We start from the raw sequence: 72,089 nt of genomic DNA on the forward strand, positions 1-72,089 counted from the left end.
TGCTTCATGAAAGTGTTTGCCAGACATTCTGCAGGACACAGGAGAAAGAAACTGATGGATTCTGCCATTACAAGGCAGAAAAGATTTTCAAATTTTCAGCCATAAAAACATACATACAAGTAAAATTAAGTGGATTTATTAGTTTGTATTATGAATGTTTACATATCCACGATACCTACATACATAAAATGATAGTGTAGCTGGGTGGTGGTGGCACATGCATTTAATCTTATCACTTGGGAGGCAGAGGCAGACAGATCTCTGTGAGTTCATGGCCAGCCTGGTCTACAAGAGCTAATGGAGAACAGTCTCCAAAGCAACAGAGAAACCCTGTCTCAAAAAACACAAAAAAAAAAATGATGAAAAATAAACCATGGATTTAAAAAAAAATAAAGGTGGTTGTAGGGAGGATTCAAAGAAAGAAAAGGGAGAGAAAAATGCCTTAATTAAAATACAATCCCATATATAAATAGAAAAAAAAAGTAGCTACCTTGGCTCATTAATAGCTCCAATTACCTATAAAAAGACCCTGTAATGATTTATGTTCTTTCTAGAATTGAACTATATTTGACAGACCCTGCCATCAAGGGTAACATAACAAGCAAATTCTACATTATATAAAACAGAAATCAAAATAAAGTTCAAGTAATAGACTAGTGCTGTTCTTTGTCGTCCAAAGATGAGTTCTTTCCCAATAAAGACACATATACTGCCCCTCTGATCTGAAACATAAGACAACCACAGGCCTATAATGAATCTCTTGGGCAGTCCTGTGGCTATGCCCCACCATTGCTGATTTGCATGTGCCCAGAGCACAGCCCACTGTACCAATAACTTCTTCAGAGACAGGTCACACCCTGTGCTGGAACCAGCCTCAGACTCATCACACAGAGACATGATGATCTCCATACCGCTCCTGGGGTTGCTGTTGCTCTGGCTTTCAGGTAAGTAAGACAACACTGGAAATCTCTTCATTTGAGTGTGGTCAATCTTCATTGTCTCTGTAATAGTTCTCTTAGCATAATTAATTGTATGGGAAATTTGTTTTCAATTTCCAACCTCAGGTGCCAGATGTGACATCCAGATGACCCAGTCTCCAGAATCCCTCCCTGTGTCTCTGGGAGACACTGTCACCCTGACATGCCAGGCCAGTCAAAACATCGGCAATTATTTAGCATGGTATCAACAGAAACCAGGGAATCCTCCCAAGCTCCTGATCTATAATGCAAAAAGCTTGGCCGATGGGGTCCCAACGAGGTTTAGTGGCAGTGGATCTGGCACACAGTATTCTCTCAAGATCAGTGGCCTGAAGTCTGAAGATGTTGCAACTTATTACTGTCAACAGTATAGCAGTTACTGACCCACAGTGATTCAAGTCATGACAAAAATCACCCAGGAAAACAGAAGTGAGAGCCAAGGCTGACCAAATTGTTCCTTCTTGTTTCTGCAGCTGTTGATTCTGTTTATTAAGTTATTAAGGTCAATGTGATATTTTTTGCAGGGGTCAGAGGAATTTTTCTATGACATAAATCTCTGTCCTCTTTCCAAACTCAAACACTAAAATCACAGGTCTTCTTTTCTTTACCTCCATAAAAAATAGAAAATAAATGTTTTCCTGAGTAACAGAAAAATATGAACAGCTAAAATTGATCCAATAGAGATGTTAATACATGCAAACACACACATAATCATAAACATACAATCACATGCAGCTGGGGCAATCTTTGCAAGGATATTATTATCTAACTATGTTATAATCAAACTATGTTAAAATCCCAATAAGAAGGCTCGGATGCTGGCTAATTGGTTAAGAGGACTGAATACTTTTCTTTAGGAGCTGGGTTTGATTTCCAGCAGCCACAATAATGCCAGAAAATGAATGTAACAATAGTTCAGAGGTATCGGAGACCCTCTTCTGGCCTCCAACGTCATTGAAGTAATAGGGTACACAAAGATATATAATGGTAATAAATAATATACATAAAATAAAAATAAGTTTAACTATTTGAAAAACTTCAAAGGACTAGTATTTGGTTAAAATGATACAGAAAACAAACTATTCTCAGAATCTATACTCCATTTTTTTTTTCTGAAAACAAGTCTTTCTGAGTACACGGTTCTTGGCTATGGTGTCAGATCTCATATCATATGAACAGAAGGGAAGAGCTTTCCTTCTTTACCTGTTCGTGTCTTTTCTCTCCTTGTGAGGAGGACAGGAGTCTTAGTTACTTTTCTATTGGTGAGACATGACACCAAGACCAAGTGTATTTATAAAAGAAATAACTCATTTTTGGGTCTTTCATTTCTAGAATGTTAGCCCAGGACCAACATTGTAAGAAGCATGGCATCAGGAAGAAAGCCAGGGCTCTAGAGCAGTAGGTAACTGTATACTTCTTTCTGTAAGTGTTGGTGCAAGACAGATAGATAAATGGGGATGGCTTGTGCTTTAGAAGTCTTAAAGCACACACCAAGTGACATACCTACTCCAAAAAGACACAATTTTTAATCTTTCTTGTAGGGTTCCAAAACATGGGTTTCAATTTGCATGTGTGTACCTATGGGCAATATATTAATTTAAAGCACCATAACAAGTTTCAAGCCCCAAATTATAAAGAAAAGCAAAGATTAGATAAGAAAAACTTTAAGAAAAGAATGAGTCATAATGGCCAGTATGTGTAGGGGTAGCTTAGCACACATGGACCCCACTGGGAAAGATTTGCAAGCACATTCCTTTCCAAATAAAACAGTTATCGACTGGGGCTATAATTTCATAAAGTTTCATTCACTCCACTCTCTAAACAAAGAAAACAATTCATTCCAATCTTGCCTTCATAAGAGCCTCAAGTATGGCCAAGTACATCAAGAAAGAGAGACCAAAATAGGAGTAGTGAACCAATCTAGGCTACAACTGACTTTATGTAGTAAAATAAAATTTGAAAAAAAAAAAAGAAATGGCCTTGCAATGCTGAAGCATACATGGGAAGCCTGTATATGGCAGTTTTGTTGAACTTGTCTATACTGGGTTTCAAGGTCTAAATTGATGAGGATGACTAACCAGGTCACTTCCTCAAGAGTGCACTAGATCTCATTACATATGATTGTTAGTCACAGTGTGGTTGCTGGGAATTGAACTCAGGACATTAATAGCATCGGGTTATGCCCTTAACTCCTGAGCTACCTCTCCATTTTATAGAAATCATCTTATATATTGTCCTATTCATCTGCATGGCTTATCATGCATATTATTACAATCAAATGCATCAGGGAAAAAGGACATTAACAATGAACAAAGCAATTCATTAAAAACAGACAACCATATATATCAGAATTTTCAGCAGGCAATACCACCTCCTTCTGGATAAATAATCTATTGAGAAAATTTTATACAGACTCTGCTCCCTGTGACAGTGTTTTTCTCCTGTTCTTCATTTTGATTATGAATATAATTCATTCTTGCTTTGCTATATGTGTTCTTCTTCTTTTCTTTGAATAAGACACCAACAACCTACGAGCCACATGTACAAACAAATCACAGGAAATATTAGTGAGGGCAGCAGAAAGAAGTAAACAAGGATCAGGGCAAAACAGTATTTGCTGCTCCCAGAAATTTAAAATTTGGTATATATAACAAACAAGTATTCTATTTGAGCTTAGGAGGATGCAAAGAGGTGGTATTTGACCAATGTTATGATACAATTATATTGAGTCTGTGAGACAGAGGAAAAAGTTAACATGAATCAGCACACTGTAGCTTTTCAATCCAGATGTTTCCTTCCTACATGTTTCTGAGATATGGAGACTATTTTTTGGAGTGTCTATAAATATACAGTGCAGTATTTTCATCATTTGCTACTTCTTCCCACTTCAAGATCTCTCATGTCTTTCCACCACTTCCTTCAAAATCATGATGTGCAAAAGCATACTCAAGATATATATGCTTCTGGCCGAGCGGTGGTGGCGCACGCCTTTAATCCCAGCACTCGGGAGGCAGAGGCAGGCGGATCTCTGTGAGTTCGAGGCCAGCCTGGTCTACAAGAGCTAGTTCCAGGACAGGAACCAAAAGCTACGGAGAAACCCTGTCTCGAAAAATCAAAAAAAAAAAAAGATATATATGCTTCTGAAGATGCCCATGGTCATATCAGTGTAGCAGCAGATGGCAGTTGACTTCTGGGTGTTAGTCCACCAGAAAGCAAATCCATCATGGGTGAATATTGAATAGGAAAGTATTTGAGACCACAGAGTTCAGAATGGATTTTGCTTCTGCTGTGCATTCACATGTTTGCAGCTGCTATCTTTCTCTGGTGACTGGCATGTTGTGAATTGGAGTAAAGAGATAACCACTGCCTGTAATGAAGTATGTATACCTTTTGGAAACATCTCATTCTCCTGGGAATTTTTACTGTCCCTTAATATGAAGATGATTCTAATTGAAAATGTTAGTTTAGCCGGGCGGTGGTGGCACAAGCCTTTAATCCCAGCACGCGGGAGGCAGAGGCAGGAGGATCTCTGTGAGTTCGAGACCAGCCTGGTCTACAAGAGCTAGTTCCAGGACAGGCTCCAAACCACAGAGATACCTTGTCTCGACAAACCAAAAAAAAAAGTTAGTTTTTACAGAGTTTTGATGAATAAAGATAAATACAAGTATATGTTGCACAGTTAATGCATATGAATTTCACCTATGGAGTTGCATAGATCACAGCTCAAGTTAAGGATTAAGAAAAACAATCATATGCAATTAAATCTTACCATGTGTTCACAAAATATAGCAGTGTCCCACTCAGTTCCAGTCTTAAAGTAATGGTACCTTAAGTTGCCTCTACTGATTATGAGGTAAACCTGTGGAACAATTACTAATCTAGCTGCCTCAATGAAACATATGAAGCTACTAAATAATGTTGTGTTTCTTTGCACGTAACATTAGGAATTTTGATTACATTGTAAATATCAAACTTTCCTTGCATTTGCTATATTTCAATCACTCAATGCTCATGCATTCCTTGTGATTAATGGCTTTTTAATGAAGAAGAGTATATGAAGCAGTGATAGTTTAAAAGGTTACTTTGATCATTATATATTCAAAGCACAAAATCATCAGCTGGTTTTGTAAAAGACTGGATGATTTCAAATGATCACTTAATTTGTTCAGCTACTGTGGTTCAAAGAGTTGGCTACTGCAAAGTTGTCTATTGGGAGGAATGAGGCTGCCCCAATAGACATAATCCAGGAATCACTGATTCATACACAAACCCCTCTTGAAATTTGTTCTGTAGTTCATAAGAAATGTTCTCTAAAACAAACAGCAGTATAGGTTTGAGGCTTTGGGGGCTTTCACAATTCAAATTAACATGTCTATTGTTGTTTTTTTTTTCAATTTATGTCCCAAAATTTAGCAGTCAGATTAATGAGCACATGCAGTGTAACTTCTAACACTCAGAGAAGTAACCTCACAATAAACTTCCTAGCCTTTGATTTTACAATCATTTTACTCTCTCTACTGCAATGACCTCTGAGAATTTGGGTGTTGGAGAGTAATACTTTGAGTCTGTGTTTTACAAATTTGAATTTTAATTGGTTGTAGTTTTCTGGTAAGGTCTCCCTCTGTTTCAAAGACGTTTGTCCTTGATGCAGGGTAAAAAACATAAACAGCTAAGGAATGTCCTGTGGGAGAAATTCTCTTCCCAAGGAAGAATACTGCAATTAGTTAGGCAATCTCAAATGATCACTCCAAAACCATCCACGAAAGAATTATGATAAAGACTGTGCAGGTTATGCTTATGTATTTAGGAGTATATGTCAATATTAGTATATATGCACATGTATGCACACGTATATTTTTATAACAATAGAAGAATAACGGTGATGGCTTAAATGAAGAACAAGAAATTATACAGGAGAGTGTAGAGGAAAGGAAGGGAAGGGAAAAATATTGTAATTATAATATAATTTGGCAATGACAGAGAAAGACCTGCAGATGGCAGACAAACCATACTAAAAGTGGAATGTCCATGTTAGGTACCTAAGAAAACTAAGTGGTGGTGGAGGAGGAGGTTTGTTGGTTCTCTGCTGTTCAGTCTGAAAATAATCACACAGAAGCTATATTATTAAAACATTGCTTGGCCCATTAGCTCTAGCTTCTTTTGTTTTAAATTGGTTTTTATTGAGCTCTACATTTTTCTCTGCTACCCTCTTTTCCTCTCCCTCCCCTTCAATTCCCTCTCAAAGTTACTATTGTCCCAGTTTACTCATGAGATCTTGTCTTTTTCTACTTCCCATGTAGATTAGATCGATATTTGTCTCTCATAGTGTCCTAATTTTTGTCTAGAATTTCTGGGATTGTAATTTGTGAACTGGTTTTCTTTACTTTATGTTTAAAAATCACTTATGAGTGAGTACATGTGATAATTCTCTTTCTGTGTCTGGATTACTTCACACAAAATGATGTTTTCTAGCTCCATTCATTTGCCTGCAAAATTCAAGATGTCATTATTTTTTTTCTGCTGTGTAGTACACCAAAAATATGAGAGCTCTAGCTGTGTACTGGTTAACTCTTACATATTAATTTAACCCATCTCCATTAATTTGTGTATCGCCACATGACTGTGGATTACCAGATAAATTCTGTCTCCTGCAGGGCTACATGGATTCTCTCTGACTTCACCACCTTTCTCCGATTATTCAGCTTAGTTTTCCCCACCTATCTCTGTTCCCCTATAACTCTGTTATAGGCCCAAAGCAGTTTCTCTATGCAGCATACAGAGGGAAATCCTACATCAATGTGGCAATGACAACTGCTCCTCAAGTACTTTCATGAGACTGAATAGGGTCTGCAGTTTCACCAGAGCTACATAGAGGAATATTTAAGTGCTAAGACTTTTAAAAATCTCATTCTTTATTTTGTACTTTACTGTTGGAAGTAGTAGCTTAATTTCGAAACTTTCTCTCCTCTGGTTCCTCTGGATTGCTAAATATGTGTGTGTGTGTGTGTGTGTGTGTGTGTGTGTGTGTGTGTATTAAATTATGCCTCCTCATATATATCCTGAATTCTTACCTTCAATGTGAGTATATTGGGAAAAACTCTTTAAAAAGGAATGATGTTCATGATGAATGATACAGGTGTCAATTAACCCGACATTATTGTGATGTGAACAAAAGAGTCCACAACAATCTCTGTGTCACTGATGCCAGGTATTAGAAAAGATTCTGTGAGAATCAGGCATGGAATAGCTAACTACTACAATGGTCTGATTCACACATATATCATGAAAGTCTGCTAGTACTTCCTCTGGACTGTTAAGGTTCCTATAGACTAAGAAAATGAATTTGTGTTATTTAAGCCTCTGGGTTCAGATGCTGTGTTCAGAGTAGTGTATCATCTTAAATCAACTTGTCCAGATTACGACCAGAAGGTCAGTCTTGTTCATTATAACATCTATGCCAATTTTTCTTCTTTCACTCTGACCTTGGTGAGAAAGAAGGGAAGGCATTCATTCTCACTGTGTTTACTTTAAGTCACAAGTGTTTCCTTCTAAGAGAGGGTGTTTTCTTGTTTAGCTTCTGATAATAATGAAATGAAATGAATGAAAAGATTGCATTGTAGATAACACAAATGTTCGTATTATCACATAGACTGCAGTAGGAGCTCTTGCATGCCCACCCTTTCCAGTGGCTTTTTCATGTCTCATGATGCAGTGTCACTGTTCTTTGTAGGGCCAAATGAAATTATAAGTGCTTCATGCTAGCAATAGAAAATTCAAACTTGTAGACAAAGAACATCATTTCATTCATTTTAACTGAAAAACATAATGTCTTCCTAGACAGGATGGTGCATCCTTGAGGCATGCATCTCTGACACCAACATGCCAGGCAACCCACAGTATCACTCCCCTTCTTTTCACTGGTGTTTTAATATTGCCTCTTAGGCTTGTTTTATTCATTATCTACAGAGAGTCTCAAGCAGTAAGCTTCCAATACTTCTCAGTCTCCTAAGATTATCTTCTCAAAGTTATGTATTCAGCTCCTGAAGCAGCTAATATTCTGTATTGCTGGTAAAGACAGAAAGGAAATGGAGAAGGAGAATGCAGAGAGAGGGTGAGATATAGGTTGCAGTGGTCTAACACTTTTCTGCCCACATGTGAAATGGCAGGTCTTGACTACCAGAATGGATTTGGGAGATTCAGATCTGTGAAAGTGTGATGTCAGATGGGACAGTGTCTCTGATACTGGGAAGATTTTGACCCAGACATAATTGGAGGACTGGTCTATATTACCTTAAGAATCCCTTTAGAATCATGTTTTCACATTTTATGCAAAGAGTGCTTTTGGATAGATAGACAAGTATTTCATCCAAAATATGAAAGGATTTCAGTTGAAATAAATAATATAAGGGTAGTCTTAAATGTGTTCTCATGAATTTTCCACAAGATTTCCTACTCTCTTATTATTTCAGCTTCAATTAGTGGTGTTTGTGATGACCCAGACTTCCTTTTCCTTGATGATTTCTCATGAAGAGACAGCCCTTATCTCATGCATGTCTAGTTACAAACTCTAGTTAGACAGTTATGGCAACAACATTTTTAATTGATACATACAGAAGCCAGGCAAATCACCATAGCTCCTTGTTTAGGAGGCTTTGAACCAGGAATTTAGGGTTCCTGTCTGTATCAGTGAGAGTCAGAGACATGCTTCACACTGAAAGTCAGCAGAGAAGAAGCAGAGGTTCTTGCAATTTATTACTCCATCCAAGTTACTCATGTTCCACATACAGTGAGAAAGACAGAAAAAACTTTGTTGCTTATGGTAGCCCAATTGTCAGCTGTGATGTTTGTCTCAAAATAAGACAGCACATTGTATCTCTGTAGCATGTTATTTTTATCTTGGTTTCCATTATTTTTGTTGAAGATTCACTGAAGTATTGAAAAAGAGTCATTTTAAGATTATGAATTATGATTTTCTTTCAGAGAATTATGTTTTTACCTTGTATTTTATTATTATTGTTTTATGGTTTGGTGTCTATTGATCTTATAGAAATGTCACCAATGTAAACTGTTTTGGTTAGTTTCCATAATGATATTTCTTGTGGAAATTTTTTTCTGATGTACTCTGGATATACTACATTGGATTGGGATCAGTTTGTGCACAGTGGGGAGCATATGTTTAATATTTTTAATGATGATGAGCATTAGCAAAATCTATGCCATAGAACTACAGAACATTGCTTCCCTTGACTTTGTAATATGCAGTGTTCTCAGTACCAGAATGCAATTTCCAAATAAACAAATAAAATTAAACAAAACTGACCTAAGAACAATCTACTGAACATTCCATCTTAACACTAATGAATATACATGCTCAGAAGTCCATAAAACATCCCAATAAATTAGACACATTAGGACACAGAGAAAATCTCAACAACATAGGAAAAGTTAAATAACATCTTACTTTCTATTTTTCTTCTGAACCACTAAACAATGATGAGTCCTATTAAACAGGCCCATTGTTACAGTAGGGGCTATAAAATGATGAGGATAATAAAATATTGGACTTAATTATCCTTTCATAAAACAAAATCCATAACTGGAAAAATATATAGGGAACAAGAACTTGTGACTAAGATAGTTTCAGATTCTATGAAAGAAACTAAAATTGTCCTTATGTTTATAAAATACATACTATGTTTGTCATTTAATGTTTTTCAGCAAATTATATTCATTGCAATCAAAAGAACTAAAACCAAAAATGTAAGTAAGAAAGTATGTGACACAAATTGTAAGTGAAACCATTTGGATAAGCAATTGAACTACCACGTGATAATCAATGAAGTGAATATTAAGCAAACAGCATGTTGTTGGTTCAGGCTCTGTGAGTTCCTGTGAGCTATTTTAGTTGTTTCTGTGGGTTTTATTGTGAAGTCCTTGACCCCTTTAGCTCTTAAAATCCTTTCTCTTTTTCTTCAGTGGGTTTCCTTGAGTTCAGCGTAAAGTGTATCTCTGCATATTTTTCCATAAGTTACTGGGTAAAGAAAGGTTGACAATTATGGTAGTCATCCCTCTAATTACAAGAGATGACCAGTTCAGGGTACCAATCCATTATTGTGAGGATTTTTAGCTGGGGTCGTCATTGTAGATTCCTGGGAATTTCCCTTGCATTATGTTTCTATCTGCCCCCCTAAGGCCCCCTGTTTACAGTCATCTCTTCTTCATTGATGACACCAAAGTAATTGCTAAAATTTCCAACCCCAACTACCCCCAATCCATCCAGGAGTTCCCTTCGATTTCTGCTTCCTATGGAGATGCATGTGTTCCCCCCACCACCTTTAGTTTTCTTCTTACCTAGTTTCTCTGGGGCTGTGAATTGTAACATTGTTATCCTTTACTTTTCAGCTAATATACACCTATGAGTAAGTACATATCATGTTTGTCTTTCTGGCTATGGATTCTATTATGTAGGATGATTTTTCCTAGTTCCAATCATTTGTCTTCAAATTTCCTGATGTCATTTTTATATATTTAAATAATATTACGTTGTGAAATGTGTAATATTTTATTTATCCTTTCTTCAGTTGAGGAACATCAAGTTTGTATCCATTTTCTGGCTACTACAAATATAGTTGCTATGAACATAGTTGAGGAGGTGTCCTTATATGATTAGGTATACTTTGGGCATATGCCCAAGAGTTGTATCACTGGGTCTTGAGGTAGGTTGGTTGCAAATTTTCTGATAAAACATGTCACTGATATTCAAAGTGATTGTTTATAGTGATATTTCATTTATGTTTAATTAGTAAAGCTTGCTTTTTTTGTCTCTAAATATCCATTATTCAGCTATAACTGTATAAATTTGCATTTCCAAATAAAAGAGAATGAACAGCTTCTGTCCCAGAAGTGGTGTGGGACAATGGTCTGTATTCTATCAATTATATTTTAAATAAATGCTGATTGGCCAGTAGCCAAACAGGAAGTATAAGTGGGATAACCAGGCAGGATGTAGAGGTGGGTCAATGAGAACAGGAGAATTCTGGAAAGGAGTAAACCCATTCCTCACCTGTCCTGTCCAGAAACCAAAAAGAAAGATTTGACCTACCCCACTGAAAAAGGTACTGAGCCATGTAGCTAACATAGATAAGAATAATAGGTTATGTACTTTATAAGAGTTAATAAGAAGCCTGAGCTAATGGGCCAATCAGTTTATTACTTATGGACACCTCCGTGTGATTTTCTTTGAGGCTAGGCAGCTGAGGGACGTGGTGGTAGGACAGAATCCCCAACAAGTAGGTACTCATGTTACAAATGGCAACAATGTATGGACAAATGCATCCACATGTTGCAATAGAGCTTGGGAAGTAAATCTAGAGAGAAAAGAATAGAGTAAAGCTTGCATTATTGATAGCAGTAAGTTCTCTGGGGGGTCTGATTGCTAGAGTTAAGCATTCTTTTTTTAAAACAGGCTTCCAGACTTAACATTAGCTGAAAAACCTTGCAGCATTTTAAGAGGTCCTGCCACAAAACACTTAAATGGAATTGACAAATCTGCCAGTATGTCTTTGGTTTTTAACCATAGCAGGAAAAAAGCCTTGCAGTTTTTTGTTTTTTGTTTTTTTTATTGAGAAAAGGAAAAAAAAAAGTATCCGCTTCCACCCAGCCTCCCATTTCCCTCCCCCTCCTCCCACCCTTCTCCCCCTCCCTGCACTCCTCTCCCCCGCCCTCTCCAATCCATAGAGCAGTCAGGGTTCCCTGCCCTGTGGAAAGTCCAAGGACCGCCCCCCTCCATCCATGTCTAGGAAGGTGAAAAACCACACTGGCTAGGGTCCCACAAAGCGAGAACATGAAGTAGGGTCAACACCCTGTGCCAATGTCCTTGGCTTCTCATCAGCCCTCATTGTTCGCCATGTTCAGAGAGTCCAGTTTTATCCCATGATTTTTCAGTCACAGTCCAGCTGGCCTTGGTGAGCTCCCAATAGATCAGGCCCTTTGTCTCAGTGGGTGGGTGCACCCCTCGTGGTCCTGACTTCCTTGCTCATCTTCTCCTTCCTTCTGCTCCTCATTGGGACCTTGGAGCCCAGACCAGTACTGCAGTGTGGGTCTCTGTCTCTATCTCCATCCATCACCAGATGAAGGTTCTATGGTGGTATGCAAGATATTCATCAGTATTGCTATAGGATAGGGTCAATTCAGGTTGCCTGCCCTCAGCTGCCCAAGGGACTAACTGGGGACATCATCATGGGTTCCTAGGAGCCAGTCTAGGGTCAAGTCTCTTGCCAACCCTAAAGTGGCTCCCTTAACTAAAAATTGCGGTTCCGTGCTCCCCTCTCCAACCTTCCTTTATCCCAATCCTCCTGTTCCCCAAGTTCCCCCCTCCTTCCCTTCTAATTTCTCTCTCCCCATCTCCCCTTACCCCCATCCCACCCCACCCCTAAGATCCCAATTTTCTCCCCGGCAATTTTGTCTACTTCCCATAGCCAAGAGGATAACTATATGATGCTAATTAACCCAATTAAAAAAATGGGGCACTGAACTGAACAGAGAATTCTCAACAGAAGAAGTTCAAATGGCCAAAAGACACTTAAGGTCATGCTCAACTTCCTTAGCAATCAGGGAAATTAAAATCAAAACAACTTTGAAATATCATCTTACACCTGTCAGAATGGCTAAAGTCAAAAAACACCAATGATAGCCTGTGCTGGAGAGGCTGTGGAGGAAGGGGTACCCTCATCCATTGCTGGTGGGAATGCAATGTTGTGCAACCACTGTGGAAATCAGTGTTTCGGTTTCTCAGGAAATTCGAGATCAACCTACCCCTGGACCCAGCAATACCACTCTTGGGAATATACCCAAGAGATGCCCTATCATATGACAAAAGAATTTGTTCAACTATGTTCATAGCAGTATTATTTGTAATAGCCAGAACCTGGAAACAACCTAGATGCCCTTCAATGGAAGAATGGATGAAGAAAGTATGGAATATATACACATTAGAGTACTACGCTGCGGTAAAAAACAATGACTTCTCGAAATTTGCATGCAAATGGATGGAAATAGAAAACACTATCCTGAGTGAGGTATCCCAGACCCAAAAGGATGATCATGGGATGTACTCACTCATAATTGGTTTCTAGCCATAAATAAGGGTCACAGAGTCTACAATTGGTGAACCTAAAGAAGCTAAGTAAGAAGGTGAACCCAAGGAAAAACAAATAGTTTTCCTCTTGGCTATGGGAATTAGACAAAATTGCCAAGGAGAAAATTGAATATATACTTATAAATTTCTGTCTGCCTTCATTTATACCAATACAGAACTAAAAATAAGTCCAGAACTCTCTGAACTTTGGCCTCTTTGGGCCTCCACATAATTCACAAAAGACAGAATCATAAAAGGTTTAAAAGCCTGAAAACATGCAAATATTCTTCTTTTCATGTAGACATAGTGAGGAAGGATTTTATGAATATGGGTGTACACATGTGTGACTGTGTCCACAAATATGGAGGTCACATGTCATCCTTGAGTGGTGATTCTCAGAGGATATATACCTTATTTTAGTTTTGTCTTGTTTTTTTGATACTGATACTTTCATTTTCATGGAGCTTGCTGCCTAAGTAAGAAGTATTGGCTAGTGATCCACCTGGATTGACCTGTATCTGCTCTCCAATAGCTAGTGTTACAATCTCTTGCCACTGTGTCATGCAAGTTTCTAAGTGGGTCCTTGGGATCAAGCTCATGTCTTCAAGTTGAATAGACAGTCATTTATTACCTGAGGTTCTCATGTTTTTACCTTTGTAAAATGGTATTTAATTACAAATCAAAGCATAAGGAGGCCTAAAACAACTCATAAATATGACAGAAAAATACACACATTTATTATTAAATGAGGTAGATGAAAAAGTTAAAAAAGAAGCTGTAAAATATTGTAATGCAGAACAAAATGAAAACAAAAAACATTAAAAATAATGGAATGCAGAAAAAGAAAAGGGTTGCTAGAAGTTTATCCTAATGCAATGCAATGTTACTAACGGAGATTCATCTTGGAGGCCTTCCTTCCTGAAAGAAAAATAAAAGACCTTTAACTTCGTAAAAACTGATATATTATGCTTGCTGCAAGACTTCCCAATACATAAGAGGCCAATATAAAGGAAAGAGTCACTGAAAGAAGAGATCTCTTGTAGTGTTGCAATTAGAACAAATCATATGCAATTAAATCTTACAATGTGTTAAAAAATTAGAGCACTGTCCCACTCAGTTCAATAATTTTGGGTCTTAAAGTAATGGGGCCTGAAGTTGCCTCTACTGATTATTAGAGCATTGATTATGATGTAGACGATGTGCAAAAATTAGGAATCTGGTTGCCTTGATGAAGCATATGAAGCTACTAAATAAGGATGCAAAATCAGTGTTGCTCCACACATAACAGAGGGAATTTTGATTACATTGTTAAATATCAAACTTTCCTTGCATTTGCTACACTTCAGTCACTCAGTACTCATGCATACCTTGCACTATGGCCTTTTTTTTTTTTTTTTTTTTTGGTTTTTTGAGACAGGGTTTCTCTGTGGTTTTGGAGCCTGTCCTGGAACTAGCTCTTGTAGACCAGGCTGGTCTCAAACTCACAGAGATCCACCTGCCTCTGCCTCCCGAGTGCTGGGATTACACTACGGCGTTTTTAATGCATAGTGCACATAAAGTCATATTCTTTGAAGAATAGTGATAGTTTAAAAGGTTAGTTAGATCATTATCATTTCAGAGCACAAATTCACCAGCTGGTTTTCTAAAAGACTGGGTGATTTCACATGATCCCTTAACTGGTTCAGCTACTGTGGTTCAAAGAGTTGGTTACTGCACAGTTTTCTATTGAAAGGAATGAGGCTGCCCTGATAGACATAATGCAGAAATCACTGATTCACACACAAACCCCTCCTGAAGTTCGCTCTGTAGTTCATAGGGGATTTCTCTAAAACCAAGAGCAGTATAGGTTTGAGGCTTCTTGGGCTTTCACAATTCAAACTAACATGTCTATTGCTGTTTTCCAATTTATGACCCCCAATTTGGCAGTCATATTGATAAGCATATGTGATGTAATTTCTAACATTCCAAGGAGAAGGAACCTCACAATAAACTTCTTATCCTTTTTACTCTCTCTACTGCAATGACCTCTGAGACTTTGGGTGTTGGAGAGAAAAACTTGAGTCTGTGTTTTACAACTTTCAATTTTAATTGGTTGTGATTTTCTCCTATGGTCTCCTTCTGTTTCAAAGAGAATTGTCCTTGATACAGGGTGAGGACCACAAACAGCTAAGGAATGTTCTCTCTGTGAAATGCTCTTCCCAAGGAAGAATACTGCAATTAGTTAGGTAATATCAAATATTCATTCCAAAACCATCCATGAAAGCAATATGATAAAGACTGTGCAGATTGTGCTTATGTATTTAGGAATATATGTTAATATTAGTGTATCTGCACATGTTTGTGCACATACATTTATATTACAACAGAAGAAATAAGGAAAAAGGAATTATACAGCAGAGTTTAGAGGGAAGGAAGGGAAGGGAGAAATAATGTAATTATATTAAAATTTGGCAATGACAGTAAAAGACCTGCAGAGGGCAGACAAACACTACTAAAAGTGGAATATCTATGTTAGGTACCTGAGAAAACTAAGTGGTGCTGGAGAACTAGGCTTTTTGGTTCCCTGCTGCTCAGCCTGGAAATAATCACATTAAAACACAGAGAAAATCTCAACAATATATGAAAAGTCAAATAACATCTTACTTTCTATTTTTTCTTCAACTACTAAACAATGATGAGTCCTATTAAGCAGGCCCACTGTTACAGTAGGGGCTACAAAATGATGAGGATAACCAAATATTGGACTTAAGTATCCTTTCATAAAACAAAATCCGTACCTGAAAAATTTATTGGGAACAAGAACTTGTGACTTTGATAGTTACAGATTCTATGAAAGAAACTAATATTGTCATTATGTTTATAAAATATATGCTATATTTGTTATTTAATGTTTTTCAGCAAATTTAATTCATTGTAGTCAAAAGAATTAAAACCAATAAAGTAAGTAAGAAAGTATGTGACAAACATTGTAAGTGAAACCATTTGAATAAGCAATTTGAACTATCACTTGATAATCAATGAAGTGGATAATAAGCAAACAAGAAAGAAATCTTGTGTACTTAGTAAGAGACTCTTTATAACATAGTGTAAACACAAAGCAGTTAATTGGAAAAAACTATTTGTAAGTTGATCAGGAATTGAAAGAATAAATGTGTACCCTTTTTATACCATAATCAATGGAAAATAATTTATTAGAAAGAAATAATATTTTTCCACTCCTGAATATTCTCTTATAATTGATGCTTGTTTAGTACCAAGAAGAGTGATAATCATTTATATTTCCCCATTCATGTGTTTATTATTATGTTATAGCCACAGTCTCTCTATGTCCTCAGAATATAGACCTCTATTACAATCATTCCATAAAAAAGTATAGCTTTTTCACATTTTTTTGCAAAAGTGTTCTGCTAATATAGTCATCTAGAGAAGAATGCATGCCGTAGGAATATTCTAGAAATAAAAAAATGACCATTAATCTAGAATGAGAACAAACTTCAGGGTTGGTTTGATGTATTCAGTAAAGAAATATCATCAAAAAAAAAAACTTTTGAAACTACTGCATATACTGTAGATCTTCATCTTGACAAATATGGCACGGATGCATTTTTCTAACTTGTATTTTTTTTTATTCACTCAATTCACTATTTGAAATTTTACAATAAGCATTCATGGTTCTTTGAACAAAAATGTTATAAATTGTACATTGAATATAAATCTCCGTTTTCACCTAAATGCCTTTCTGTATATTCATTTGTGAAAAATTGGGACTTTTAATTTGTATGATTTTTTTGTATTATTTATTTAATTATTTTCTTTTTACAAAAGTTTATTACAATGTACAACAGGCTGCAGAATAACACTTCATTCTAACTATAGGTGGCAATGATGTTATAGTAGGGGATCCAGATGTTTAACAGGCTCCAGGATAACACTTCATTCTAGCTGTAGAAGGCAAAGATGTTATGGCAGGGTATCCAGATGTTTAAATAGGAATGGAAGAGGGTCACCATCATCTCAGATATGAGGAACAGCTTACTTTTTGCCAGATTTCTTAATTCCACCTGTGGCCAGAGGTCCCTTCCCCATGGCCTTGGCTTCTAGCTCCTCGAGTTTCTTCTGCTCCTCTTTTTGTTTCTGCTTGAAAGCCTTATGTTCCTCATGCATTTCCTTGGCCTGTTTCTTGGGCTGTTTCAGGGGCTTCTTTTTGCCACCTTCCTGGCCTGACATGGCACCTCCAGACCTAGTAGGATTTTTTTTAACTTGAATGAATTTGTATTTTTCATTTTTCTTAAGTATATTATTTACACATTTTTAAATTTCATTTATTTATTTTACTTTCAGAACAGTTTCACCTCTCTCCCACTCTTTTCCCCAAACTCCCCATTGCTCCCTTCCCCAAATAACTCTTCCTCTCTTTCTGCTCAGAAAGGTGCAGGCCTCTCATGTGTATCAGCAGATCATGGTAACTAGTTGCAGTAAGACTAAGCATACCCTCTTGTATTTAGTCTGGGAAAGGCAATCTGGCATGATGAATAAGTTCCCAAGAGCCTGCCAAAGCATTATGGACAGCACTTGCTTTTATTTTTAGGGCCCTACAAATAGACAAACGATACAACTGTCAAATACATCTATATGCCTGGGTTGGTCCCATATAGGCTCCTAGGTTTTTGGTTCAGGCTCTGTGAGTTCCTATGAGCTATTTTAGTTGTTTCTGTGGATTTTATTTTGAAGTCCTTGACACCTCTATCTCTTAAAATCCTTTCTCTTTTACTTCAGTGGGTTCCTTGAGTTCAGGCTAAAGTGGGTCTTTGCATATTTTTCCATAAGTTACTGGGTGAAGGTTCTCTGTTGACAATTGTGGTAGTTGGCACTCTAATTACAAGAGATGACCAGTTCAGGGTACCAATCCATTATTGTGAGGATTTTTAGCTGGGGTCGTCATTGTAGATTCCTGGGAATTTCCCTTGCATTTTGTTTCTATCTGGCCCCCTAAGGTCCCCTGTTTACAGTCATCTCTTCTTCATTGATGACACCAATGCAATTGCTAAAATTTCCATCCCCACCTACCCCCAATGCATCCAGGAGTTTCCTTCGATTTCTGCTTCCTATGGAGATTTATATGTCCCCCCACCACATTTGGGTTTCTTCTTACCTAGCCTCTCTGTGCCTGTGAATTGTAACATGGTTATCCTTTACTTTTCAGCTAATATCCATCTATGAGTAAGTCCATATTGTATTTGTCTTTTTGGCTCTGAATGATATAAGATATCATGTAAGATGATTTTTCCTAGTTCTAACCATTTGTCTTCAAATTTCCAAATGTCATTTTTTTAATATTTAAATAACACTACATTGTGAAATGTAGAATGTTTTATTTATCCATGTAGTGAATGAGCTTCTGGGCTGCATTCCTGCCACCCAGCTCCCTGGCTGCCTGGCTAGCTTACGCCCCAAAATAACAACACACAAATTGTATTCATTTAAACACTGCTTGGCCCATTAGCTCTAGTCTCTTACTGGCTAACTGTCATATCTTGCTTTTAACACATATTTAGTAATCTGTGTAGCACCAGTCTTACCGGGAAAGATTCAGCATGTCTGACCTGGTGGCTTGCGTCATTGCATCTGTCCTGGAGAGGAGCAGCATGGCATCTGCCTCACTTCCTCCCAGCATTCTCTTCTGTTTTTCATGCCTACCTATGTTCTGACCTATCAGGCCATCAGTTTTCTTTATTAATCAACCAATGAAATAACAGATAGATAAAGACCATTCTACATCATATCCATTCTTCAGTTGAGGGACATCTAGGTTGTATCCATGTTCTGGCTACTACAAATAAAGTTGCTATGAACGTAGTTGAGCCAGTGTCCTTATAGTATGATTAGGAATCCTTTGGGCATATGCCCAAGGGTTGTATCATTGGGTCTTGAGGTAGATTGATTGCAAATGGTCTGATAAAACATGTCATTGATTTACAAAGTGACTATGTATAGTGATATTTTATTTATGTTTTATTAAGTAAAGCTTTCCCCTTTTTTCTCTCTGGATTTTCATTATTCAGCTACAACTATACAAAATTGCATTTCCAAATTAGAGAGAATGAACAGCTTCTGTCCTAGGAGTGGTGTGGGACCATGGTCTGTTCTGTCAATTATATTTTAAATAAATGCTGAATGGCCAGTAGCCAGGCAGGAAGTATTGGCCAGACAACCAGACAGGATAAAGAGGTGGGTCAATAAAAACAGGAAAATTCTGGAAAGAAGTATGTGCATTCCTCACCAGTACTGTCCAGACACCAAAGAAGAAAGATGTGACCTACCCTGCTGAAAAAGTTACTGAGCCATATGGCTAACATAGATAAGAATAATGGGCTTTGTAAGTTATAAGAGTTAATAAGAAGCCTGAGCTACTGGGCCGATCAGTTTATAACTTATGGAGACCTCTGTTTGATTTTCTTTGAGGGTAAACAGCTGAGGGACCTGGTGCTAGGACAAAATTCAAAATGAATAAACCTTCATGTTACAAATGGCACCAACGTGTGGACAAATGCATCCACATGTTACAAAAGACTTTGGAAAGTAATTCTAGAGAGAAAAGAATAGAGTAAAGCATGGCTTATTGATAGCAGCAATTTCTCTGTGAGGTCTGATTGCTAGAGCCAAGCACTTCCATTTAAAAAAGGCTTCCTGACTTAGCATTAGCTGCAAAACCTTGCACCTCTTTAAGAGGTACTGCCACAAACCACTTAAATAATCTTGATAAAATTGCCAGCATGTTTTTGGGTTTTAGCCATAGCCGGAAAACACCAAGGTATTTTAAAATGCTAGCTTTCTGTGCCATCCTGCAGGGAAACTCTGACTCTTTCAGGCAGGTGGTCTGACTATGGAGCATTTGAGGGTAGCTTGTGAGAATACTGCTGCAGCTGGATTGTTGGAAGGGACCATGAAACATCATATAGTTGTGGCAATAAACATGGTTCAGCTGCAACCTCAGATATGAGGCCTAAATCTAAGATAGCTAAGAAATGAGTTGGATCTAGCCATCAAACCCACAGCTTAATACTCTCCATATTGCTTAGCAAATCAAGATTTATGTGGTCAGAAAAAGAGAAATCTTCATTAAAGATAATTCAAATTTGAAGAAAACCACTAAATGTTTTATATTATGTTAAAAATATATGTAGATTAAGGTTAAAGTCCTTAAAATAAAAAAAGAAAAAAAAGAGTATTTGTGTCCGGTGGTACACACCCTTAATCTCAACACTTGGTAGACAGAGGTAGGCATACCTCTGTGAATTCAAGGCATGGTGGCACAGTCTTTAATCCCAATGCTTTGAAGAGAGAGGCAGACAGACTTCTGTGAGTTCACAGTGTGGTCGCATAATCCTTTTATCCTAGCACTTTGGAGGCAGAGACAGGGAGGTATCTGTGAGTTTAAGGAAGCCTGGTCTACAGAGTTAGTTCCAGGCCGAAGATATACAGAGGACCTTTCTCAAAAATTAAAAGTAAAAATAAAATAATAGAAGTTAAAGTAATGCCACATAAAGATGGAAAATACACAGAGAGTCTGGATACTGTATGTTATCATGCTCTCTGTGAATTATTGAATGCTGAGGTCAGAGCAACAGCTGCTAAAATATATTTGTTTATAAGTGCCGGTAAATTAATCCAAGATAGGTATTTTGAAAATTCCTTGACATCAAAGTTGAAGTCAAAATGTATGTTACTTTGGAGAAGAGGATTTGCTTTTTTTTCCACAAGAAATGAGAGGCTGTAGATTCATTCTGAGTTAAGAAAAATCAGCTTTCATCAACTAAGACTGCCTGAGAAATCTATGGAAGAAAGAGATGGCCCACATATCTGACTTCTACATCCAGAACAGGTTCAAGACTGCTGCGTGAGATGATCAAGACTCACAGGATACTCCAGTCGGGACTTGATGAAAACCCTAAATTTTCCTCAGGTCCCCAGAAGATTATCAGTGCCCCATAAGCAGTAAGTAGCCTGAAACAGAATGAAAACATTCCCGAATAATGATCTATGGATATTTTACTTTGTTTAAAAAATAAGAGGAGGAAGTGGTATGGGAAATGATCTATATTCTGTAATTTATATTTTAAATAAACTCTCATTGGCCAGTAGCCAGGCAGGAAGTATAGGCTAACATCCAGATTGGAAGTAGAGTTGGGTCCGTTAGAGCAGGTGAATTCTGGGAAGGAGGAAGACCATTCCTCACCAGTACTGTCCAGACACTCAAGAAGGAATATGTGACCTGCCCTGCTGAAAAAGGAACTGAGCCATGTGGCTAACAAGACCAGTATAATGGGCTATATATGTTATAAAAGTTGGTAAGAAGCCCAAGCTAATGGGCCAATAAGTTTATAACTTATGGAGACCTCTGTGTAATTTTCTTTGGGACTAAATGGATGAGGGAACTGGGCAGGAAAGAATCCCCAACAAGCAGGCCCTCATGTTACAGAGAAGAGTCCTCCATCAGGGGCTCTATGTGTCTCTAGGGAAAGACCTACACAATGAAAGCAGAATTCTCAATTACTTCTTAGATTGGTGGATATTGAGATAGTACCTTAATGCATTTTTTAGAATACAATGCACTGTGGGAATGAGTGCACCTAACAAATAAGCATTAAAATAAGAAAAATGTCAAACTGTCAATTTTTGACAAATGGACTTCATTCTACTATCTAAGGAGTAGATGGAGATGTTATGGTGTAGGAGATTCTTATGTATTTGTGTTGCTTTCATTGGTTAAATAAAGGACTGCCTTGATGTTTTGATAGGACAGCCCTTAGGTGGATGGTGTAGACAGAACAGAAGGATGGAAAGAAGAAAAAAATGTGGTAGACACCATGAAGCTCTAGCCTGAGATGGACATAGGTTAGAATCTTTCCTGGTAAGACACAACCTCGACCTTGTTGTGCTACACAGATTATCAAAAATTGGTTAGATCAAGATGTGAGATTGGACAATAAGAGACTAAAAATAATGGGCCAGACATTAATGAATACAATTTCTATGTGGTTATTTCTGGTATAAGGTAGCCGGGCGGTGGGATGTCTCCCTCTCCCTTCATACTATGGAGTTGCGCCCATTGTTGATAACTAATACCAAGTAAAACCTGAGTTCGGGTATGTGTTAGACGGGCAGCAGGATGTGGCCCGCAAACCTCATATTACTATGTTAGATAATCTAGTCTTAAATTTCAGAATCTGGAGGTAGAAACATACATACATACATTTACATACCCTGATATGCTCCTATATACATAGGTTCAATGGAAAAAATTAAAAAATTATATTTCAAAGCATCATGTATTTAATACTTCTTCCAGTATTAGTGGACAGAATTAAAGCATTGTCCATTCTTTTTAATCTATCTTGTAGTCTTTTTGATGACTCCTTCAAAGAAAATACTATTACCACATAATTTAGGTTCATGCTTCTTATTGATTTTCAGGTTAATCATTTTTTTAATATTTCCATATTCTTATTCATTCTAACACAACTCTTGTGTCTGTCATGATTATCTGGTACTGAATGGATCTCATTTTAACCATGCCTGATTTCTATCACTTAGAAAATGGTTGTCTATGCTTGTAAAACCCTACCTTACCCCCATAAAAACTCTCATTAAGGACATTATTTCATATATATATATATATGTGTGTGTGTGTGTGTGTGTGTGTGTGTGTGAATCACATTAATATATTCTGAATCACATTGTGATTCTAAATCGCCTTGTGTGTCTTCTAGCTTCATTGTCTTACATACTTCACTTAATAAACAGCTGATATCATTAAGTCTTAACACAAAACTAAAAGGCATATCTATCATTATCACAAGATTTGGTGCTCACAGTATTTCAAAGTTTAGGAACCTTTGTACATTCATGGACAATAAATGACAATTCTGAGAGAAACTCATATTTTTAAAGACAGTAACTCTTGTTAAGAGTAGTCAGTTAAAAAATCAGAAGACTCAGAGGCACATGCAGTATCAATATAATCCGAGATACAATTCCCGAATCTAGGAAGGAAATTAATATGCACAAATAGAAAGGAAGAAACTCTATGACCTTGGATACTCTTGATATAAGTAATTTCTTTATAGTTAGGTGGTCATAAATAAGTAAAATTACATTGATTACTCAAAAGGATGTTTTATATATAAGAGATTTTGTTCTTCCTGACAAATAACATCTTCAAGATATATTCTATAACTTTTTTTGAGAATCGTTATGAGCAAGAAACTTCTGTGGATCTCCGTGGATACATCTACACAGCAGTCTAATACCCAAGGCTCAGGAAACATTTCTGGAAATGCTGGTGAAGAAATTGTGGAAGCCATAAAATCACAGAGTCTGCTGTGAGATTTTGCCTCTTAGTAACTTCAGGAGAAATACATGTATGGTATCACCAACATTATTAAGCAAATATGAACTGAACAGAGAAGACACCAAGAATGTGACAAAGTGAATATAGAAAGTCCACGAGGCCCTAGTTCTCCACAAAGAATTAAAGATATAGAGAAATTCTGGCAGAAGTAGAGGTACTACTCCCCAGGAAAGAGCACACCAATTGATTTCCTATGGTAAAATGATCAGGCCTCAAATAATAAAAGCAAGTAAAATTAAATGGATTTATCAGTTTGTATTGATGAATGTTTATGTATCCACAATACCTACATACATAAAATGATACTATAGCCTGATGGTGGCGGCACATGCCTTTAATCCCAGCACTTGGTAGGAAGAAGCAGGAAGATCTCTGTGAGTTCACGGCCAGCCTGGTCTAGAAGAGGAAGTAGAGGACAGTCTTCAAAGCTACAAAGAAACCCTATCTCAAAAAACCACAAAATAATAATGAAAAATAAAACATGAACTTGAAAAAGAATAAAGGTGGTTGTAGGGAGAATTAAAAGAGAGAAAAGTAGAGTAAATGCATTAATTAAAATACAAACCCATATATAAATAGAAAAAAATAAGAAGCTACCTTGGCTCATTAATACCTACAATAACTTATAAAATGACCTTGTAATGATTTATGTTCTTTCTAGAACTGTACAATATTGTCAGCCCCTGTCATCATGGGTTACATAACAAGCAAATTCTACATTATATAAAACAGGAATCAAAATAAAGTTCAAGTAATAGATTACTGCTGTTCTTTGTTGTCCAAAGATGAATTCTTTCCCTATAGGTAAACATATACTGCCCCTCTAATCTGAGACATAAGATGACAAGAGGCCTATAATGAATCTCTTGGGCAGTCCTGTGGCTATGCCCCACCATTGCTGATTTGCATGTGACAAGAGCACAGCCCACCGTACTGATAACTTATTCATAGACAGGTCACACCCTGTGCTGGACTCAGCCTCAGACTCATCACACACAGACATGATGATCTCCACACCTCTCCTGGGGTTGCTGTTGATTTGGCTTTCAGGTAAGGAAGACAACACTGGAAATCCCTTCCTTTGAGTGTGGTCTGTCCTTCATTGTCTCTGTGATAGTGCTCTTAGCATAATTAATTGTATGGGAAATTTATTTTTCAATTTACAACCTCAGGTGCCAGATGTGACATCCAGATGACCCAGTCTCCAGAATTCCTCCCTGTGTCTCTGGGAGACACTGTCACCATGACATGCCAGGCCAGTCAAAATATTTACAGTAGTTTAGCATGGTATCAGCAGAAACCAGGGAATCCTCCGAAGCTCCTAATCTATGGTGCAAACAGCTTGGAAGATGGGGTCCCAACGAGGTTCAGTGGCAGTGGATATGGGACACAGTTTTCTCTCAAGATCAGTGGCCTGAAGTCTGAAGATGTTGCAACATATTACTGTCAACAGCATTACAGTAACCCACCCACAGTGATTCAAGTCATGACAAAAATCACCGAGGAAAACAGAAGTGAGAGCCCAGACTGACCAAATTGTTCCTTCTTGTTTCTGCAGCTGTTGATTCTGTTTATTAAGTTATTAAGGTCAATGTGATATTTTGTGCAGGGGTCAGAGGAATTTTTATGACATAAATTTCTGTCCCCTTTCCAGACATGAACAATAAAAACAAAGGTCTTCTTTTCATTACCTCCATAAAATAATAGAAAAAAAATGTTTTCCTGAGCAACAGAAAAATTTGAACAGCTAAAATTCATCCAATAGAGATGTTAACACATACATGCACACACACAATCATAAACATGCAATCACATGTAGCTGGAGTAATCTTTGCAAGGATATTATTATCTAAATATGTTACAATCAAACTATGTTAAAATCCCAAGGAAGAAGGCTCAGATGCTGGCTTATAAGTTCGGAGCACTGGGTACTTTCCTTTAGGAGCTGGGTTTGATTTCCAACAGCCACATTAATGCCGGAAACTGAATGTAACAACAGTTCAGAGGTATCAGAGATCCTCTTCTGGCCTCCAACGGCATTGTAGTAATATGGTACACAAACATATATAATGGTAAAAAAAATATACATAAAATAAAAATAAATAAGTTTTAAATATTTGAAAAACTCCAAAGGACCAGCATTTGATTAAAATGGTACTGGAAACAGACTATTCTCAGAATCTATACTCTATTTTTTTTTCTGAAAACAAGTTTTTCTGAGTAAATGATTCTCAGCTATGGTGTGAAATCTCAAAATCTCAGAGCATGTGAATGGAAGGAAGGAGTTTTTTTCTTTACCTGTTAGTTTCCTTTCTATTCTTACAAGGAGTGTAGGTGTCTTAGTTACTTTTCTATTGTTGTGACATGACACCACGACAAGACTATTTATTAAAGAAATAATTCATTTTTGAATCATTCATTTTTAGAATGTTAGCCCAGGACCAACATTGTAGTAAGCATGGCATCAGTCAGAAAGGTAGTGCTCTGGAGCAGTAGGTAACTGTATACTTCTTTATCTGTAAGTAAGATTTGGAGAAAGACGGAGAGATAACTGGGGATGGCTTGGGCTTTGGAAGTCTCAAAGCACACACTAAGTGACATATCTACTCCAAAAAGACACGACTTTTATTCTTTCATGTAGGGTTCCTAAACATGAGGAACAAGTTAAATGTGTGTATCTAGGGGAAATATTTTCATTTAAAGCACCATAGCAAATTTCAAGCCCCAAATTGTAAAGAAAACAAAGATTAGATAAGAAAAACTTTAAGAAAAGACTGAGTCAAAATGGGCAGGTTTGTGTAGGGGTAGCTTAGCACACATGGACCGCACTGGGAAAGATTTGCAACCACATTCCTCTCCAAACAAAACAGTCATCAACTAGAGCTAAAATTTCATAAAGTTTCATTCACACCACTCTCTAATCAAAGAAAACAATACATTCCAATCTTGCCTTCATAATAGCCTCAAGTATGGCCAAGTACATCAAGAAGGAGAGACCAAAATAGAAAAAGTTAACCAATTTAGGCTACAACTGACTTTGTGTACTAAAAATAATATTTGAAAAATAAAAAGATGTCCTTGCAATGCTGAAGCATACATGGGAAACCTGTATATGGCAGTTTTGTTGAACTTATCTATATTGGGTGTCAAGATCTTAGTTGATGAGGAGAATTAACCAGGTCACTTTCTCAAGATTGCACCAGATCTCATTAAGATGGTTGTTAATCACAGTGTGTTTTTTGGGAATATAAGTCAGGACCTTAAGAACAGCAGGCTATTCCCTTAACTGCTGAGCTATATCTCCATTTTATGGAAAACATCTTATATAATGTCCTATTCATATGCATGGTTTATCATGCATATTATGACAATCAAATGCATCAGTAAAAAAGGACATTAACACTGAACAAAGCATTTCATTAAAAATAGACAACCATATATATCAGAATTTTCAGCAACCAATACCACCTACTTTTGGATAAATTATCTATTGAGCAATTTTTATGCAGACTCTGCTGCCTGTGTCAGTGTTTTATTTTCCTGTTCTTCATTTTGATTATGAATAGAATTCATTCTTACTTTACTATATGTGTGCTTCTTCCTTTCTTTGAATAAGACACCAAGACCCTAAGAGCCACAGGTACAAATAAATCACAGGAAATATTAGTGAGAGCAGTGGAAAGAATTAAACAAGGATCAAGGCAAAACAGTATTTGCTGCATCCAGAATTTTGAAATTTGAAATTTCTAACAAACAAGTATTCTATTTGAGCTTAGGAGGATGCAAAGAGGTGGTATTTTACCAATGATATGATACAATTATATTGAGTCTTTGAAACAGAGGGAAAAGTTAACATGAATTAGCAAACTGTAGCTTTTCAATCCATATGTTTCCTTCCTACATGTTTCTGAAATATGGAGACTTTTTTTGAGTATCTATAAATATACAGTGCAGTATTTTTATCATTTGCTACCTCTTCCCACTTCAAGATCTATCATGTCTTTTTACCACTTTCTTCAAGATTCATGAAGTCAAAAGCACACCCAAGATATATATGCTTCTGAAGATGCCCATGATCATATCAGTATAGCAGCATATGGCAGTTGAATTCTGGGTGACATCATGGGTGAATTTTGGAGAGGAAAGAACTTGAGACCTCAGAGTTCAGAATGGATTTTGCTTCTGCTGTGCATATCCAGGTGTGCAGCTGCTACCTTTCTCTGGTGATTGGCATGGTATGAATGGGTGTAAAGAGATCCTCACTGCCTGTAATGTAGTATGTATATCTCTTGGAAACATCTCATTCTCCTGGGAATTTTTATTATCCCTTAATATGAAGATGATTCCTTCCTAAGCTACATTGTCTAATTGATAATAATGTTAGTTTATACAGAGTTTTGATGAATAAAAATAAATCCAAGTATATGTTACACAGTTAATGACTATGAATTTCACCTATGGAACTGCATAGATCACAGCTCAAGTTAATGATTAAGAAAAACAATTTAGTCCCTTTAGCAAAGCTTGCATGATTTCCTTTAATGTTAATGCTGAAAGATGCAGTGACAGTTTTTGTTGTATATCACCAACTAAAACAAGGCCTTAAAATAACTTCAGATCAGATCAGATGTTTTGTTGATAGCATAGAAATAAAAAGCTTCCCACAGGTCAGGGAACCCTGATTGCTCTTCGAGCAGATGAGGGAGGGGGAATTGATCGGGGGAGGGGGAGGGAAATGGGAAGCGGTTGTGGGGACGAGGCAGAAATCCTTAATAAATAAATAAATTTAAATAAATAAATAAATAAATAATCCACGAGGAAAAAAAAAAAAAAAAAGAAATAAAAAGCTCCAGAAAACACTCTGAAATTTACAAGAACAAATAGCTAAGGTCACAAATTCAAAGAAACCCAATTGTCACTAGCTCATAATTAGGGTTGGTTAATGACCAAGGTTATAACATTTCTGCCCTCAATCTCCTGAAATGAAAAAAAAAAGAAAAACTATTGGTGAGTGGGTCAGCAGCCTACGGATTTATAGTTGAGTTGTCCATTTCTTTTTTTAAGCATAAAAGTTTAGATTGGTGCTTCTTTTAAGATTGCATGTAAGAGCCGGGCGATGGTGGTGCAAACCTTTAATCCCAGCACTCGGGAGGCAGAGGCAGGCGGATCTCTGTGAGTTCGAGACCATCCTGGTCTAGAAGAGCTAGTAACAAGACAGACTCCAAAGCCACAGAGAAACCCTGTCTCAAAAAAAATGATTGCATGTAAGATTATTCATCAAGATAACTAATAGAGTGATTGTTCCTTTTTTTGTCACCACAACAAGCAGCCTGTCAATAAAAGATTACCTAGCCTACATCTTGTTAGTCTACTAAAACTTGCTTGAGTATGAATGTATATGGGTACTTGGGATAATTTGTTTTCTCCTGTAAAAAGTAATATGTTTAATCACGTTAAGGGAAATGGAAAACATGTTGTTTTAATTCTTTCTTTTTTACTTACATTCATTGTGAACATTTACATAAGAAACAGAATGCAACAACATCATAAATTTTATGTTGCCTGAAAGATTCTGCTTGGATATATAAACTGTGATGAGTAGAGCTTTACAAAAAACAGAAGATTTTCATCTGAATTCTATGCTCTCTGTTCCAATTTAACTCACATAAAAAAAAAGACATGGTATAAAAGACTTCACCGAGCTTTCTCTCTTAGAGAATGCCTATGGAATAAGAGAAAATTAAATCCTACTGTCAGTTTTCCAAGACAGTCTACCAAAGGAGAACTGTTACTACACTATCACCCCTTCTTACATGATCACATTCATATGGGTTAAACAGAATCAATACACATTTGAAAATGTAAAAGTGGATGAATCCATAATCTAGTTTTCAGTTACTTTCTTTTTATACTGAGAACAAAAATGCTGTCATATGAAAAACTTTTTCACACTTAGGAATCAGGGGTTCACTTTAAGTTTTAGGGACAAATTAGTAAATCCTGGTATGGAATATAACTCTTGTGTCTTTAGATGTACTGTATTATGATTAGTTTTCTAAGTCTTAGCCAGAGAGACATTACTTTCTAGCAAGCCAATATGCATCTACTATACGTGACAGACTACAGAAAATCAAAGCCATCTTTCATGCAGTGTGGCATCATTTTATAAACCCATAGGAATCCCTCAAAAAAAAAGATAGATCCAATAAAACATAAAACTTCACATGAGTTTGGTTTGTTATAGGCCTCAGGGTATCTGAACCTGTTGCCATTTATGTCGTTTCACAAAGAATACATGAATTTTGTTGTGGGCCCACAACTAGACAGAATAGAACCCTGGTAGATATAATATGAGGCATTTCTGCAAATTATGTGATCATTGCTCTCAACCAGTCATCCAGGTGGATTTATTGGAACTTCAGAGATACATGGATTGACAACCAGCTCTTAAAGAGGACCAATCTAGGAGCCATAAGAACTAGATGTGTATAAACAGCAAAATAAGTGATAAGGGAAGAAATCCCTATTGATTGACCACTATGGAAACAGTGTGATAGAAAAATCACAGATATCAAAGGACAAATTACTTAGTAGCAAAACCAAAAGCAAATAAACAAACAAATGAAACGGAGGTGATGATAAAAAAGAATATTGCACCTTTTGGAAACCATAGGTCACTGTGATTTTCCTGGTGCTGTTTGTTATAACTGCTTATATTTCACATAAACATATCAGGGAGATGGGGTAGAGAAGGAGATGAGTGAACAAGAAGATTGATAGGTACCATTGAAGGAAGTCTGTGACTTGTTTATATTCTGAGTTTGTTCCATAAGGAACAGTACCCATCCTAGATGAAAGAGTATCCAAAAAGCATGTTGAAACTCAAATTAATAAAAGTAAGATGAGCCGGGCGGTGGTGGCGCACGCCTTTAATCCCAGCACTCGGGAGGCAGAGGCAGGCGGATCTCTGTGAGTTCGAGGCCAGCCTGGTCTACAAAGGGAGTTCCAGGATAGGCTCCAAAGCCACAGAGAAACCCTGTCTCAAAAAAAAAACAAAAATAAATAAATAAATAAAAGTAAGATGATATTTACTGAACATAAAATTGGCACTTCCAGTATAGAAGCAAGATAGCAACATATTATTCATAGAAAAATTTGAGCATCTCTAATTTTGCTCAAAAAACTACTGTCTTTACTCATTCAGTGAGTTACTGAGTTGACCAATCTTGCAGATGTGCCAGAAACTGCTCAATCCCTGAAGTTTCACATGTACCTACAGCACAGTACACTACCAGTATGGATGTTTATAGGCTTTGCAAACTCTGTACAAGGATCAGTTGCAAATAGGACACACTATGAATATGAGGACCCCTGCTAAGAACTGGGGTTGTTGCTGCTCTGGTTCACAAGCAAAGAAGTACAATATTGAGGATTTAATTAGAGCACTGTGATCAGTTCTGCCTGGTTCTTTGTATTTCCTGTAATAAACATTACATATGTGTTGTATGTATCTGTTCTTAGGTGTGAGACAAAACATCCAGATGACCCAGTTCTCAACATTTCTGTCTTCATGTCTAGGAGAATATGCAATCATCCACTGAATTTCCAATAGCAGTAAGGGTAATAATGAGTACTTAACTAGGTTTCAACAGAAAACTGGGAAGGCTCCAAGGATGCTGGTCAAGCATGCATCCAAAATATTAACTGTGGAGGCAGCAAGGTTCAGTGCTTCTTGACCAGGGACAGATTATTCTCTCACTGTCAGCAACCTGGCAATTGCAAATATTACACATATTTCTGTCTATAGTATAATGTATATATTCCCAAACTGATAAAATTAATAACATAAACCCCCAGGGAAGCAGAAGTGAGACAGACCAGATGTTCTTTTTTGTATCTCTATCTGCCAAAATACATTCAGGTTTAAGAGTATCTCTGAGATTTAATGGAAGCAGACAAGTAAGCTCATTGTAGTCTGAAACATGTTCAGCATCATCAGCATCAATAGCACAGGTGTAATTATTATGCTTCCTCTTGGATTCCTTATAAACAGAGGTGACTACAGATGAAACACCTAGGTTATATCCTCAATTGAGACTTATGTGTCCAAACAGCAGTCCCTGTTGATAATATTAGCAGGAAATTTCACTTTGAGAATTTATACTACACTAAGGCATTACCTGAGTGGAATAAATAGTTAACAAGTGCTCATATAGGTATACACCAGTACAAGAGAATAATCTGTTGTTTGCCTGGCAGGCAGAATTAAACTGATAATGAAAATATTAACTATGCAACGGTGCATTCTGAGACAAGACCTGTAGTCCAAAGTAGTGCTGATGACCAAAGTGAATAGCCATAGTTGTGATTTCATAGTGTGCACCTCTATCCATACATCTGTCTGCATGAATTGGTGGATATTACAATATTTTCCTCCTCTCATACTTGGCAAGTGAGTAGGAATTGCCCACTTTCATTTTAGAAACCAGCAGCACAATCTGCATCGATTGTTATAGAGACAAATGACTGTGTTTCCTTCTAGGATATTGTGAAAGAATAAAAGAGTAGTGATGGACAATTACAAATAAAAGGATGAGTAAAAGAGTATTTGTAGACAATGTGCTTTTGTACGTAAGAGATCCTACAGTGTCACCCCCAAAACTGTTAAATCTAACAAAAACTTTCAATAATGTGGCAGAACACATAGTTAAAAAAACTGCAATCTACATTCATAAAGTGAAACATTCCTCCAGCAATGATGAAGTATGCATGGGCAGCTCATTCATTTTGGGTTTAAACGTCTGAGCTGGTGAGGATACTTACCATGTCTCTTCTTTAAGGCAGAGGCTTCACCAAAATATCCAAACTCAGATCACTGAATTGAGAGTCCAGAGCATTAACCATTACACCATAAGAGCTGGACCAACCTACATTTATACTTAAACAAACATTTTATAAAAAACACAAACTTCCATTCACAGTATACTCAAAACTTACTTTAAGATACTGAACTGTTGGTACAGCAGTTAAGAGCACATATTGATTTGCAAAGGACTAAGACTTGGTTCCTAGCCACCACCATGATGGTTCCCAATTATCCCTAAGTCCGGTGTCAAAGATTTTAACAACCACATCTAACGTCTTTTGGCACCAGGCACAGACATGGTTTACAAATTACTTATCTATAGGGAAAACACTTATAAAAATGAATTTTAAAAACTTAGATAATTAAGATGAAATAATTTTCAATGTTCTTGAAATAAACATTTCCAAATAGTGAAAGAGTTATGTATTTACTTTCTTATTCATCATTAGTAATAGAGTACCTCAGTTATATTATGGTGAGCTTGGAAGCAGAAAGCAAGAAAAAAAATGCCCAAAGATAATAGGAAGTCAAGGGCCTATTCCCATGATTTTTTTCTGATATGAGCTAAACAACAGATTATTTTTTATTGAGAAAAGGAAAAACAAAAAAACAAGTTTCCACCTCCTCCCAGCTTCCCATTTCCCTCCCCCTCCTCCCACCCTTCTCCCCTTCCTCCCACCCTTCTCCCCTCCCCCCCACTCCTCTCTCCCTCCCTCTCCATTCCAAAGAGCAGTCAGGGTTCCCTGCCCTTTGGTAAGTCCTAGGTCCTCCCCCCTCCATCCATATCTAGGAAGTTGAACATCCTAACTGGCTAGGCTCCCACAAAGCTAGAACATGAAGTAGGATCAAAACCCCATGAGCAAAGAAGTCGGGACCACGAGGGGTGCACCCACCCACTGAGACAGTGGAGCTTATCTATTGGGAGCTCACCAAGGCCAGCTGGACTGTGACTGAAAAGCATGGGATAAAACTGGACTCTCTGAACAAGGCGAACAATGAGGGCTGATGAGAAGCTAAACAACAGATTTTTGTGAAACTCCCAAAACACTTTCAGAAGTACAAAATCACATATACAAAACATGAACTTCAGGTATATTCGGTTTTTAAATCAGCATACTTATTAATCAGATATACTTTTTTTATAGCAAATCAATCCTGTTTAGAATATCTAAAGTGTTTTCTACTGTTACATTGTGGAGACAGAAAAATGCAGGCCCATTTCTGCCTTGTCTGATGGTGAGAGAGTTTGGTGATTGACAAGCCTAATTGCAAGTCCCAACTCAGAATGTGATTTTTTGGGTCTTTTGAAATTAACATAATGCCATGCCAACCTGATAGGTGGTCAGGATATGCAAGTGTGATGTGTGAGTGTCATATCAATCTGTTGCTTTCATTGGTTAATTAATAAAGAAACTGCTTGGCCTGAGAGGTTAGAACATAGGTGGGTGGAGTAAACAGAACAGAATGCTGAGAGGAAGAGAAAGTGTGCTCAGACGCCATGCCGCTCCTCTCCGGGGCAGATGCAATGAAACTCCAACCCAGGCTGGAATCTTCCTGGTAAGTCATCACCTCGTGGTGCTCCACACATAAATAGAAATGGGCCAAGCAGTGTTTATATGAATACAGTTGGTGTGTTGTTATTTCGGGGATTAAGCTAGCCAGGCAGCTGGAGCCAGGTGGCAGAAACGCTGCCTGCAGCTCCTACTACACAAATGTACTTCTGCTCATCCTTTGTAACTATAAGGTCATCTGGGGAAAGGCTATCCTCAGCAGAAGAGATCTAGAGCACCTTCACTACCTAGACAACAGAATTCTAATGATTTGAAGTCTCAGAGTGTATCATGTTAATCAATTCTCTTACTACATCCTCCCCCAGTTTACATTGAGCATAAAATCTGTGTAAAAATTAACATGGGTGAGCCAGACGGTGGTGGCACACACCTTTAATTCCAGCACTTGGGAGGCAGAGACAGGCTGATCTCTGTGAGTTCGAGACCAGCCTGTTCTACAGAGCTAGTTCCAGGACAGGCTCCAAAACCACAGAGAAACGCTGTCTCGAAAAAATAAAAAAAAAAAATTAACATGGGTGGATTTCAGTAATCACTGGAATACCCTCCTGATGTAATTTTGTTTTCTGTTTTATTATTTTTATTTCTCTTCATGTTCTTCACTTATGTTTCTAAAATTCGTTAGGACCAACCCTGTAAGAAGTATTTTGGTTGTGGCCAATACTTGACATTTTGTGAATTCCAAAGTTGCAGATTCAGTTTATTCAAATCGTTTTAGGATGTTCTGAGAATTGTCATGCTTGTGTAATGAAGAACAGCTTTGGGGGCAGAGAAGAATCTTTGGGCCTTTCTCCTGAATCCTCCTATAAATCTTAGAATCCCAGATATATTTTCCTTGTATTTTTTTAATTTTTCATTTTACTATTTATTTATTTATCTACTTAATTATTTATTTATTTTCTCTTTATGTTTTTATTGAAAATTTCCACCTCTTCCCCTCCTTCCACTTCCCTACTCTCTCCTACATCCCCTCCCCCTCCTTTTCCAGTCCAAGGAATAATCAGGGTTCCCTACCCAATGGACAGTCCAAGATCCTCCCCACTCACCCCAGGTCCAGGAAGGTGAGCATCCAAACAGACTAGGCTTCCACAAAGACCATCCATGCAGTAGAATCAAAACCCAGCACCATTGTCCTTGGCTTCTCAGTCAGCAACCACTGTCAGCCATATTCAGAGAGTCCAGTTTTATACCATGCTTATTCAGTCCCAGTCCAGCTGGCCTTGGTGAGCTCCCAATATCAGCCCCACCGTCACAGTGGGTGGGTGCCACCCTCGCCCTCTTGACTTCCTTGCTCATGTTCTCCCTCCTTCTGTTCCTCATTTGAACCTTTGGAGCTCAGTCCATTGTCCGCAACTAGGTCCTTGGGCAAGAATGTTTAAAGAAGTAAAAGTGCCTGCTACCAAAAAAGCCAACTTGAGATTTTCCTAGACCAGCATTGTAGAAGAAGACTGACTTCAAATTAGTCTTCTGTAATTTAAAGATGTGACATGGAAAGAAATTGAGTGCATACTCTCTCACACACCTACACACACACACATACATAGACACACACACACACACACCACTAAATTAATACATGTAGTAAGATCAATCACTGAGGTATAATTGCTACAAGAAATGTTATACATATTTAATTCATATAAAACAATTGAGTTGGAATTGATATGTGGGATTTCACTTGTGAAAAAAACACCACAGCCCAAAACATCACTTGCAATGTCTCCTCAAACCAAATTTCTGTAGAATATTAATTTTAATATTCATTGTCCCTACATTTTCATAATAAACACTTTAGAAGCACCTTGCTAGTATTTGTATTTTCTTGTGTTTCATAGAGACAAATTAATGGAACAGAGGAAACACAGATTCTAACTTCTACATTAAAATTCTGAAAAATGATAGCCTTTTTTTTTTATAAAGTTGTTCAAAGAGGAGGAAAGGCTTAGTTATTTAAGTCAAAGACAGTGGTTGTATACATATGTCGTTGCTGTCATTCCTTTCAGTATTCTTGTAATGCAGCACTTAAGAGATGTCTGGCATCAGCTAAATTGACACTTTTTAAAATATTCCTTAACTATTGTTGCTGACCCTGACATACAAGATATTTTATATGATTTTTCAAATATGAGAACCCTCCATGACTCATCTCTTTTTCTATACTTCAGCACTAAACCAGAAATTTGCATATTGTTCCCTAGCAGAAACCCACTCTGGCTGGTATCACATAAAAGTTCAGTTATCATCTTTCACTTACCTCTTAGTCTCCATGGACTGCCTCCTCAAAATCAAGTTTCCTGGTATTGTGTTTGTGCTGTTGTAAAGTCAGGATTCCTGATGAGAGTAAAGAGGGATGAGAACAGAGAATGCTCAGGTAAGATGAGCCCCAGGTCCCACTGTTAATCATGTGTGTTTTCCCCATATCTGAGAAGATAGTGAGAGTACTGGGACCATCAATAGGTTTTTTCAGGAGAAAGATTTTGAGCAGGAGAAAGAGAAAGAATAGCAACCTCTTAAGTTTAAACTCTCATCTTAGCCCACAGGACTACTTCTTCAAGGAGGAAATCAAAACAGGATTGCATTTCTAGTAAATCTTGCAGTCAAGGCACATGATATATGATGTTGCTATGAGTTTCTTAAGGTTGTAATATTGATCACCAAAAGAGAATCCCTAGGTGGGAAGAATGAAAAATATTTACCAATAGACACTTGATTACATTTAGACAAGAGGAAAGGGACAGACTCTGCACAGCTGCTGCACCGTGTGTTAACTATAATCAGTTATTACTTAAAACTGATCCCAAAAATTTAAAAGAGATACCCTGGCAACATTTTATAACTGAGAACTAAGAAAAATCGATTCAAATTATGCAACTGATAAAAAGAACAGTGCCTCAGAAATATTAAGGTTATGTAAACAGTGCCAAAACCTGTGTGTGTAAAAACAAGAAAAAGATGAAACACTAATTCTAAGTGAAATCATCTCCTTTTTTAATACACTACACAAGCAAGACATACAAGAAGCTCAAGAATAAATCTTTTGGACTCCCAGAATACAGCACAAATCATGACCTGAATCACAGGGGAAAAACAACAACATATTTGAAAAAATTTGAGACAAACTGACTTGGACCGGAAACAAGTTTTGTTTTTTTTTTTTTTTTTACTACAATTTATGTAACAGTCAAGTGAAGGAAAAGCAGTCTCTTGGGGCAGGTATCCAAAGATCAGCCCAGTGAGAAGATTACAGAAGCAACAATGGCCTGAGGAAGAGCAGGAGAAAAGCTTTTGGGAAGTGTAAATTTGAGTTCTACTAGAGTATTAGATCCTGCTAAAAAGAAAACTGCTAAAACAACTGATTAAAAATCCCAATTCAACAAGATTTCACTGCTTCTAAAATAAAATTATTCTCCAGGAATAACAAAGAGTTGAGAAGATCCGTGAACCAAATCTCAGCTCTCTGAAGTGTGAGGAATAAACATTGAGATAACTAAGAAGAGACATATGCAGCAATATAATAATAATAGTAGTAAATTTCATTGTTTTACTTAGAAGTGAAAATAGAACAGTATTGAACAATACAAAAGTAGTGGAAGGTGGGGTATCAATAGCTCTTTAACAGTGTGCTCCATTTAGATTTAACACCTACCTCAAGAGATTCAGTTTTCTTTCACATGAATGTCATCAAACACTCCACCTCTAAGAACAGAGTGCACATTTTTCTCAAGGCATATGGGATTCTCTAATCTCCAGTATATATAACTCTTTTGGGGGCCAGTCTCTCACAAAAAATACCTTTTTCCAGAGTGGAGGTGTGAGAAATTAGAAATACAGGAAAAAAAACAAAGACGTGAATGAAAATAATAAATGCAGAAACATATAGGATAGTATTGAGAGGGAATTTCTCAGTGAGTATTGAAAATTACCCTCATCTAGTTAACATATCTCTGACCTCAAAAGGTAGGAGTAAAACAAAAGACTTCTTTAATGTACAAATTGAAAGTCACCAAGTACATTCATTGCTCATCCCCTTGAGTAGTGCCTACACCAAATACTCTGAAGGCAAACCACTCCCTGGGTGGAAACCCAAACTATTTCCATAAAGGGAACTGGAACTTAGTTGAATCCCCAGACTTTTGTTTTATGTAGGAAAAGCTACTTCCCTATTTCAGGAGCAGAGAGCCTGACAACTAGCCACACCTGTAGACAATAGCCTTGAGAGAGCAGAACTCTGATTCACAACTAGGTGAGACCTTTGCTTGACTAAGAAACATAATAACTTGAATGAACTAAAAATATGTCCCAAACACTCTGAACTTTGGCCTCTTTGGGCCTCCACATAATTCACAAAAAATAGAGCCATAAAAGGTTTAAAAGACGGAAAACATGCATATTATCTCCTTTTCATGTGGATATGATGGGAAGGATTTATGAATATGTGTGTGCACATATGTGACTGTGCCTGCAAATATGGAGGTCACATGTCAACCTTGACTGATGATGCTCGGAGGATATTTACCTTAATTTTGTTTTGTTTTCTTTTTTGATACAGAGACTTTCACTTTCATGGATCTTGCTGACCAAGTAAGAAGTATTGGCTAGTGATCCACATGAATTGACCTGTATCTGCCTATCCAATGACTAGTGTTACAATCTCTTGCCACTGTGCCATGCATGTTTGTAAATGAGTCCTTGGAATCAAATTCATGTCAAATAATTTATTACCTAAGGGTCTCATAATTTCATCCTTGGTAATTACAAGTCAAAGTAGAAATAGGCCTAAAAAAACTCATGAATATGACAGAAAGATACACACATTTATTATTAAATGGGGCAGATGAAGAAGTCAAAAAAGAAGCAGTAAAATATTGTAATGCAGAACAAAATGAAAACACAAAACATTAAAAATAATGGAATGCAGAAAAGAAAAGGGATGTTATGAAGATTATCTTAATACAATGCAAAGTTCCTAAGTGAGATTCAGCTTGGAGGTCCTCCTTCCTGAAAGAAAAAAATGACGTTTAACTTGGTAAAAACTGAGATATCATTCTTGCTGCAAGACTTCCGATTACATAAGAGGCCAATGTAAGAGAAAAAGTCACTGAAAGGAAAGATCTCTTGCAGTGTTGCAATTAGAACAAATCATATGAAATTAAATCTTACCATGAGTTCACAAAATATAGCAGTGTCCCACTCAGTTCGGGTCTTAAAGTAATGGGGCCTGAGGTTGCCTCTACTGATTATTAGAGCTTTGATTATGAGTTCAACCTGTGGAACAATTACCAATCTAGTTGCCTCAATGAAACATATGAAGTACTAAATAATGTTGTAAAATCAGTGTTTTTCCACACATAACATTAGGTATTTCGATTACATTGTAAATATCAAACTTTCCTTGTATTTTCTATATTTCAATCACTCAATGCTCATGCACACCTTGTGATTAATGGCTTTTTAATGAATAAGAGTATATGAAGCAGTGATCATTTAAAAAGCTACTTTGATCATTATACATTCAGAGCACAAAATTACCAGCTGGTTTTGTAAAAGACTGGGTGATTTCAAATGATCACTTAACTTGTTCAGCTACTGTGGTTCAAAGAGTTGGCTATTGCAAAGTTGTGTATTGGGAGAAATGAAGCTGCCCCAATAGACATAATCCGGGAATCTCTGATTCATACACAAACCCCTCCTGAAATTTGCTCTTTAGATCATAAGAAATGTTCTCTAAAACAAACAGGAGTATAGGTTTGAGATTTTGGGAGCTTTCACAATTCAGATTAACATCTCTATTGTTGTTTTTTCAATATTTGTCCCCTAATTTAGCAGTCAGATTAATGAGCACGTACGGTGTAACTTCTAACACTCAGAGAAGTAACCTCACAATAAAACTTTCCTATAAATTTGACACATTAGGACATAGAGAAAATCTCAACAATATAGGAAAAGTTAAATAACATCTTACTTTCTATATTTCCTCTGAACCAGCAAAAAATAATGAGTACTATTAAGTAGGCCCAATGTTACAGTAGTGGCTACAAAATGATGAGGATAACCAAATAATGGAATTAAGTACCCTTTCATAAAACAAAATCCATACCTGAAACATTTACTGGGAACAAGAACTTGTGACTAAGATAGTTACAGATTCTATGAAAGAAACTAAAATTGTCCTGAAAGACCCCCCATACTTGAAAGACCCTCGTGCCCACATACTATATTAAACTCTGCTGAAAATTTAGCTGGGCCCCCAGGCTCAGCCAATGCTAAAACTGGATATCTATGGGTTGTGACTCACTGACTAGGCTAAGGAGAGGGAATACTCCACCCCCCAAGACATTCTATCTAAACTGTCAATTTATTGCAGGGTGTTTTATCTGGCTTTATGGTTTTTTGAAGAAATTTGAGAATAGACATGGGTCCGTCCCCAGGGTGAGCTAAGCCTGCCAGTTTCAGAGCCAAAGAAATGCTTGTGCTATAGTATCCTCTTATGTAATCATTTTTTTTCCTATAAATATGGCTGTTTGAATTTGCCCAGGGTGCTTATTTGGCATAAGCTGCTGACGCACCCACAGGCACCTGTGTAATCAATAAAGACACCTATTGCTGATTGCATCTGTTGGCCTAAATTATTGAGACTGGGGGATTTCTCCCATCGCCCTTGAAAAAAGAGGGTCTTTCCATCCTCATGTTTATAAAATACATGCTATATTTGTCGTTTGAGGTTTTTCAGCAAATTTAATTCATTGCAATCCAAAGAACTTAAACCAATAATGTATGTAAGAAAGTATGTGACACAAATTTAAAGTGAAACCATTTGGATAAGCAATTTGAACTACCACTTGATAATCAATGAAGTAGATAATAAGCAAACAAGAAAGAAATCTTGGGTACTTAGTAAGAGTCGCTATAAAATAGTGTAAACAAGGAGCAGTTAATTGGAAAAAACTATTTGTAAGTTGATCAGGAATTGAAAGAATAAATGTGTACCCTTTTCATACCTTAATCAATGGAAAATAATTTATTAGAAAGAAAAAATATTTTTCCATTCCTGAATATTCTCTTATGATTGATGCTTGTTTAGTACCAAGAAGAGTGATAATCATTTATATTTCCCCATTCATGTGTTTATTATTATGTTATAGCCACAGTCTCTTTATGTCCTCAGAATATAGACCTCTATTACAATCATCCCATAACAAAGTTCAGCTTTTTCACATTTTCTTGCAAAAGAGTTCTCATAATATAGTCATCTAGAGAAGAATGCATGCCATAGGAATATTGTAGAAATAAAAAAGGACCATTAATTATGAGTGAAACAAACTGTCCAGGGTTTGTTTGATGTGTTCAGTAAAGAAAAATTATCAAAATGAACTTTTGAAACTGTAGATCTTCATCATGATTGATACAGCACAAATGTTTTTTTTTCTACATTGTGCTTTTTTATTCACTTAATTCATTATTTGAAATTTTACACTAAACATTCACTGTACTTTGAATGCAAAAGTTATAAATTGTACATTGAACATAAACCTCTGTATTCACCTAAATGCCTTTCTTTATATTCATTTGTGAAAAACCTGGGACTTTTAAATTAGTATGATTTTTTTTAACTTGAATGAATTTGTATTTTCATTTTCTTAATTATATTATTTACATATTTTTAAATTTTATTCATTTTACTTTCAGACCAGTTTCACCTCCCTCCTCTACTCCCATTCCTTTCTCTAAACTTCCCATTTCTCCCCTCCCCAGTGAACTCCTCCTCTCTTTCTGCTCAGAAAGGTGCTGGCCTCTCATGTGTATCAGCAGAGCATGGTAACAAGTTGCAGTAAGACTAAGCACACCCTCTTGTATTTAGTCTGGGAAAGGCAATCTAGCATAATAAATTAGTTCTTGTGGGGGAAGCCCAGCCAATCACCTTGCTTGTAGGGCAGGGTCCCCATAGGATATTATTTACTTATAAATATTGCGGGTGTGCTCCCCGCCTTCTCTTCTTCTGTTTTTCTGTTCTCCGCGGGAACCTCGGTCTTGTAAGTCCTTCCTTTATTAAAGCTGAACATTTTATTTTAATTTCTGTCTGCCATTCATTTACTCATTAACAAGTTCCTAAGAGCCTGCCAAAGCATTATGGACAGCATTGGCTTTTATTTTTAGGAACCCTACAAATAGACAAACTACACAACTGTCACATACATCTAGATGCCTGGTTGGTCCCATATAGGCTCCTTGGTTGTTGGTTCAGGTTCTGTGAGCTATTTTAGTTATACCTGTGGGTTTTATTGTGACGTCGTTGACACCTCTGGCTCTTAAAATCCTTTCTCTTTCACCATAAGGTTTCTTTGAGTTTGGCATAAAGTGGGTCTCTGCATATTTTTCCATAATTTACTGGGTGAAGGTTCTCTGTTAACAATTGTGGTAGTTATCAATATCAATCTAATTATAAGAGATGACAGTTGAGAGTACCAATCCATTATTGTGAGGAGTTTTAGCTGGGGTCAACATTGTAGATAGCTGAGAATTTCCCTTGCATTATGTTTCTATCTGGCCCTCTAAGGCCCCTTATTTACAGTCATCTGTTCTTCATTTATGACCCCAATGCATTTGCTAAAATTTCCAACCTCAACTACCCCCAATCCATCCAGGAGTTCTCTTCTATTTCTCCTTCCTATGGAGATGCATGTGTTCCCCCCCACCACCTCATGGGGTTTTCTTCTTACCTAGCCTCTCTGAGGCTATGAATTGTAACATGGTTATCCGTTACTTTTCAGCTAATATCCACATATGAGTAAGTACATATCATGTTTGTTGTTCTGGCTCTGGATTATATGATGTAAGATGATTTTTCCTAGTTCTAATTATTTGTCTTTAAATTTTCTGATGTCATTTTTAAATATTTAAAATAATAATATAATTTATAATATTTATATAATTTATTTATAATTTATAATAATATTTAAAATACTACTACATTGTAAAATGTACAATATTTTATTTATCCATTCTTCAGTTGAGGCACATATGGGTTGTGTCCATTTTCTGGCATACAAATAAAGTTGCTATGATCATAGTTGAGCAAGTTTCCTTATAGTATGATTAGGAATCCTTTGGGTATATGCCCAAGGGTTGTATCACTGGGTCTTGAGGTAGATTGATTGCAAATGGTCTGATAAAACACGTCATTGATTTACAAAGTGATTGTGTATAGTGATATTTGATTTCTGTTTTATTAACTAAAGCTTGCCCTTTTGTCTCTGGATTTTCATTATTCAGCTATAACTGTACCAATTTGCATTTCCAAATTATGGAATATGAAGTGGTGTGGGACAATGGTCTGTACTGTGTAAATTATATTTTAAATAAATGCTGATTGGCCAGTAGCCAGGCAGGAAGTATAGGCGGGACAACCAGACAGGGTGTAGAGGTGGGTCAAAGAGAAAAAGGAGAATTCCAGAAAGGAAGAAGACCATTCTTCTCCAGTCCTGTCCAGACACCAAAGAAGAAAAATGTGACCTGTCACACTGAAAAAAGTACTGAGCCATGTGCCTAACATAGATAAGAATAATGGGCTATGTAAGTTATAAGAGTTAATAAGAAGCCTGAGCTAATAGGACAATCAGTTTATAACTTATGGAGACCTCTGTGTGATTTTCTTTGAGGGTATACAGCTGAGAGACCTGGTGCTAGGACAGAATACCCAAAAAGCAGGCCCTCGTATTACAAATGGCATCAACATGTGGAAAAATGCATTCACATGTTGCAACAGTGCTTGGGAAGTAATTCTCGAGAGAAAAGAATAGGGTAAAACATGGCTTATTAGTAGTAGCAATTTCTCTGGGCTTCTGCTTGCTATAGGCCAGCACTCTCATTTATGAGACTTCCTGACTTAGTATTATCTGCAAAACTTTGCAGCTCTTTAAGAGGTCCAGCCACAAAACACTTAAATGGTATTGATAAAAGCTGACAGCATGTTTTTGGTTTTTAACCATAGCAGGAAAAAAGCCTCACTGTTTTAAAATGCTAGCTTTCTAGACCATCCTGCCAGGGAAACTCTGACTCTTTCAGGCAGGCAATCTGACTACAGAACATTTGAGTGTGGTTTGTGAGCATACTGCTGCAGCTGGTTTGTTGACAGGTACCTTACCATATAGTTGTGGCAATAAACATGGCAACAGCCAGTACCTCTGCCATGAGGCTGAAATCTCAGATAGCTAAGGAATGGGTCGGATCCAAGTGTCAAATCTACAGCTTAAATACTCTTCATATTGCTTAGCAAATCAATACTTGTGTGATCAGAAAAAGAGAGATATAGAGTAAAAGAAAAATTCAAAGATGAAGAAAACCTCTAAATGTTTTACATTATGTTAAAAATATATGCAAACTAAAGGATAAAATCCTTAAAGTAAAAAGAAAGAGAGTATTTAGGTGTGGTGGTACACACCTTTAATCCTAAAACTTTGAAGACAGGCAGACAGACCTCTATGATTTCAAGGTGTGGTGGCATATACCATTACTCCTAGTACTTCAGAGGCAGAGACAGGGAGGTATCTGTAAGTTCAAGGAAGCCTGGTCTACAGAGTTAGTTCCAGGCCAAAGAAATACAGATGACTTGTCTCAAAAATTAAAAGTAAAAATTAAAAAATAGAGATTAAAGTAAAGCCACATAAAGATGGAAAATACACAAAGAGTCTGGATACTCTATGTTATCATGCTCTCTTTGAATTGCTTGAATGCTGAGGGAGGAGCAACAGCTGCTAAAAGATATTTGTCTGTTAGAGCAGGTAAATTAATCCAAGATAGGTATTTTGAAGATTCCTTGACTTCAAAATTGAAGTCAAAATGTATGTTACTTTGGAGAAGAGGATTTGCTTTTGTTTCCATAGGAAATGAGAGGCTGTGGATTCATTCTGAGTTAAGAAAATCAGGTTTAATCAAGGAAGACCACCAGAGAAATCTCTGGTAGGAACAGATGATCCAGATGTCTGAGTTCTACATTCAGAACAGGTTGAAGACTGCTGCCTGAGATGATTAAGAATAAAATGATACTCCAATCAGGACTTGATCATAATCCTAAATTTTCTTTTGGTCCCCATAAGATTATCAGTGCCTCTTCTGGCCTGCAGGCACACATGCAGACAGAACACTGTAAAAAAAAATAATAAATAAATAAATAAATAAATCTTTAATAAATAATAATAATAAAAGATTATCAGTACCCCAACAGTAGGAAGTAGCCTGAAACAGTATGCCAACATTTCCCAAAAAATGTACTACGGGTGTTTTCCTTTGTTTAAAAAAAAAAAAAAAAACAAAGAGGGGAATTGGCTTGTAAAGTGGTCTGTTTTCTGTAAATTATATTTTAAATAAACGCTGAATGGCCAGTAGCCAGGCAGGAAGCATAGGCAGGACATCCAGATAGGAAGTAGAGGTGTGTCAATAAGACCGGGAGAATTCTGGGAAGGAGGAAGCGCATTCCTTGCCAGTCCTGTCCAGACACCGAATAAGGAAGATGTGACCTGCCCTGCTGAAAATGGAATGAAGCAATGTGGCTAAAATAGGCCAGAATTATGGCCCATATATGTTATAAGAGTTAGCAATAAGCCTGAGCTAATGGGCCAATAAGTTTATAACTTATGGAAACCTCTGTAATTTTCTTTGGGAATAAATGGATGAGGGAACTGGGCAGGACAGAATCCCCAACAAGCAGGCCCTCATGTTGCACAGAAGAATCCTTCATCAGAGACTCTATATGTCTCTAGGGAAAGTTCTACACAATGAAAGCAGAGTTCTCAATCACTTCTTAGATTGGTGGATATTGAGATAGTATCTTAATGCATTTTTTATAATATGATGCACTGTGGGATGAGTGTGCCTAACAAATAAGCATTAAAATAAGAAAGCTGTAAAATGTTCAAATTACAACAAATGGACTCCATTCTACTACCTAAGAAGAAGATGGACATGTTTTGGTGTACCACATTCTTCTGTATTTGTGCTGCTTTCATTGGTTAAATAAAAAGACTGACTGTCTTGATGTTTTGATAGGACAGCCCGTAGGTGGGCAGAGTAGACAGAATATAAGACTGGGAAGAAGAAAAATGTGGCAGACGAAATGAAGCTCCAGCCTGGAATGGACATAGGTTAGAATCTTTCCTGGTAAGCCATGACCTCAACCTCATGGTGCTACATAGATTATTAAAAATGGGTTAGATCAACATGTAAGAGTTGTTCAATAAGAAGCTAAAAATACTGGGCCTGGCAGTAATTTAATTAATACAATTTCTAAGTGGTTATTTTGGGTATAAGTTAGCTGGGCAAAGGGATGCGGCCTACTCCCCTCCTACTACAGAGTTGCACCCATTGTGGTTAACTAATATCAATTAAAACCTGAGTTCAGATATAAACTAGCTAGATGGCAGGATGTGGCCTGCTCCCCTCATACTACAATATTATATAATCTAGTCTTAAATTTTAGAGTATGGAGGTACAAACATACATACATACATTTGCTTACCCAGATACGCTCCTATGTACAGTGGTTCAATAGAAAAAATAAAAAGTTATATATCAAAGTATATTTAATACTTTTTCCAGTATTAGTGGACAGAATTAAAGCTTTGTGCATTCTTTTTAATCTCTCTTGTAGTCTTGTTTTTTTAATGTGCCAAGCAGTGATTTTTTTCAATATAATTTTTATTAATATTACAAATTCCCACCTCCTCCACTCTTCCCATTTCCCTCCCCATTCACCCACTCCCCTCCCCCTCCCTCTCCAGTCCAAAAACCAGTCAGGGTTGCCTGCCTTGTGGGAAGTTCAAGGTCCTCCCCCCTCCATTCAAGTCTAGGAAGGTGTGCATCCAAACAGACTAGACTCCCACAAAGTCAGTACATGCAGTAGGATGAAAACCCAGTGCCATTGTCCTTGGCTTCTCAGTCAGCCCTCATTGTCCGCCACTTTCAGAGAGTCCAGTTTGTTCACATGCTTCATCAGTTGCAGTTCAGCTGGCTTTGGTTAGCTTTCATTAGATCAGCCCCACCGTCTCAGTGAGTGGGTACACCCCTAGTGGTCCTGATTTCCTTGCTCATGTTCTCCCTCCTTCTGCTCCTCATTTGGACTTTGAGAGCTCAGTCCAGTGCTCAGATGTGGGTCTCTGTCTCTATCTCCATCCATCGCCAGATGAAGGTTTTATAGTGATATGCCTGATATTCATCAGTGTGGCTATTTGAGGCCAGTACAGGCACCCTCTCTCTGCTGCCAAAGGACCCAGCTGGGGCAATCCCCTTGGATACTTGGGAACTCCTCTAGAGCCAAGTCTGTTGCCAACCCTAAAATGGCTCCCTTAAAGACATCTACTTCCCTGCTCCCATATACACCCTCCCTCCATCTCAACAATCGCATTCCCCAAGCTCTCCCCATCCTCCCCATCTCAATTTTCATCCCCATCTCCCCTTACCCCAACCCACCCCCACCCCCAAACTCCCACTTTTTGGCTGGCAATCTTGTCTACTTCCAATATCCAACAGGATAACTATGTTTTTCTTTGGGTTCACCTTCTTATTTAGCTTCTCTAAGATCATGAATTGTAGGCTCAATGTCTCTTATAGTCTTTTTGAAGTCTCCCTCAAAGAAAATACAACTACCACATAATTTAGGGTCACACTTGTCATTGATTTTCAGGTTAATCATTTTCTTAATATTTCCACATTCCTATTCTTTTAAACACAACTCTTGTGTCTGTCATGATTAACCGGTACTGAGTGGATCTCATTTTAACCATACCTGATTTCTTTCACTTACAGAATGGTTGGGTGTGTTTGTAAAACCCTACCATCGCCACCCAATAAAAACTCACACTAATGCCATTATTTCATTGATATGTACATATTGTGAATCACATTATGATTCTAAATCCGCTTGTGTGCGTTCTACCTTCATTGTCTTACATGAACTCTTAACAAACAGCTGATATCACTCTGCCATAAAACTAGATTAAGAGGCATATCCTAACATTGTCTGAAAGATTTGTTGCTCACAGTTTTTCCAAGTTTAGTAACCATTGTACATTGAAGGACAATGAATGACAATTCTGAGAGAAATTCATATTTTAAAGACAGTAATTCTTAACTCTTGTTAAAAATTGGAAGACTCAGCAGAACATTCAGTGTCAATATAATCCTAGATACAATTCTTGAATCTAGGAAGGAAATTTATATGCACAAATGGAAAGGAAGAAACTCCATGACCTTGGATATTCTTGATATAAGTTTTTCTGTATAGTTGAGTGGTCATAAATAAGTAAAATTACATTGATTACCCAAAAGGATGTTTTAAATATTAGAGATTCTGGTCTTTCTGACAAATAACACCTTCAAGATGTGTTCCATATCCTTTGTGAGAATCATTATGAACAAGAAACTGCATGTCGAGTTCTGGAGTTCAGTGGATACATCAAGACAACACTCCAATACATAAGGCTCAAAAAACATTTCTGGAAATGCTGATGAAGAGATTGTGGGAGCCATAAGATCACAGAGTCTGTTGTGAGATTTTGCTTCTTGGTAACTTCAGGAAAATGCATGTAAGGCATCACAAACATTATTAACCAAATAAGAACTGAACAGGGAAGCCATCAAGAATATGCCAAATTTAATATGGAAAGTCCATGAGTCCCTGGTTTTCCACAAAGAATTAAAGATATAGAGTAATGCTGGCAGAATTAGAGGTACTACTTCCCAGAAAAGAACACACCATCTGATTTCCCATAGCCAAATGATCAGTCCTAAAAACATACATACAAGTAAAATTGAATGGATTTATCATTTTGTATTTATGGACATTTTTGTATCCACAATACTTAGATACATAAAAGGATAATGTAGCCAGGCAGTGGTGGCACTCACCTTTAATCCCAGCACTTGTGAGGTAGAGGCAGGAGGATCTCTGTGAGTTCGCGGCCAGCCTCGTCTACAAAAGCTATTGGAGGACAGTCTCCAAAGCTTCAGAGAAACCCTGTCTCAAAAACCCACAAAAATAGTAATGAAAAATAAACCATGGATTTGAAAAAGAATAAAGCGGGTTGTAAGGAAGATTCAAAGAAAGAAAAGGGAGAGATAAATGCCTTAATTAAAATACAATCCCATATATAAATAGAAAAAAAATAAGTAGCTACCTTGGTTCATTAATACCTACAATTACCTATGAAATGACCCTGTAATGATTTATGTTCTTTCTAGAATTGTACTATATTTGACAGCCCCTGCCATCAAGGGTAACATAACAAGCAAATTCTACATTATATAAAACAGGAATAAAAATAAATTTCAAGTAATAGACTACTTCTGTTCTTTGTTGTACAAAGATGAGATCTTTCCCTATAAAGACACATATACTGCCCCTATTGTCTGAGACCTAAGACAACAACAGGCCTATAATGAATCTCTTGGGCAGTCCTGTGGCTATGCCCCACCATTACTGATTTGCATGTGACCAGTGCACAGCCCACTGTACCGATAACTTCTTCATATACAGGTCCTACCCTTTGCTGGACTCAGCCTCAGACTTATCACACACAGACATGATGATCTCCACTCCTCTCCTGGGGTTGCTGTTGCTCTGGCTTTCAGGTAAGGAAGACAACACTGGAAATCTCTTCATTTTAGTGTGGTCAGTCCTTCATTGTCTCTGTGAAAGTTCTCTCAGCATTATTAATTGTGTGGGTAATTTGTTTTCAATTTCCAACCTCAGGTGCACGATGTGACATCCAGATGACCCAGTCTCCAGACTCCCTTCTTGTGTCTCTGGGAGACACTGTCACCATGACATGCCAGGCCAGTCAAAACATTTACGGTGATATGGCATGGTATCAGCAGAAACCAGGGAATCCTCCCAAGCTCCTGATCTATAATGCAAACAGCTTGGCCAATGGGGTCCCAACGAGGTTCAGTGGCAGTGGATCTGGCACACAGTATTCTCTCAAGATCAGTGGCCTGAAGTCTGAAGATGTTGCAACTTATTACTGTCAAAAGTATACTAGTTACCCTCCCACAGTGATTCAAGTCATGACAAAAATCACCCAGGAAAACAGAAGTGAGAGCCCAGGCTGAACAAATTGTTCCTTCTTGATTCTGCAGCTGTTGATTCTGTTTATTAAGTTATTAAGGTCAATGTGATATTTTTTGCAGGGGTCAGAGAAATTTTTCTATGACATAAATCTCTGTCCTCTTTCCAAACTCAAACACTAAAATCACAGGTCTTCTTTTCATTAGCTCCATAAAAAATACAAAATAAATGTTTTCCTGAGTAACAGAAAAATATGAACAGCTAAAATCGATTCAACAGAGATGTTAATACACACTTGTACACACACAATCATAAACATACAATCACATGCAGCTGGGGTAATCTTTCCAAGGATATTATTATCTAACTATGTTACAATCAAACTATGTTAAAATCCCAGGATGCTGGCTCATTGGTTAAGAGCATTGAAGACTTTTCTTTAGGAGCTGGGTTTGATTTTCAGCAGCCACAATAACGCCAGAAACTGAATGTAACAATAGTTCAGAGGTATTAGTGATACTCTTCTGGCCTCCAACGGCATTTAAGTAATATGGTACACAAAGATATATAATAGTAATAAATATATAATATTCATAAAATAAAATAAGTTTAACTATTTGAAAAACTTTAAAGGACTAGCATTTGGTTAAATTGGTACTGGAAACAGACTATTCTCAGATTCTATACTCAAATTTTTTTCTGAAAACCAGTCTTTCTGAGTACATGGTCTCGACTATGGTGTCAAATCTCATATCATATGAATGGAAGAGAGGAGCTTTCCTTCTTTTCCTGTTTATTTTTTTTTCTCTCCTTGTGAGGAGGGCAGGTGTCTTAGTTACTTTTCCATTGTTGTGACATGACACCAAGACCAAGTCTATTGATAAAAGAAATAATTCATTTTTGGGTCTTTCATTTCTAGAATGTTAGCCCAGGATCAATATTGTAAGAAGCATGGCATCAGGAAGAAAGCCAGGTCTCTAGAGCAGTAGGTAACTGTATACTTCTTTATCTGTAAGTAAGAGTCGGTGCTAGGCAGAGAGATAAATGCGGATGGCTTGTGCTTTAGAAGTCTTAAAGCACACACCAAGTGACATACCTACTCCAAAAGACACAACTTTTAATCTTTCTTGTAGGGTTCCAAAACATGGGTTTCAAGTTACATGTGTGTACCTATGAGCAATATTTTCATGTAAAGCACCATAACAAATTTCAAGCCCCAAATTAAAAACAAAAGCAAAGATTAGATAAGAAAAATTTTAAGACTAAGTCAAAATGGGGAGGTGTGTGTAGGGGTAGCTTAGCACACATGAACCCCACTGGGAAATATTTGCAAGCACATTCCTTTCCAAACAAAACAGTTATCAACAAGGGCTATAATTTCATAAAGTTTCATTCACTCCTCTCTCTAAACAAAGAAAACAATTCATTCCAATCTTGCCTTCATAATAGCCTCAAGTATGGCCAAGTACATCAAGAAGGAGAGACCAAAATAGAAGTAGTTAACCAATCTAGGCTACAACTGACTTTGTGTAGTAAAAATAATATTTGAAAAATAAAAAGATATCCTTGCAATGCTGAAGCATACATGGGAAGCCTGTATATGGCAGTTTTGTTGAACTTGTCTATACTGGGTTTCAAGGTCTAAATTGATGAGGATGACTAACCAGGTCACTTCCTCAAGAGTGCACTAGATCTCATTACATATGATTGTTAGTCACAGTGTGGTTGCTGGGAATTGAACTCAGGACATTAATAGCATCGGGCTATGCCCTTAACTCCTGAGGTACCTCTCCATTTTATGTAAATCATCTTATATATTGTCCTATTCATCTGCATGGCTTATCATGCATATTATTTCAATCAAATGCAGCAGGGAAAAAGGACATTAACACTGAACAAAGCAATTCATTAAAAACAGACAACCATATATATCAGAATTTTCAGCAGGCAATAACACCTCCTTCTGGATAAATAATCTATTGAGAAAATTTTATGCAGACTCTGCTCCCTGTGACAGTGTTTTTCTCCTGTTCTTTATTTTGATTATGAATATAATTCATTCTTGCTTTGCTATATGTGTTCTTCTTCTTTTCTTTGAATAAGACACCAACAACCTACGAGCCACATGTACAAACAAATCCCAGGAAATATTAGTGAGGGCAGCAGAAAGAAGTAAACAAGGATCAGGGCAAAACAGTATTTGCTGCTTCCACAAATTTAAAATTTGATATATCTAACAAACAAGTATTCTATTTCAGCTTAGGAGGATGCAAAGAGTTGGTATTTTACCAAGGATATGACACAATTATTGAGTCTGTGAGACAGAGGAAAAAGTTACCATGAATCAGCACACTGTAGCTTTTCAATCCAGATGTTTCCTTTCTACATGTTTCTGCGATATGAAGACTATTTTTTGGAGTGTCTATAAATATACAGTGCAGTGTTTTCATCATTTGCTACCTCTTCCCACTTCAAGATCTCTCATGTCTTTCCACCACTTCCTTCAAAATTCATGATGTTCAAAAGCATACTCAAAATATATATTCTTCTGAAGATGCCCATGGTCATATCAGTGTAGCAGCAGATGGCAGTTGACTTCTGGTGGTTAGTCCACCAGAAAGCAAATCCATCATGGGTGAGTATTGGATAGGAAAGTATTTGAGACCACAGAGTTCAGATTGGATTTTGCTTCTGCTGTGCATTCACATGTTTGCCGCTGCTATCTTTCTCTGGTGACTGGCATGTTGTGAATGGGAGTAAAGAGATAACCACTGCCTGTAATGAAGTATGTATACCTTTTGGAAACATCTCATTCTCCTGGGAATTTTTACTGTCCCTTAATATGAAGATGATTGTAATTGAAAATGTTAGTTTAGCCGGGCGGTGGTGGCACACGCCTTTAATCCCAGCACTCATGAGGCAGAGGCAGGCAGATCTCTGTGAGTTCGAGACCAGCCTGGTCTACAAGAGCTACTTCCAGGACAGGCTCCAAAACCACAGAGAAACCCTGTCTCGAAAAACAAAAACAAAACAAAACAAAAAAAAAGTTAGTTTTTACAGAGTTTTGGTGAATAAAAATAAATACAAGTATATGTTGCACAGTTAATGCATATGAATTTCACCTATGGAGTTGCATAGATCACAGCTCAAGTTAAGGATTAAGAAAAACAATCATATGCTATTAAATCTTACCATGTGTTAACTAAATATAGCAGTGTCCCACTCAGTTCCAGTCTTAAAGTAATGGGGCCTTAAGTTGCCTCTACTGATTATTAGAGCTGTGATTATGAGGTAAACCTGTGGAACAATTACCAATATAGCTGCCTCAATGAAACATATAAACCTACTAAATAATGTTGTAAAAATCAGTGTTTTTCCGCACGTAACATTAGGAATTTTGATTACATTGTAAATATCAAACTTTCCTTGCATTTGCTATATTTCAATCACTCAATGCTCATGCATTCCTTGTGATTAATGGCTTTTTAATGAATAAGAGTATATGAAGCTGTGATCGTTTAAAACGCTACTTTGATCATTATACATTCAGAGCACAAAATTACCAGCTGGTTTTGTAAAAGACTGGGTGATTTCAAATGATCACTTAACTTGTTCAGCTACTGTGGTTCAAAGCGTTGGCTATTGCAAAGTTGTCTATTGGGAGGAATTAGGCTGCCCCAATAGACATAATCCAGGAATCTCTGATTCATACACAAACCCCTCCTGAAATTTGTTCTGTAGTTCATAAGAAATGTTCTCTAAAACAAACAGCAGTATAGGTTTGAGGCTTTGGGGGCTTTCACAATTCAAATTAACAAGTCTATTTTTGTTTTTTTCAATTTATGTCCCAAAATTTAGCAGTATTTAGGAGTATTTAGGAGTATATATCAATATTAGTATATATGCACATGTATGCATACATATATTTTTATAACATTAGAAGAAAAAAGGTGATGGCTTTAATGAAGAAGAAGAAATTATACAGGAGAGTTTAGAGGAAAGGAAGAGAAGGGAGAAATATTATAATTATAATATAATTTGGCAATGACAGAGAAAGACCTGCAGATGGCAGACAACCATACTAAAAGTGGAATGTCCATGTTAGGTACCTAAGAAAACTAAGTGGTGGTGGAGGAGGAGGCTTGTTGGTTCCCTGCTGCTCAGTCTGGAAATAATCACACAGAAGCTATATTATTAAAACATTGCTTGGCCCATTAGCTCTAGCTTCTTTTGTTTTAAATTGGTTTTTATTGAGCTCTACATTTTTCTCTGCTACGCTCCTTTCCTCTCCCTCCCCTTCAATTCTCTCTCAAAGTTACCATTGTCCCAGTTTACTAATGAGATCTTGTCTTTTTCTACTTCCTATGTAGATTAGATCTATATTTGTCTCTCTTAGTGTCCTCATTTTTGTCTAGAATTTCTGGGATTGTGATTTGTGAACTAGTTTTCTTCATGTTTAAAAATCACTTATGAGTGAGTACATGTAATAATTCTCTTTCTGTGTCTGGGTTACTTCACGCAAAATGATGTTTTTTAGCTCCATCCATTTGCCTGCAAAATTCAAGATGTCATTATTTTTTTCTGCTGTGTAGTACACCAAAAATATGAGAGCTCTAGCTTTGTACTGGTTAACTCTTACATATTAATTTAACCCATCTCCTTTAATTTGTGTGTCGCAACGTGGCTGTGACTTACCAGCTAAATTCTGTCTCCTGCAGGGCTACATGGATTCTCTCTGTCTTCATCACCTTCCTCCCATTATTCAGTTTAGTTTTCCCCACCTTTCTCTGTTCCCCTATAACTCTGCTATAGGCCCAAAGCAGTTTCTCTACGCATTAATGGTATTAACAGCATACAGAGGGAAATCCTTCATCAATGTGGCATTGACAACTGCTCCCCAATTACTTTCATGAGACTGAATAGGGTCTGCAGTTTCACCAGAGCTACATAGAGGAATATTTAAGTGCTAAGATTTTTAAAAATCTCATTCTTTATTTTGTACTTTACTGTTGGAATTAGTAGCTTAATTTTGAACCTTTCTCTCCTCTGGCTTCTCTGGATTGCTAAATATATGTGGTGTGTGTGTGTGTGTGTGTGTGTGTGTGTGTGTATGTGTGTGTGTGTGTATAAACTAAATTATGCCTCCTCATATATATCCTAAATTCTTACCTTCAATGTGAGTATATTTGGAAAACCTATTTAAGAAGGAATGGTGTTCATGATGAATGATACAGGTGTCAATTAACCCCACATTATTAGTGATGTGAACAAAAGAGTCCACAACAATCTCTGTGTCACTGATGCCAGGTATTAGAAAAGATTCTGTGAGAATCGGGCATGGAATCGCTAACTACTACAAGGGTCTGATTCACACATATATCATGAAAGTCTGCTAGTACTTCATCTGGACTGTTAAGGTTCCTATAGACTAAGAAAATGAATTTGTCTTATTTAAGCCTCTGGCTTCAGATGCTCTCTGTTCAGACTAGTGTATCATCTTAAATCACCTTGTCCAGATTAGGACCAGAAGGTCGGTCTTTTTCATTATAATATCTATGCCAGTTTTTCTTCTTTCACTCTGACCTTGGTGAGAAAGAAGGGAAGGGATTAATTCTCACAGTGTTTACTTTAAGTCACAAGTGTTTCCTTCTAAGAGAGGGTGTTTTCTTGTTTAGCTTCTGATAATAATGAAATGAAATGAATGAAAAGATTGCATTGTAGATAACACAAATGTTCGTGTTATCACATAGACTGCAGTAGGAGCTCTTGCATGCCCACCCTTTCCAGTGGCTTTTTCATTTCTCATGATGCAGTGTCACTGTTCTTTGTAGGGCCAAATGAAATTATGAGTGCTTCATGCTAGCAAAAGAAAATTCAAGCTTGTAGACAAAGAACATCATTTCATTCATTTTAACTGCAAAACACAATGTCTTCTTAGACAGGATGGTGCATCCTTGAGGCATGCATCTCTGACACCAACATGCCAGGCAATCCACAGTATCACTCCTCTTCTTTTCTCTGGTATTTTAATATTGCCTCTTAGGCTTGTTTTATTCATTCATTCATCTATTATTTTATTATTATTTTATTCATTCATTCATCTATTGGTATTATCGAAATGTCACCTATGTTAGTTGTTTTGGTTAGTTTCCATAATGATATTTCTTGTGGAAATTTTTTCTGATGTACTCTGGATACACTACATTGGATTGGGATCAGTCTGTGCAAAGTGGGGAGCATATGTTTAATATTTTTAATGATGATGAGCATTAGCAATATCTATGCCATAGAACTATAGAACATTGCTTCCCTTTACTTTGTAATTTGCAGTGTTCTCATTACCAGAATGCAATTTCCAAATAAACAAATGAAATTAAACAAAACTGACCTAAGAACAATTCTGAACATTCCATCTTAACACTAATGAATATACATGCTCAGAAGTCCATAAAACATCCCAATAAATTAGACACGTTAGGACACAGAGAAAATCTCAACAACATAGGAAAAGTTAAATAACATCTTACCATCTATTTTTTCCTCTGAACCACTAAACAATGATGAGTCCTATTTAACAAGCCCATTGTTACAGTAGGGGCTATAAAATGATGAGGATAACCAAATATTGGACTTAAGTATCCTTTCATAAAACAAAATCCATACCTGAAAAATTTATTGGGAACAAGAACTTGTGACTAAGATAGTTACAGATTCTATGAAAGAAACTAAAATTGTCCTTATGTTTATAAAATACATACTATGTTTGTCATTTAATGTTTTTCAGCAAATTTAATTCATTGCAATCAAAAGAACTAAAATTAAAAATGTAAGTAAGAAAGTATGTGACACAAATTGTAAGTGAAACCATTTGGATAAGCAATTTGAACCACTTGATAATCAATGAAATGGATATTAAGCAAACAAGAAAAAAATCTTATGTACAAAGTCAGAGACTCTTTAGAAAATAGTGTAAACAAGAAGCAGTTAATTGGAAAAAAATATTTGTAAGTTGATCCGAAATTAAAAGAATAAATGTGTACCCTTTTCATACCTTAATCAATGGAAGATAATTTATTAGAAAGAAATAATATTTTTCCACTCGTGAATATTCTCTTATAATTGATGCTTGTTTAGTACCAAGAAGAGTGATAATCATTTATATTTCCCCATTCATGTACTTATCATTATGTTATGGCCACAGTCTCTCTATGTCCTAGGAATATAGACCTCTATTACAATCATTAGATAATAAAGTATAGCTTTTTCACATTTTTTTGCAAAAGTGTTCTGATAATATAGTCATCTAGAGAAGAATGAATGTCATAGGAATATTCTAAAAATAAAAAAGAGCCATTGATCGAGAGTGAAAACAAACTGTTCACGCTTTTATTTGATGTGTTCAGTAAGGAAAAAATATCAAAAAGAACTTTTGAAACTTGTGCATATACTGTAGATCTTCATCATGACAGATACGGCACGATTGCTTTTTTCTACCTTGTGTTTTTTATTCACTTAATTAATTATTGAAATTGTACACTAAACTTTCATTGTACGTTGAATGCAAAAGTTATGAATTGTACATTGAATATAAACCTCTGCATTCACCTAAATGCCTTTCTGTATATTCATTTGTGAAAAACCTGGGACTTTTAAATTAGTATGATTTTTTTAACTTGAAAGAATTTGTATTTTTCCTTTTTCTTAATGATATTATTTACACATTTTTAAATTTTATTCATTTATTTTACATTCAGACCAGTTTCACCTCCCTCCTCTACTCCCATTCCTTTCCCCAAACTCCCCATTACTCCCTTCCTTAATGAATTCCTCCTCTCTTTCTGTTCAGAAAGGTGCTGGCCTCTCATGTGTATCAGCAGAGCATGGTAATGAGTTGCAATAAGACTAAGCATACCCTCTTGTATTTAGCATGGGAAAGGCAATCTAGCATGATGAATAAGTTCCCAAGACCTGCCAAAGCATTATGGACAGCATTGGCTTTTATTTTTAGGAGCCCTACAAATTGACAAACTACACAACTGTCAAATATATATAATTGCCTGGGTTGGTCCCATATAGGCTCCTTGGTTTTTGGTTCAGGCTCTGTGTGTTGCTGTGAGCTATTTTAGTTGTTTCTGTGGGTTTTCTTGTGAAGTCCTTGACCCCTTTTTTAGCTCTTAAAATCCTTTCTCTTTTTCTTCAGTGGGTTTCCTAGATTTCAGCCTAATGTGGGTCTCTGCATATTTTTCCATAAGTTACTGGGTAAAGAAAGGTTGACAATTATGGTAGTCACCCCTCTAATTACAAGAGATGACCAGTTCAGGGTACCAATCCATTATTGTGAGGATTTTTAGCTGGGGTCGTCATTGTAGATTCCTGGGAATTTCCATTGCATTATGTTTCTATCTGGCCCCCTAAGGCTCCCTGTTCACAGTTATCTCTTCTTCATTGATGACACCAATGCAATTGCTAAAATTTCCTTTCCCAACTACCCCCAATCCATCCAGGAGTTCCCTTCGATTTCTGCTTCCTATGGAGATTTATGTGTTGCCCCCACTTCATGGGGTTTTCTTCTTACCTAGCCTCTCTGGGGCTATGAATTGTAACATGGTTTTCCTTTATTTTTCAGCTAATATACACCTATGAGTAAGTACATATCATGTTTGTCTTTCTGGCTCCGGATTGTATCATGCAAGATGATTTTTCCTAGTTCCAATCATTTGTCTTCAAATTTCCTGAAGTCATTTTTTTAATATTTAAATAATATTACGTTGTGAAATGTGTAATATTTTATTTATCCTTTCTTCAGTTGAGGAACATCTAGTTTGTATCCATGTTATGGCTACTACAAATAAAGTTGCTAGGAACATAGTGGAGGAAGTGTCCTTATAGTATGATTAGGTATACTTAGGGCATATGCCCAAGAGTTGTCTCACTGGGTCTTGAGGTAGATTGGTTGCAAATTTTCTGATAAAACATGTCACTGATATTCAAAGTGATTGTTTATAGTGATATTTTATTTATGTTTAATAAGTAACGCTTGCTCTTTTTGTCTCTAAATATTCATTATTCAGCTATAACTGTATAAATTTGCATTTCCAAATAAAAGAGAATGAACAGCTTCTGTCCCAGAAGTGGTGTGGGACAATGGTCTGTATTCTATCAATTATATTTTAAATAAATGCTGATTGGCCAGTAACCAAACAGTAAGTATAAGTGGGACAACCAGGCAAGATGTAGAGGTGAGTCAATGAGAACAGGAGAATTCTGGAAAGGAGTAAACCCATTCCTCACCAGTCCTGTCCAGACACCAAAAAAGAAAGATGTGACCTACCCCACTGAAAAAGGTACTGAGCCATGTGGCTAACATAGATAAGAATAATGGGTTATGTACATTATTAGAATTAATAAGAAGCCTGAGCTAATGGGCCAATCAATTTATAACTTATGGACACCTCTGTGTGATTTTCTTTGAGGCTAGAGAGCTGAGGGACCTGGTGATAGGACAGAATCCCCAACAAGGAGGTCCTCATGTTACAAATGGCAACAATGTGTGGACAAATGCATCCACCTGTTGCAATAGAGTTTGGGAAGTAAATCTAGAGAGAAAAGAATAGAGTAAAGCTTGCATTATTGATAGCAGTAAATTCTCTGGGGGGGGTCTGATTGCTAGAGTTAAGCATTCTTTTTTTAAAACAGGCTTCCTGACTTAGCATTAGCTGCAAAACCTTGCAGCATTTCAAGAGGTCCTGCCACAAAACACTTAAATTGAATTGACAAAACCTGCCAGCATGTCTTTGGTTTTTAGCCATAGAAGGAAAAAAGCCATGCTGTTTTAAAATGCTAGCTTTTTGGGTTATCCTGCCAGGGCAAACTCTGACTCTTTCAGGCAGGCAGTCTGACTACATAGCATTTGAGTGTGGCTTGTAAGTATACTGCTGCAGCTGCTTTGTTGGCAGGGATCATAAAAGATTATATAGTCGTGCCAAAAAACATGGGGATAGCAGGTACCTCTTTCATGAGGCTCAAATCTCAGATAGCTAAGAAATCGGTTTGATCCAGCCATCAAAACTACAGTTTTAATACTCTCCATATTGCTTATCAAATCAAGACTCATGTGATCAGAAAAAGAGAGATATACAGTAAGAGAAAAATTCAAAGTTGAAGAAGAAAACCTCTAAATGTTTTACATTATGTTAAAAATATATGCAGACTAAAGGTTAAAGTTCTTAAAATAAAAAAGAAATAAAGAGAGGTTTTGGGTGTGGTGGTACACACCTTTAATCTCAACACTTGCTAGTCAGAGGCAGACATGCCTCTATGAGTTCAAGCTATGTTGGCACAAGTCCTTAATCCCAACGCTTTGAAGACGGAGACAGAAGACAGGAAGGTCTCTGTGAGTTCAAGGAAGCCTGGTAAATAGAGTTAGTTCCAGGCCAAAGATATACAGAGGATCTGTCTTAAAAATTAAAGGTAAAAATAAAATAATAGAAGTTAAAGTAACGCTACATAAAGATGGAAAATACACAGAGAATCTGGATACTGTATGTTATCATGCTGTCTTTGAATTGTTTGAATGCTGAGAAAGGAGCAACAGTCACAAAAATATATTTGTTAATAAGTTCTGCTAAATTAATCAAAGACAGGTATTTTGAAAATACCTCTGCTTCAAAATTGAAGTCAAAATCTATGTTACTTTGGAGAATTGGATTTGCTTTTGTTTCCATAGGAAATGAGAGGCTGTGGATTCTTTCTGAGTTAAGAAAATCAGGTTTAATGAAGGAAGACCACCAGAGAAATCTCTGGTAGGAACCAATGGCCCAGTGTCTGAGTTCTATATTGAGAACAGGTTGAAGACTATTGCCTGAGATGATCAAGACTTGCAGGATACTCCAATCAGGAGTTGATCATAATTCTAAATTGTCTTTACGTTCCCACAAGATTATCAGTGCCCCATCAGTAGAAAGTAGTCTGAAACAGTATGCCAACATTCCCAAAAAATGGATTATGGCTATTTTCCTTTGTATAAAAAAAAGAGGGTTAAGTGGTATGGAAAGTGGTCTGTATTCTGTAAATTATGTTTCAAATAAATGCTGATTGGCCTGTAGCTATACAGGAAGTATAGCTGGGCCATTCAGACAGGAAGTAGAGGTGGGTAAATAAGAGCAGGAGAATTCTGGGAAGGAGGGAGCTCATTCCTCACAAGTCCTGTCCAGACACCAAAGAAGGAAGATGTGCCCTGCCCTGCTGAAAAAGGAACCAAGCCAAGTGGGTAACATAGACCAGAATAATGGGCTATATAAGTTATAAGAGTTAATAAGAAGCCTGAGCTAATGGGCCAATAAGTTTATAACTTATGGAGACCTCTGTGTAATTTTCTTTGGGACTAAATGTGTGAGGGCACTAAGCACGACAGAATCCCCAACAAGCAGGCCCTCATGATACACAGAAGAGTCGTCCATCAGAGGCTCTATGTGTCTCTAGGGAAAGGACTACACAATGAAAGCAGAATTCTCAATCACTTTTCAGATTGGTGGATATTGAGATAGTATCTTAATGCATTTTTTTATAATATGACGCACTGTGGGAATGAGTGCAACTAACAAATAAGCATTAAAATAAGAAAGCTGTAAAATGTTCAAATTATGATAAATGGACTTCATTCTACTACCTAAGGAGTAGACTGAGATATTATGGTATAGGAGATTCTTCTGTATTTGTGCTGCTTTCATTCATTAAATAAAGAACTGTCTTGATGTTTTGATAGGACAGCCCTTATGTGGATGGAGTAGACAGAACGGAAGGATGGGAAGAAGAAAAATGTGGCAGATGCCATATCTGCTCCAGCCGGAGATGGACATAGGTTAGAATCTTCCTTGGTAAGCCACGACCTCGATCTCATGGTGCTACACAGATGATTAAATATTGGTTAGAACAAGATGTGAGAGTTGGCCAATAAGAGGCTAAAAATAATGGGCCAGGCAGTAATTAAATTAATACAATTTCTAAGTGGTTATTTTTGGCATCAGCTAGCTGGGTAGCAGGATGCTGCCTGCTCCCTTCATACTACAATGTTATATAATCAAGTCTTAAATTTTAGAGTCTGGAGGTACAAACATACATACATACATTTACATACCGGGATATACTCCTATATACAGTGGTTCAGAGGAAAAAATAAAAAAAAATCATATTTCAAAGCATCATATATTTAATACTTCTTCCAGTATTAGTGGACAGAATGAAAGCATTGTGCATTCATTTTAATCTCTCTTGTAGTCATTTGATGACTCCCTCAAAGAAAATACTATTACCACATAATTTAGGGTCACGCTTGTCATTGATTTTCAGGTTAATCATTTTCTTAATATGTCCACGTTCCTATTCTTTCTAACACATCTCTTGTGTCTGTCATGATTATCTGATAATGAATGGATCTCATTTTAACCATGCCTGATTTCTACCACTTACAGAATGGTTGTCTATGATATAAAACCCCACACCCCTCACATAAAAACTCACACTAAGGGCATTATTTAATTGATATATACATGTTCTGAATCACATTATGATTCTAAATCACCTTGTGAGGCTACTAGCTTCATTGTCTTATATGCTTCACTTAACAAACATCTGATATCACTCTGCCATAAAACTAGATTAAGAGGCATATCCTAACATTGTCTGAAAGATTTGCTGTTCACAGTTTTTCCAAGTTTAGTAACCAAGGTACATTCAAGGACAATGAATGACAATTCTGAGAGAAACTCTGACAATGAATGACAATTCTGAGAGAAACTGACAGTAACTCTTCTTAACTCTTGTTAAAAATTGGAAGACTCAGAGGAACATTCAGTGTTGATATAATCCTAGATACAATTCTTGAATCTAGGAAGGAAATTTATATGCACAAATGGAAAGGAAGAAACTCCATGACCTTGGATACTCTTGATATAAGTTTTTCTGTATAGTTGAGTGGCCATAAATAAGTAAAATTACCTTGATTACCCAAAAGGATGTTTTAAATATCAGAGATTCTGGTCTTTCTGACAAATAACATCTTCAAGATGGATTCCATAACTTTTGTGAGAATCATTATGAGCAAGAAACTACTTGTTGAGTTCTGGAGTTCAGTGGAGACAGCAACACAGCACTCCAATAACCAAGGCTCAGGAAACATTTCTGGAAATGCTGGTGAAGAAATTGTGGGAACCATATGATCACAGAGTCTGCTGTGAGATTTTGCCTGTTGGTAATTTCAGGAGAAATACATGTAAGATATCACCAACATTATTAACCAAATATGAACTGAACAGGGAAGACACCAAGAACATCCCAAACTGAATATGGAAAGTCCACGAGGCCCTAGTTCTCCACAAAGAATTAAAGATATAGAGTAATGCTGGCAGAAGTAGAGGTACTACTCCCCAGAAAAGAGCATACCAATTGATTTCCCGTGGCCAAATGATCAGCCCTAAAAACATACATACAAGTAAAATTAAATGGATTTATAAGTTTGTATTTATGGATGTTTACATATCCACAATACCTACATACATAAAATGATAATGTAGCTGGGCGGTGGTAGTACATGACTGTAATCCCAGCACTTGGGAGGCTGAGGCAGGCAGATATCTGTGAGTTTGCAGCCAGCGTGGTCTTACAAGAGCTAGTGGAGGACAGTCTCCCAAACGACAGAGAAACCCTGTAACAAAAACTTATTGAAGAATAAACCATATTTTGAAAATGAATGAAGGTGGTAGTAGGTAGGATTCAAAGAAAGAAAAGGGAGAGATAAATGCATTAATTAAAATACAATCCCATTTTAAATTGAAAAAAAATAAGTAGCTACCTTGGCTCGTTAATACCTACAATTACCTATAAAATGACCCTGTAATGATTTATGTTCTATCTAGAATTATACTATATTTGACAGCCCTTTCCTTCAAGGGTATCATAACACGAAATTCTACATCATAAAAAAACAGGAATCAAAATGAATTTCAAGTAATAGACTAGTGCTGTTCTTTGTTGTCCAAAGATGAGCTCTTTCCCTATAAAGACACAATATACTGTGCCTCTTTTCTGAGACCTAAGACAACAACAGGCCTATAATGAATCTCTTGGGTATTGCCCCACCATTGCTGATTTGCATGTGCGCAGAGCACAGCCCACTGTACCGATAACTTCTTCATAGACAGGTCTCAGACTCAGACTCATCACACACAGACATGATGGTCTCCACACCTCTCCTGGGGATGCTGTTGATTTGGCTTTCAGGTAAGGAAGACAATACTGGAAATCTATTCATTTGAGTGTGGTCAGTCCTTCATTGCTGCTGTGAAAGTTCTCTAAGCATAATTAATTGTGTGGAAAACTTGTTTTCAATTTCCAACTTCAGGTGCCAGATGCGACATCCAGATGACCCAGTCTCCAGACTCCCTTCCTGTGTCTCTGGGAGACAGTGTCACCATGACATGCCAGGCCAGTCAAAACATCGGCAATTATTTAGCATGGTATCAACAGAAACCAGGGAATCCACCCAAGCTCCTAATCTATGGTGCAAACAGCTTGGCCGATGGGGTCCCAACAAGGTTCAGTGGCAGTGGATCTGGGACACAGTTTTCTCTCAAGATCAGTGGCCTGAAGTCTGAAGATGTTGCAACTTATTACTGTCAACAGCATTACAGTTACCCACCCACAGTGATTCAAGTCATGACAAAAATCACCCAGGAAATGAGAAGTGAGAGCTCAGGCTGAACAAATTGTTCCTTTTTGTTTCTGCAGCTGCTGATTCTGTTTATTAAGTTATTAAGGTCAATGTGATATTTTGTGCAGGGGTCAGAGGAATTTTTCTGACATAAATCTCTGTCCCCTTCCCAGACATGAACACTAAAATCAAAGGTCTTCTTTTCATTACCTCCATAAAATAATAGAAAAAAAAATGTTTTCCTGAGTAACAGAAAAATATGAACAGCTAAAATTCATCCAATAGAGATGTTAACACACACATGCACACACACAATCATAAATATACAATCACATTCAGCTGGGGTAATCTTTGCAAGGATATTATTATCTAACTATGTTATAATCAAACTATGTTAAAATCCCAAGGAAGAAGGCTCAGTTTCTGGCTTATTGGTTAAGAGCACTGGGTACTTTCCTTTAGGAGCTGTGTTTGATTTCCAACAGCCACATTAATACCAGAAACTGAATGTAACAATAGTTCAGACGTATCAGAGACCCTCTTCAGACCTCCAACAGCATTGTAGTAATATAGTACACAAACATATATAATGGTATAAAACAATATACATAAAATAAAAACTCCAAAGGACTAGCATTTGGTTAAAATGGTACTGGAAACAGACTATTCTCAGAATTTATACTCCATTTTTTTTTTCTGAAATCAAGTCTTTCTGTGTACATGGCTCTCGGCTATGGTGTCAACTCTCATATCAGATGAATATAAGGGAGGAGTTTTCCTTCTTTACCTGTTTGTTTCTTTTCTCTTTTGTGGGGAGGGCAGGTGTCTTAGTTAATTTTCTATTGTTGTGACATGACACCAAGACAAAGTCTATTTTTAAAAGAAATAATTTATTTTTGAGTCTTTCATTTCTAGAGTGTTAGCCAAGGACTAACAATGTAATAAGCATGGCATCAGGCAGAAAGGCAGATCGGAGCAGTAGGTAACTGTAAACTTCTTTATTTCTAAACAAGAGTCAGAGCAAGACAGAGAGATCACTGGGATGGCTTGTGCTTTGGATGTCTCAAAGCACACACCAAGTGCCATACCTACTCCAAAGAGACACAACTTTTAATCTTACTTGTAAGTTTCCAAAACATGGGGACCAAGTTAAATGTGTTTACCTATGGGCAACATTTTCATTTATAGCACCATAGCAAATTTCAAGCCCCAAACTATAAATAAAAGCAAAGATTAGATAAGAAAAACTTTAAGAAAAGACTGAGTCAAAATGGGCAGGTGTGTGTAGGGGTAGCTTAGCACACATGGACCCTACTGGGAAAGATTTGCAAGGACATTCCTCTCCAAATAAAACAGCTATCCGCTAGAGATATAATTTCATAAAGTTTCTTTCACACCACTCTCTAAACAAAGAAAACAATTAATTCCTATCTTGCCTTCATAATAGCCTCAATTATGGCCAAGTACATCAAGAAAGAGAGACCAAAATAGGAGTAGTTAACCAATCTAGGCTACAACTGACTTTGTGGAGTAAAAATAATATTTGAAAAATAAAACGATGTCCTTGCAATGCTGAAGCATACATGGAAACCTGTATATGGCAGTTTTGTTAAACTTGTCTATATTGGGATTCAAGTTCTAAATTGATGAGGATGACTAACCAGTTCACTTCCTCAAGATTGCACCAGATCTCATTGCAGATGGTTGTTAGTCATAGTGTGGTTGCTGGGAATTGAAGTCAGGACTTTTAGAACAGCAGGCTGTCCGCCAGCTCAGTCCAAATTGGCGCTGGGACCCAGTGGTGAGTTGCGAGAGTTCCTTTGATTCACTCAGCTTGCTGGTGGCAAGCTAGGCTTTTTGTCTGCAAGGTGCCTGCCCAGCAAGGAGCCCTTATCCTGTAACAGAAGATCCATAAGAGGAATGAGTGTGTTTCTGACCTGCGGGCCGTAGAACCCGGGTCATGGAACCCAGACATTCCTCCACCCCCAATCTTTTTTTTTTTTTTGGTTTTTCGAGACAGGGTTTCTCTGTGGTTTTGGAGCCTGTCCTGGAACTAGCTCTTGTAAGCCAGGCTGGTCTCTAACTCACAGAGATCCGCCTGCCTCTGCCTCCCGAGTGCTGGGATTAAAGGCGCGTACCACCACCGGCCTGCTTCGACCCCCTAATCTTTCTGGTCATTCTGCAGGGGCTTCTCCCTGCAGCTACTGCCCTTCTCTTCCTATCCCATCCCAGCTTCCCTAAGGCACCCCTCCCCTCCTTCAGGGCCACAAGGTCCCCCAGCTGAGCCCGTATTGGTGCTGGGACCTGGTGGTGAGTGGCGAGAGTTCCTTTGGTTCACTCAGCTTGCTGGTGGCAAGCTAGGCATTTTGTCTGCAAGGTATCTGCCCAGTAAGGAGCCCTTATCCTGTAACAGAAAATCCATCATAGGGGTGAGTGTGTTTCTGACCTGCGGGCTGCAGAAGCCCAGGTCACAGAGCCTAGACATTCCTTGAGCACCTAATCTTTTCGGTCGTTGTTCAGGGGTTTCTCCCCACAGCTACAGCCATTCTCTTCCTATCCCATCCCACCTTACCTAAGGCACGCCCCCCCTCCTTTGGGACAACAAGACCCCCCAGCTAAGCCCATATTGGGACTGGGACCCGGTGGTGAGTGGCGGGAGTTCCTTTGTTTCACTCAGTTTGCTGGTGGCAAGCTAGGTCTTTTGTGTGTGAGGTACCTGAACAGCAAGGAGCCCTTATCTGTAACAGAAGACCCATCAGAGGGGTCCCTGGCCAACAAGGGACCTTGATCTTGTACTGGAAGTCCATCAGAGAGCATTTGAATGAAGAGATGGACAGGCGCCAAGGCAAGAATTCCTCCAACAATCTGAAAAACAACATGAAAACACCAGAATCCAGCATTCTTACAACAAAAGGACTTGAACACCCTAATCCAGAAGAAGTGGAAAAAAATGACATTATGAAAGTGATAGAGTCCCTTAAACAGGATATGAAAAACTCCCATGAAGAAATGGATGAGAAGCATAACAAAAAGTTTGAAGAAATGAATAAATCTGTAAATGGTACCCTGGAAAACCGAGAAAAAGCAATCAAACAAGTAATGGAAACAGTTCAAGAATTGAAAACTGAAATGGAGACAAGGAAGAAAACACAAACCAAGTGCCGACTGGATATGGAAAATCTAGGTCAACTAACAGAGACTACAGAAACAAGCATAACCAATAGAATACAAGAGATAGAAGAAATAATCTCAGATTCTGAAGACACCATAGAGAAAATAAATGCACTGATCAAAGAAAACAACAAATCCAACAAATTCTCATCACAAAACATTCAGGAAATCTGGGACACAATAAAAAAAACTAAGAATAATAGGGGTAGAAGAGGGAGAAGTATTACAGATCAAAGGCCCAGAAAATATATTCAACAAAATTATAGAAGAAAACCTTCCCAACATAAAGAAAGATATTTCTATGAAGGTTCAAGAAGCATCCAGAACACCGCATAGACTGGATCAAAAAAAAAATCCTCTTGCCATATAATTATCAAAACACAAAACATACAGATTAAAGAAAGAATATTAAGAGCTGCAAAGGAAAAGATCAATTAGCTTATAAAGGTAAACCTATCAGACTTACACCTGATGTCTCTATGGAAACCATGAAAACAAGAAGATCCTGGATAGAGGTACTGGAGAAACTAAAAGACCATGGATGCAAGCCCAGACTACTATACCTAGCAAAGCTATTGTTCACTATAAATGGAGAAAACAAAATATTCCAGCATAAAAACAAATTTAAACAGTACGTAGCCACAAATCCAGCCTTACAGAAAGTAATAGAAAGAAAATCACAACCCAAGGAAGCCAAAATTGCCAACACTGGCTACAATAACTCAGACATCTAGCAACCCTTCACAAGCACAAATTTAAGAGGGGGAACACACAAACTCTACTACCCCCCCAAAAAAATAATAAAACAAGCAACCAGAGTCAACAACAAATGGTCATTAATATTGAATATCAATGGACTCAATTCACCTATAAAAAGGCACAGACTAGAAATCCTTAATAAATAAATAAATATAAATAAAAAAATATTGGAAAGAAAAAAATGTGAAAGGGAGGTTAAGAGTAGGAGGATACATTAGAAAAAGGTTGTGTTTGAAATATTTGAAAGCTTTGGGGTATCCCAGAATCATGAAACATCATTTATTCGTATTTGAATATTATAGTGTGATCAATACAGAAATTTGAATAAATTAATAAAATCTTTAAAAAAAAGGCACAGACTAAGAGATTGTATACAAAAGAGGATCGAACATTCTGCTGTTTACAAGAAACACACCTCAACCACAAAGACAGATATCTACTCAGAGTAAAGTGTTGGGAAAAGGTTTATCATACAACTGGACCTAAGAAATAAGAGGGTGTGGCCATACAAATTTCTAAAAAAGTAGATTTCAATTTAAAATCAATCAGAAGAGATGGAGTGGGACATTTTATACTCATTACAGGAACAATTCATCAGGATGAAGTCTCAATCCTGAATATCTATGCCCCTAATATAAAAGCACCCACTTATGTAAAAGAAATATTACTAGAACTCAAGGCAGTCATCGAACCACACACACTAATAGTAGGAGACTTCAACACTCCTCTGTCACCAATGGGCAGGTCAATGAGACAGAAACCTAACAGAGAAATAAGAGAATTAACGGAGGTAATGAATCGAATGGACCTAAGAGATATCTATAGAACATTCCACCCAAATAGGAAAGATTATACCTTCTTCTATGCAGCTCATGGAACCTAATCAAACATTGACCACATACTCCGTAACAAAGCAAACTTACACAGTTATAAAAAAAATTATTAGTAACAACCTGTGTCTTATCAGATCACCACGAATTAAAGTTAAAAGGCAACAACAATGCTACCCCCAGAAAGCCGACAATCTCATGGAAACTGAACAGTCAACTACTGAATCACACCTGAGTCAAGGAAGAAATAAAGAAAGAAATTAACATACTCAAACCTATGGGACACTATGAAAGTAGTGCTAAGAGGAAAGTTCATAGCACTAAGTGCCCACTTAAAAAAATGGAGAAAGCACACATTGGAGACTTAACAGCACACCTGAAAACTCTAGAAAAAAAAAAGAAGAAGCAGACTCACGTAGGAGGAGAAATAGACTGGAAATAATCAAACTGAGGACTGAAATCAACAAATAAAAAGAAAAAACAATCCAAAGAATCAATGAAACAAACAGCTGGATCTTGGAGAAAATCAACAGCAGTAAGACAGTATATAGAGATCAAGGGGATTCAAATTGGAAAGGAAGAACTTAAACGTTTGTTATTTGCAGATGATATCATAGTGTACATAAGCAACCCCAAAAACTCTACCAAAGAACTCCTACAGCTTATAAACACCTTTAGTAATGTGGCAGGATACAAAATCAACTCCAAAAAATCTGATGCCTTTCTATATACAAATGATAAAGAAGCAGAGAGGAAAATCAGAGAAGCATCAACTTTCATGATAGCCACAAATATCATAAAGTATCTTGGGGTAACTCTAACCAAGAAAGTGAAAGATCTTTTTACAAGAACTTTAAGTCTTTGAAGAAAGAAATCGGAGAGAATACCAGAAACTGGAAGGATCTTCCTGGCTCTTGGATTTGGAGGATTAACATAGTAAAAATGGCAATATTACCAGAAGAAATCTATAAATTCAATGCAATCCCCATTGAAATCCCATCAAAATTCTTCACAGACCTTGTGAGAACAATAATCAACTTTATATGGAAAAACAAAAAACCCAGGATAGCCAAAACAATCTTATACAATAAAAGAATTTCTGGAGGCATTACCATCCCTGACTTCAAACTCTATTACAAGAGCTACAGAATTGAAAACAGCTTGATAATGGCATAAAAACAGAGAAGTTGACATATGAAATCAAATAGAAGACCCAGATATTAACCTACAAACCTATGAACACCTGTTTTTTGACAAGAGAGCTAAAAGTATACAATGGAAGAAAGAACAACGAATGGTGCTGGTATAACTGGATGTCAACCTGTAGAAGAATGAAAATAGATCTATATCTATCACCATGCACAAAACTCAAGTCCAAATAGCTTAAAGACTTCAATATAAATCTGAACACACTGAATCTGATAGAAGAGAAAGTGGGAAGTGCTCTACAACACATGGGCACAGGAGATCACTTCCTACGTATAAGCCCAGCAGCACAGAGATTAAGGGCATCATTGAATAAATGGGATCTACTGAAACTGAGAAGCTTCTGTAAATCAAAGGACACTGTCACTAAGACAAAAAGGCAACCTACTGACTGAAGGAAGATCTTCACCAACCCTGCAACAGACAAAGGTCTGATCTCCAAAATATATAAAGAACTCAAGAAACTAGACTTTAAAATGCTAATTAACCCAATTAAAAATGGGGCACTGAACTGAACAGAGAATACTTAACAGAAGAAGTTCAAATGGCCAAAAGACACTTAAGGCCATGCTCAACCTCCTTAGCAATCAGGAAAATGCAAATCAAACAACTCTGAGGTACCATCTTACACCTGTCAGAATGGCTAAATTCAAAAACACCAATGATAGCCTTTGCTGTAGAGGTTGTGGAGTAATGGGTACAGTCATCCATTGGTGGTGTTAATGCAAACTTGTACAACCACTTTGGAAATCAATGTTTCGGTTTCTCAGGAAATTTGGGATCAACCTTCCCCAGGACCCAGCAATACCACTCTTGGGAATATACCCAAGAGATGCCCAATCATATTACAAAAGCATTTGTTCAACTATGTTGATAGCAGCATTATTTGTAATAACCAGAACCCAGAAACAACCTAGATGCCCTTCAGTGGAAGAATGGATGAAGAAAGTGTGGAATATGTACATATTAGAGTACTACTCAATGGAAAAAAATGATATCTTGAATTTTGCATGCAAATGGATGAAAATAGGAAACACTATCCTGAGTGAGGTAACCCAGGCCGAAGAAGATGAACATGGGATGTACTTACTCATTATTGGTTTCTAGCAATAAATATAGGACATTGAGCCTATAATTCCTGATCCTAGAAAAGCTAAATAAGAAGGTGAACCCAAAGAAAAACATATAGTTATCCTCCTGGATATTGGAATTAGACAAGATTGCCCAGCAAAAATTGGGAACTTGGGGGTGGGGTGGGATGGGGGTAAGGGGAAATGAGGAGAGAAAAGTGAGAAGGGGAGGATGGGGAAAGCTTGGGGGAAATGGGATGGTTGGGATAAAGGAAGACTGGATATGGGAGAAGGGCAGGATATGTCTTAATTAATGGAGCCATTTTAGGGT

General features: G+C 37.2%; 1 protein-coding gene and 3 gene segments (V, D, J or C); 3 read left to right on the forward strand and 1 right to left on the reverse strand.

Moving 5' to 3' along the window:
- Positions 1-17,145: 17,145 nt before the first annotated feature.
- On the reverse strand, positions 17,146-17,340 carry LOC121433783 (translation machinery-associated protein 7-like). Its single transcript, XM_041632360.1, has one exon. The coding sequence runs from the start codon at positions 17,338-17,340 to the stop codon at positions 17,146-17,148; it is 195 nt and encodes a 64-aa protein (XP_041488294.1).
- A 7,157-nt stretch (positions 17,341-24,497) lies between these two features.
- On the forward strand, positions 24,498-25,055 carry LOC121432995. The segment is given in 2 exon segments: positions 24,498-24,574; positions 24,697-25,055. Coding segments are annotated over 2 exon segments (408 nt in total).
- A 24,381-nt stretch (positions 25,056-49,436) lies between these two features.
- LOC121433005 lies at positions 49,437-50,059 on the forward strand. The segment is given in 2 exon segments: positions 49,437-49,579; positions 49,701-50,059. Coding segments are annotated over 2 exon segments (408 nt in total).
- A 14,181-nt stretch (positions 50,060-64,240) lies between these two features.
- LOC121433011 lies at positions 64,241-64,772 on the forward strand. The segment is given in 2 exon segments: positions 64,241-64,292; positions 64,414-64,772. Coding segments are annotated over 2 exon segments (408 nt in total).
- Positions 64,773-72,089: the final 7,317 nt, after the last annotated feature.

Source organism: Microtus oregoni, unplaced genomic scaffold (genome assembly GCF_018167655.1).
Source record: "Microtus oregoni isolate MIOR12 unplaced genomic scaffold, Mior012 000002F_ref0000024, whole genome shotgun sequence".
NCBI lineage: Eukaryota > Metazoa > Chordata > Mammalia > Rodentia > Cricetidae > Microtus > Microtus oregoni.

Coding starts and splice junctions, on each gene's coding strand:
- LOC121433783 (XM_041632360.1), bottom strand. CDS start 17,340: ATGTCAGGCCAGGAAGGTGGCAAAAAGAAGCCCCTGAAACAGCCCAAG.